The sequence below is a fragment of the Nymphalis io genome, chromosome Z, assembly GCF_905147045.1.
Source record: "Nymphalis io chromosome Z, ilAglIoxx1.1, whole genome shotgun sequence".
NCBI classification, from domain to species: domain Eukaryota; kingdom Metazoa; phylum Arthropoda; class Insecta; order Lepidoptera; family Nymphalidae; genus Nymphalis; species Nymphalis io.
Window position 1 is genome coordinate 11,712,785 of NC_065918.1, and position 72,089 is coordinate 11,784,873.

The 72,089-nt window shown below is 30.9% G+C and overlaps 2 protein-coding genes across 3 annotated transcripts; one reads left to right on the forward strand and one right to left on the reverse strand.

Moving 5' to 3' along the window:
• Positions 1–3,847: 3,847 nt before the first annotated feature.
• On the forward strand, positions 3,848–23,245 carry LOC126780227 (uncharacterized). 2 transcript variants are annotated; one of them, XM_050504513.1, is made up of 11 exons: positions 3,848–4,652; positions 6,677–6,808; positions 7,515–7,635; positions 8,283–8,442; positions 15,222–15,340; positions 15,520–16,202; positions 17,417–17,543; positions 18,271–18,434; positions 18,564–18,688; positions 19,973–20,173; positions 21,897–23,245. In XM_050504513.1, the coding sequence occupies exons 1-11, from the start codon at positions 4,263–4,265 to the stop codon at positions 21,967–21,969; spliced, it is 2,295 nt and encodes a 764-aa protein (XP_050360470.1). In that variant the 5' UTR covers positions 3,848–4,262; the 3' UTR covers positions 21,970–23,245. The 2 variants fall into 2 exon arrangements, with proteins under 2 accessions (XP_050360470.1, XP_050360471.1); XM_050504514.1 differs by having other exon boundaries at positions 7,599–7,635.
• Positions 23,246–28,306: 5,061 nt separating this feature from the next.
• On the reverse strand, positions 28,307–34,593 carry LOC126780242 (secernin-3). Its single transcript, XM_050504542.1, has 6 exons — positions 34,357–34,593; positions 32,409–32,605; positions 31,790–32,096; positions 31,517–31,708; positions 30,907–31,038; positions 28,307–30,826 (listed from the first exon to the last, which is right to left on the reverse strand). Exons 1-6 carry the CDS (start codon positions 34,519–34,521, stop codon positions 30,605–30,607), a joined length of 1,215 nt encoding a protein of 404 aa, XP_050360499.1. The 5' UTR covers positions 34,522–34,593; the 3' UTR covers positions 28,307–30,604.
• Positions 34,594–72,089: the final 37,496 nt, after the last annotated feature.

Consider the following 72,089-nt stretch of genomic DNA (forward strand, 5'->3'; position numbering starts at 1 on the left):
GTTTCAGTCATCGCCATATATTAATTACGTGTCCTTTTGATATTTTATAATTTAATAAACTCTCAGCTCAACTTACAATTATAGTCGAATTTGTTGCCTTAAATATATATTACACGTAATTAAGTACAAAAAAGAGATTTGTGGTTATTGGAAAGATTATTTCGATGAGACATCTAAAAATAAGGGAATTTGGTATCGTATTATTCAAAGTGAGCCTTCTCACATACCTTGGCTTAACAGATTTAAAAAGAGATTATAGTCATCTTAGGTCTGGTCATATTCCATCAAAAAGCTTTGGAATTGTTATTAAAAAAATGTGATAGGTATGAAAGAATGGAATATCGCTTGTTGATGGAATCGTTTACGACACAGAATCAGAGAACGTTACTTTTAAATAAATTAAAAGAATGTTTGTTTGATATTGCTATGGTACAAAGTATTCTATCAGATCCTTTAACAGAATCTGCTAGAATGCTCTTTGATTTTTATCAAATAGCGGTAAATAATTAATATTGTAAAAATATATAATGGGACAACGTACATGTGTAGGGTAAAAGTCCCGAAATTATTTAAGCACACACGTTTATATATGTATATACTATGTATATACTACACACGTTTTTGAGTACATTAGACTTAATATAAAACCATTTATTCGTGGAAGAGAGGTTTATTAAAATGTTTGTCGTCATGGGTGAAAGTTTTGCAGGTTTATCAAAATCGAAGTCTATAAATCTTACAGCTTTTAACTTATACTGCTGTCATTATTATAGACCTTCTGATTCCCTAATTCATTTTATGTCAAGAATATATATTAGTAATTTTAACTATAATTATATTTTAATCTAAATGATATCGTTTTATAATTATAATGGATCAAATTAAGCCGATGGTTTCGGACCGAAGTTTTAATACTGTTTATTTTTCTCCTTGAGTCAATAATAAGCTAAAAAGTTTTATATTTAACGCCCATCGGAAACGTAGCGCCATTCTTGTCATTTGTCTCAATTAAAACTTGATGATGTTAACTGGGAGGTTTTACTGGAAAGTCAATTTCAACAAAAACAATTGTGGGTATGACTATGATGGTTCACATATCGCAATGCTACGATTTCGTTGGACAAAGTGAGTGTAATCAACGATGAACCTATGCATGAAAAATGAGTTTATTTATGCCTATTATGAAAATAATTGATCGATAGCCATCCCGACAAAGAAGCCCCAGTCCACCTATTGGTGGAAGTAGCTGGGATTTCGGGCGTAGTAGAGTTTCTGAGTCTCCACAGACATTCGATCGGTTTACGGAGTACCGTTCGCCTTATCAACGACCAGCACGACGTGGGTCGGTAAGTACCTATATAATGGATTATGTACAAATAAGAAAAAAATGCCTTGAATTAAGTTTATTATTTATAAACGGCTGTGAAACAAGTAATAGGAAATGTAATAAAAAACATGCATAATAATGCAAGTCTACAAAATGTTCTTAACATTTTATTAGGGCACCTATTTTATCTACATAATGTTTTTATATTTATTTTAAGAATATCACTTTTTAATTTTATTTATTTATTATTTATTTCCTACTTTTCTTGGCATAACGCACATGTTATATTATTTTAACGTTAAATTTAAACAAAATAATAAAAATGGAAACAAACTAACACAGAAAGAATTCGCAATAATAATATAGCTATAAAGCTATCATGGGTACAGTTAAAGTAAAACCTATACAAAAAGAAAATAACATCTAGTTAGAGAAGTGTTAAGTAAAAGATATAAAAATTATAATTGACAAACATGATTGTCGTATGTTTTTAAGAAGGACGTACAAGGCGTACAAAGAAAATCACCTGGTGATAATTTTATTTTCTTTTGTAGTTAATTAATTAAACTAATTTAGTCTTCATAAAATTTTAAGTTTTTGTAATGTGCTTTAGATTTAAATATATTACATATTAAACATAGATAAAATGATCCGACTAGCTTTGGCGGATTAGGTTTTGGAAGATAGGGTACTTGCGTTACAATAATGACAGATTATTATTTTTAAGTTTAAAAAAGGTGGTCGTGTTTTTATAAAGCTCTCTTGAAAAACTTCAGACCGATCTAGCTATGGTCTCTCTCCTGGGTGTAAAGCACCACCTGTAAAGCAGTCTTGCCAGTCGACTTGATGACTTCCGGCCCATATATCCAGCCGTCTTTAGATCAAGATTAGGATGAGAAGACCTAGAAGGATAACTAAACGTCATTTATGACTTTTATGGATATTAAGAAAGGCTTTGATTCTATCGTAAGCTGGAATATGCTCCAGACACAGCTGAGATGCTATATTGATTGGAGATATATTGAGATGCTGAGATGTTTGTATAACGCCGCAATATTGATTGTCGAAGCCCATGACTTTAAGACGAAGATGACCCATCTGCGTGAAAGGGGGATTTCATATCCTCGAAACTGTTTACCGACTTGTTGGAAGATTTCTTCAAGACGTTGGATTTGACTAGATATGGAGTCAATGTAAACAGCGAGTCTATTTTACAACTTCGATTTGCCGAATATATCGTCCTATTTGCCGAATTTTTGGAACAAATTACTGAAGCCTAAGCCAGTATTCTGATCGTTTTGGTCTCGGTATGAACTTGGACGAAACCAAAATCATGTGAAAAGCCATGTCGTGCTAAGGCCGATATAAGTTGAATAGAAACCACTCGAATTGTTGGTGGATACAGGTACCACTTGAATCAAGTCATTCAACTCGGTAAGAAAAACTTTGAGAAGGAAGCCGATCAAAAAATTCGCTTAGGATGGACATCATTTGGCAACCATTGTCAGGTCTATATGTCACCTATATAGCAATGTTTGAAAACAAAAGTTTTCAATAAATACATTTTACCTGCCATGACGTACGGAGCTGAAATATTTATAGTAATTGAATACGGGACTAGTCCACATATTTAAAGTCGCTCAGCGTGCCATACAGTGAGTTACGCTCGGAGTATCTTTGAAATTAAACTCAAAGATGCTTCGAGGAATGAGATTATTAGGCGTATAACCGAACTATTGACATAGCTTGCATAAGTAGTAGGCTGAAGTAGCAGTGGGTTAGTTACGTAACTAACCCACCCACATAGGTCCTGCGACGTACGTACGTCGCAGGACCTATGGCCGTTATAGCAGATGAGTCCCAGATTGAAGAAAGAGCTTTGGCAAACGCAGGATATGGCGTTCAACAAAGTGGGCCGATGACCTAAAGAAAGTGGCAAGACCGGATTGGATGGATATCTTAATATTATGACAATAATAATTACAAAAATTTTTACTTTTAGACGGGCAAATAATTAAAATTAAATATAGTTCTACACTATTTCTATGCATATTACTAAATACAACATGAACTAAAGGTTATAGGTTCACGTTGTAGAAGGTCTTCGGAAGCCTTATTATTGATTAATTTATAAGTTGTCTATTCACATGCACCCGTAATATATTTTTGGGCTTATTATTTAAAATACTTTCATTATACTGAGAAATTGTGCACTATACGAAACATAATTAGATTTTTTTAAAATATTTTTTATTTAAAAAAAATTATAATATATGTTTTTAGATCGTTAATACTGTAGTGGGTTCTGTTTGTTTTTAGCGGATAATAATTATTTACATTTGTCAAAGAAATAAAATAGTACACACAAGAATATTTATTATTTAAAATTTATTTAAAATGCAGTTTCATTGTCTATGGTTAAAGACAGGTGGCCTTTTCTGAGCGTTTCCTTTGCCCCTGACCTCTGACAATGCAAATAAAAAAGTTAAAAATGTCTACGGTTGACGCCTTGACGCTAGTTGATGAATTTTGTTATAAATTTTATATGATTGACAAGAAAACTTGATATTATACAAGTGATGTAATTAAACAATTATTTCAATGAAATATTAATTTTTTCGAATGTCTTGCTCTGAGACAAATTTTTGCCCTAACTTTTATCCACGGAACAGTTGTATAGTTGCGTCTATTATCATTTTACATGTGCGTGAAAGATATGTCAGAACATAAGAGTAGATGTACGTAGAATTGTAGCTGTTTTGACAATGTAATACCCGAGAAATGTAAGCAATATTTTTCTCCTCACGAACTCTTACGTGTGGCACAAAGGATTAAAAAGCCGTTGTAATGTTACGGACAAGTGCAAATTTGGTTAGATAGGATTTGACAGCCGGCAGGCTTGTCGTAAGTGATTTACGATCGGCTTTCTATAAAAATGAACAGTCGCAGTAGCGTAAATGAAACGAATTTGGTGAATTTCTCGGCGGAGCTGTCAACATTAAACCAGTTGGATGCAAAAGATGGATTGCTGAGTTTTCCTTTCGACCACATCTACGCATGTCATTCTCAAAGTTCAGAAAGAAGGCAGCCTCTTCTTTTAGAAAAAGAAGTTGAAGTATCGACGCACTGTGTTACGACAGAAGAGAAAAAGATTGCAAGTTCTTCTGATGTGACAAGGCTAACAGATAAGCTTACTGTTTCTGAGAACCAAAATAAAAAGCTTAAAGATCTGTTAATCTATCATTTGGATCTAATTCAGCAACAAAACGAACTTATTACCAAAAGAGACAAATTGTACCAAACTCTGAAACAGGAAAATGATACCGTAAGTTTTTTATCTGGCTCTAAAAAAATAATTTTTTTTAGACCTTTATATATTATGCATGTTATGCTTTGTTTACATACAAACAGTATATTTAATGGACTGGAAATATAGACATAGTGAAAGCTTTAAATTGTTTAAGAAGATATGTTTTGATTATTATAACAATTGTATACTCTATTAATAAAATTTAATTCAATTAGTGCTTTTGCTCAAAAAATATTACTAAAGTGCTTTTAACATGCATAATCTGTATGTAAGATTTTGTACATTTACATGACTGTTCTAAGTCTATGTAAATCAAAAAAGTATATATTTTTATCAATATGCTTTATTTCACTAGCGTCAAGGTTGTTAAAACCACAGCTTTATTTGCAAAGGCTTGCTAACTGCTACATTATTTATGTTTTCTCTGTCATTTGACAGAAGTCGGAGGTAATTATTAAATTACCATGTTTGCCTCTGTTTGAACTCATATAATTACCTTAAATTACTGTAAAGCTTTGATTCATTTATATTTAATAAATTTGCGAATTCTTCAATGATAACTATTGTAGTTTATTTATTAAAAATGATTTTTAAATAAAATAAAATGAAATGTTATGTTAAAATTTAAGGTGTTTTGAGAAAAATTAGGTTTGAATCTAACCTTGCGGTTTTATAAATTTATATAGCAATAAAAAAAAAAAAACAAAATATGCTGCATTGCGACTGGAGCTATTTACATAAGTTGTTGCTAAAAGTTGCAATGCCTTACTGTTACTATAATTTTTAGGATATTTTATATACCTTAGATGTTATATGAATGACAAACTTATATACATTTGTATAAATATAATCATATGAAATATATTTGAAAATAATATAATTGTTTCTGTTATGTTACCTAAATTCTTATTAAAATTCAAGTTTATGAAATTAGTAATGGAAATTCAAACAAATATTTTAAAAAGTAAGCTATGAATCATGTAATAGTTATTTCACTTTTCATATCAGGACATTGCTTTTGCGAATTGTACCACAGCTGCCATTTCAAAATTGTATTTATTATATTAACTCCATGAAACTAATTTTGTTAATAATCATTATAAAATGTTGTTTAAAAATTTACCTTAAATAAGAGAAGAAACAGCTTTGCATGTAAAGATGTGTAAACGACAAAGTAAAGAATTTATCATAGAGAGTCATAAAAAAGTGATATTTATTATGATAAAGTTTATGATATAAATTATTAGTTTTTGTATTTGGATCATATTATTGAGCCAGTTAAAATCAAAGGCAGCTTTAAAATCAGTCATATGAAAGTACATATTTCTAAGTACAAGAAACATAAAAATTTAAAGTTATTTTGTAAATGAATGTGCACTTTAGTATCATAGTAAAAATCTAAGTGTCGATATTTGCCTTTGATTTTATACTAAATTGCTGCAAAAATTGTATGAATAAATTTTTTAATCAATGAACTGGGCTTGCTGCAACTGTACACTTATCAATAATGGTACATTTTTGTATAATAACACTGTAGAATAATAAATAATAACACATTAAAAAATTATAATATAGTATAAATATTAGGTTCCATTTAAAGACTATTTGGTTATGAATAGAAAAATTCGTTATTAGAATAGCATGCTAGTGATTTAAAATGATGTAAATCTTATTCAGGTAATCTTTAATAGTAGATCATAAAAAGTTTTAGTATATTAGATTTAGATTATGACAGCACAAATTACTATTAGTAATGAAGATTAAATCTAGCTGTAACACTATAGAACTGTTATGAATTTTTAAAATAAAAATAAAACACTTGATATACATTAGACAAGTATAATTTTTATTTAAAACTTTTCTTTTTAATTTTTAATACACATTTTTTCATTCTTATACTACAATACGAAGTAATTTTCTGACTTACAATTAACAACAAATATATTGTTGGACGGTGCGGATTATATGAATAAATGTTGAAATTATTCAGTTATTAACACTCGTGGAATATTTTATATAGTCTGTGCATATGATTCCAGCTTAAGGCAAAATTAATTCGAATGGACAGAAGAATAGGATTGAGTCAACGGCACACTGTCAATCCTCCTCTATACACACCAACATCAACAATCACATCGGGCATCCTTAAGAACGATCAAGGCGCTTCCCATGTAAGTGATTAAATTATAGGCTTTAAAATGCTTTATTTATAAACCATAAATTTATTTAAAGTTCCGTTATTCCCATTCACAAAATTATGTCCAATTACATGGCTATTGAATTAATTATTTACTTATTATTTTGTGTAAACAATTCGAAAATTTTAGTACTTTTTCAATATGTACGTTGAATAAAATAATAATATGAATTCACTGAGAGACGGTTAAAATGTTTTGACTACCATTCCAGTTGAAAAAAGAATATGCCAATTTACGGAAATTTGGACGCCGTGTCTAAAGAGCCGACAGAAACAAAATGATTTTTATAGGAATTCTTATATAATTTTTTGTGACGTTATATGGGTGAAATTGGTGCTTTACATTTATTTCTTTAAAATCACGGTTGGAATATTTTCTATTAATAGTATATTGAAATATATGGTAAAATAAAAAAATGCGTGTACGTCCAGTTTTTCAAACAGACAATGCTTTGTATGAAATTTAAACATTAAAATCGACCTCCATTTCGAAATATAATAGAAGACCCAGTGCCAGACTGATTCATAAAGGAACTCGCCTCCAATAGTTCAACCTTTTTTTTATATTTACTTTGCAATAAACTTATTATATTTTTAAATCCAGCCCCGGTCCCCTCCATAGCCGGTATTGGCTCTTTGCGAAATCCTCTCCTTATGTTGTCAATTAAATTCATTTTCAGATTATGTTAAATAGCTTTACAGAACTGCTTTTACCAGATAAAGGAAATTCATATATTTTTGATAACAATAAACCTTTTGGACAGGAAACTTTCGGGATAGCTAGAACGACTAGGGAGCCAGGTAAGCATCATCTTGTTGTATTTTAATAAATAATGTATTTTGTATGTATTTTATTTATTAAACGAAAACACCTATCTACACTAATATCAGATATATTCAAAAATAAATAAGTATATGCAACTGCAACAGCCTGTGAATGTCCCACTGCTGGGCTAAGGCCTCCTTAGGCTCTCCCTTTTTGACGAGAAGGTTAAAAAAAGTATATACCACAGTATTATTGAAATTGTATTAAAAAAACGAAATCACAACCATTGAAATACGTCTTCAAATTTAATTAAGGTAAAACGCATTCAGGCTATTTTTTTATCGAAATGCAAAATGTATTACATTTAAAATACGTGGAAATGAAAACTGTTTTACTAATTATATGTATGTTTAGTTTATTTATAGCCCTCTTTGTATTTATTTGGTCTAAATAAACACAAACAGCAACTATGAATGCGTTTCTATTTATTCGGTTTATAGTTTATATTAATATTAAAAGCATAAAGTGAAACGTTTTCAATAATGTATGTTTGGTTATAGACGTGGGATAAATAAATATAAAATATAAATCTATTTAATATTTTATCTTTTTAATTATTTATTTTTCTTAAAAAGTCAGGAAAAAATATTTGATATATTTCATTCATGATGAGTGTTTTCAGAGGTACCAAATTACGCGTCAGGTGACATAAAAGTTCCGGCCTTCGATAAAAAACATAATTGTGATAATTACAAAATGATTGACAACAAGAGATCGATTATTAAGAAAGAGATGAAGACTGAGAATCGTGCGGAGGCGATGTACACTGTTACATCGAACAGGTGTGTATTTTTTTTGAATTAAGAATAAGTCACGAATACTTTATGATTGTCTTTGTTAGAATAAGTTTTCCATTTTATAACCTTCTAAAATGGAAAACAACTTTTTCTTGTATTCGAGTGTCGACAGTCATTTAAGTTGGTTACTAGTCTTATATGCCCAGACACTATATTCAAAGATTCTATTCGTAATCGAAGCGAATAGTTTTTTGATAATAGTAACCAGACCAAAACAAGACCTAATCGAGAATCAAAAATTAAAAATAGTCAAACTACCCTCAACTGATAAAGATTCTTGATTTTATACAGATGTAGAGAATTGATTGAACGTGAGCATGAGCGAGACAAAAGGTTTGCTTGGCCTGTAGTTGTCTCTATCTAGATCGGTTAATGTCATATGTTCGAGGGCAATTTTACTTACTTATTTTGACGATTTAACCCTTAAATAATGTCGCGTATCACTCCCTGTCATTTCACGATCGCGTAATTAATAGCTCCATTTACATAAGGGAAACAGATTTTGGACACAGTCGTTTTGTTTCATTATAGGAGTTTAATTTTCACTCTATTCTTTGTGTCTATAATCAGAACAAATGAAAATGACTATTTTAAATGTTTCGTTTGGTAAATAATTGTCAATTGTATAATGTCACAATTATACTCGGAAGTAATCAGACGCCAAAAATGTCATTTTATAGCAATCGTAATTTTATCCCTTTTTATTCTATTTACGTTTGCCGAAACATAAATGACGGTCGTATTTGAAACCTGTCACACAAAGCAACACAGTTATTAAAGAAGCTACAGGGGTGCTCACTAAAACTGTATTACAGTTGTGGCCTTATTTGCAATCGTGTAACAGAAACGAAAACGATTTGTAATCATAACGCCTAGGTGGGAACTGTTGGTAGGGCGTGCGCCCTTTGGTCCGGTATTGAGTCTTTTACAATGATTAATTCGACTCACATACAGGGTCTGTAGTGTAAATATGGTTTGAAATATACCTTCTTGTATTTTATTGATTTGTAATTACCTGATTGGTCGATACCACCTGCGTGCAGCCAATTGTATGTTAATTATACTATGAAAAACCTCTATACATGATAGACGTGACATTAATAATAGGCAATCAACCGAACCGTCATAAATATACGCGAATGAATATAATTCAAAACGAAATAAAAATTGTTTTTGATGTATTTTAAGAGATTACTCTGGTAAATGTCTTAACTTGAAAATTTATTAAATACATAAAATAGCACTGAACGCTAGACATTGGCAATAGCACTTCTAAGACATACGAAGACGAGTTGGAGAGATCATATACATATTTCCTATCTGATATCTATGGGCTTATGTGAAGCTCATGGTTGTATAGGACACGAAACATTTTAAATAAACCCTAAACATTACTACAACAGAAATAATTAAATAAATTTCTATCCATGGGATAAAAGTTTCTAAATTTGAACTAAAAATAAATGAATGCTTAACAATTTTTCCTCGGGCCTTTTCTATTGTTATATAATGTTTTTTACACTAACTGACTTTAAAATAACGAATAGGTAAATAATGCATAATCATTTGTACCTAGCGAATTGGTTTGTAAAAGATCGTTTGGTTTTAAACGCCAAAAAACAAAACACAAAACGTTTATCTTACCTTGGATAATAAAGCATTGGTCTTAATGTAATCGATGGTAGTTCAGTATTTTAGGAATCATTTTAGATTCGAAACATTTATAAAATTCTCATTTATCTTTATTAACAGCAAGGCTCAGTTACGTTGTTAGAAAAGTTAAGCAAGTAACTGATATTGATGTTCCTCGATTATTATATTTAATTTTGGGGTAATTCTATAGATGTTTAATGTTTTCAGTTTACAAAAAAAAGATGTTCGGTCAAATTAAAATCTTGGAGCTCAAAACTTCCTTTGGGATGTTGTAATAACTACCTATTACTCTTGTTGCTTGGGTCATAATATAACAACATTATCTATTGATTATTTTGATCGAATCATTGATAAACATTGCATAAAACGCGAAGTAAATATAAATTTTCGACTCTGAAAAGTCAATACATACTTTCTGGGCATTGGTAATAAAATTCCGCAGGCGCTATTAATTTGGCGCATAAATAAGTTGAAAATATTATGATTCTATTAATAAATTAGGCTTATTACACAATACATCATTATATAAATGCTAAAAGCCTGAATTTTACGTTGATTTCCAGGAATATAATAATAATTGTAAAAATTGTAAAAAAAATTTTTCGTAATCACAAAATTCAGAAAATAGTACTTCTGGTCTTTCTCAATTCTAAACTTTACAATACATCGCAGATCGGTGATAGCGTTACGATTTATTTATTCCCGTAAAATTTGTTGAATAAAGTATATGTATTTAGATTTACTCAATTCACACAGTTTATATTAACAATAACATTGAGAGTCATTTTTCTTTTGCGATAATGAGACATAGTTCAATATCAAATTTCGTCGCTGTTTATGTGTTATTATATTTCATCGTTGTTCAATCTAACCATTTTTAACATAATTGTAAATCAATTTTGCAAAAAAAGATTAATGTACCTTATGCTTGAAACATTGAATTAGCAATTTAAATAGTAAATAGAAATAAATCGTCTTGTTCAAATTCAATTCAGGTTTTTTTTTATATTAGCAGTTCCGCGCTCCAGTTGCAGTTTCACTGGGGACCTTATTGCTCCGTCCCAGTGGATCGTTAGCGTAACGTGATGTTATAGTTTCTAACCGTTCTTAATAAATGGCTTAACTGACGTAAAATGATTTTTTCAAAGTTAACAACTAAATCCTGAGATTAGTGCATCCTAAAAAATTAATCAGTAAACAATAAAATCCTAATTAATTAGATTTAGCTAATCAAATAGTATAAAGACACAAAAAATATTTTAACAAGGTTCGATTTGATAGAGCAAATTTTAATCAATAATTCCTGACTCTACTGTGTCTGTTACATTTCTCACAAAATTTTTTCGTATTTCTTTATTATTTTTAATATAACTTCAAAGTTATACTGAATATTTATGATATTATGCAAGTGCGATGTTATATATATGATTCCTGACCCGCGTTTGTTTCTTACATACTTTGTTACATAAAAACTTGGGCCTATAATTTAGGTCGCTTATCATGCTAATCACAAACATGAGCACAATATTTTGCTGTTTGACGGTATAACAGTTAATGAGTGGGTGGGTGGGTACCCAATGAGTTTAATGAGTGGTACCTAGATGAGCTTGCGCAAAGCGGTAGTCTATCCTCAAATAGGTATAATTGCTTTACGGTCAGTTGTTTTAAAAGTCACGTATCTAGTAATCCTAATATGAAATTATCAAATACTAGTTTATGTCATTCTTAAATAAAAAAATTGCAATGAATTATAACTGACATGCATCTAAGTTATTAATAATAGACAACAGAACAGACTAAAAATGCAGTTTTGTGCCTCGTTTGTCTAGTGGCTAGCGTAAAGGGTTGCAGATACCGGTCCTAGTTTCTAAGTTCATTAGTGTTTGTGGTACAAAAAACTCTTGAAATTTGGTTTTATAAAATAAGCAGGCGGGGCGGAGTGGCAAATAGGCGGTCTGGTGGTAAATGGTCAACACCGCCTGTGGATATTGGTGATGTAAGAAATATTAACTATTCCGTACATATCCAATCCGTCATCAGCTTTTGAACTAAGATGTTATGGCCCTTGTTTCTGAAGTTACACTCCGTTGCATTCCGGTTTGAAGGGTGAGTGAGACACTCACCCTTCAAACCGGAATGCAACAATGCTAAATATTGCTGTTTGGCGGTAGAATAACTGATGGGTGCCACCTACCAAGGCCGGCTTACACAAAGTCCTACTACCAAGTTAATTTGGTGGTATTACACTAACGTGCCTTAATTTGACGGTCTTTAACCTTAAATCTTTTTTTAATGACACGCAGTTATTTAAAAAATCCCTTTTATTCAGAGGAACTATTTCGCTGTTTTCTTTTAATTTTTTTAGTATTAAATCGTGTATAATAATAATTTATGTTGTAATAAATATAAATCTACGATCATAAGATCGGTTCGTCAAAAATATTGCGATTCGGCATTTTTCTGCAAATCACTGATTATACGATTAAAATCAACACGTAACAATGCCTAACGAGTGATATATATCAAGTGAACACCTTAATTTACGCGTCTATTTCTAGTGGCGTTTGAATTGCACGCACGCTAAGAGCACAGCGCGTTACTGGTTGCGTCGAAGTCGAATACTGATTTTATTTTGGTGACCTCTTGTGAATATTGACTCAATATTATGACAGAAGAGGGGTGACAATTTTTTTTTTAATAAAAAGTTAAAGTTGTCAAATTATTAAAAAAATAATATATAATTTTTTATTTAATATTACTGAAATATAACATTTTTAGCTGGTCTTTTTTGTTAGCTTTCGCATATTTTATTTTAAAATCGAGATTTTTTAAAATATATTTAGAGTTTAATTGATTTAAATTTCACTTAAGTCGACTTCTTGGAAATATTCTACGGAAAAGATTATAACTTTGCTTAGAAATAAATAATTTACGTATTATAAAGTTTTAATTAACAAACTATAGTTTAAATGACGAAATGACAATTTTTCTTATTATCTGTATAGCTGATAATATTCCAATATATTTCACTTGCGTTTTAGTTTTAAATTAACCTCTTAAAGAGGTGTTCTTGATCTTCGTGGTAATCGGGATAACTTTTCTTGTCTTTATGGTATTCGACCAGCCGTTGCCGTTTTAAAGCTGTAGACCCGAATCTTGGATGAAGCCGCTTGAGCCGACATTGTTAGTTTTTCTCGTCTTCACATGTAATATGCGAATGCGAATATGCGTCGTCGGTATAATATGCATTTTTTTTTCGTGTGACCCGAAATTGTAACCAGTGCATAGGATACAGTAACAGCCTGTGAATGTAACTGCTGGGCTAAGGCCTCCTCTCGCTTTTTGAGAAGATTTTGGAGCTTATTCCACCACGCTGCTCCAATGCTGGTTGGTGGAATACACATGTGGCAGAATTTCAGTGAAATTAGACACATGCCGGTTTCCAGACGATGTTTTCCTTCATCGTCAAGCACGAGATGAATTATATTACAAATTAAGCTCATGAAAATTCAGTGGGGCTTACTCGGGTTTGCACCCACGATCATCGGTTAAGATTCACGCGCTCTTACCACTGGGCCATCACGGCTTTTTCGTAATTGTAGCAGGAGAAATGGATATTGATTTTGTTTATGAATATTGATGGTGCTTACATTTTTTTCTTGTACATGCAGTTTTATAGGACGAAACCGACATTCGACATTTAAAGGACGCAAGAGTTTCTTTTGACCTTTTAATAAATTCTAAAATATTAAATAAATAACGCCAACGATAAAGAACAAACGAGCTTTGTATTCTTGATGTTGAAATGTAAAAAATTTTTTTTGGTTTCGTCAAAACATCTAAAGACGGCCAAAAGTCAAAGTTAATATCCTGAATTTGGAGGAACCTTGAATAATTTTAAGTTATTTTTTGTGAACATTTAAAATCTAACATAATGGCTTTAGTAATGTTCAATATTTTGAAAAGTCTAAAACCGTGTATTACCCATACATATAACGAATCCAACCACAGCTTATATAAGTCGCCTTGGCTGCAGAACGTGCTAAATAATTGGACAAACACATTTATATGTAGGCCGGAAAACACAATCCTCCTCAAGTAGTCGGATGGCAAACATCATACCTTACCTTATTATTATACGCAAATCCAAAATGAAATATCAAAACGATTGCCATTTTTTGTTTCCTATTCATCAATCATTTTCCATATCGAGTTAGATGTCACGTGTAAATACGATCGCTACGAGGCTACGAATGCGACGTTAGATAATTGATGAATTTTAATTATATTAAACTTTGCATTTAACTAACCATTGACCAATCGAAAAATTTGCCGTTTATATGGTTTGTCAAAACTGAACAATGATTATTATTTGAGGGCTCTTTGACAATTCACATTTTTGACCACTATTGGGCGCTGGTGTTCTCTGAAAGTGACATGAAAATATTCAGTGAGATATTTTTTATGTTTTTGTAAAGTGTCGTTTTAAAAGTGCAAAGGTTCAAATGATATCTTCAAAAACGATTAAATATTTATGAAATTTTGGCCTCCGTTCACATTTATTGAACAAAGGGTACAATTAGCGATAAATTGCATATCACCAAACAATAAGTGTTAACGCTCATTGACTTTACGAGTTCTTGGTCTGAAACGATTTTTTATCTTCTGATCTTAGGAAAATACATTCAAACGCTTAATCTTTTATAGCATCAATCTTATTTAAACGCAAAGTGAAAGTTTGGATTTATTGTCCTAAGAAATATATGAAAATGATTTAAAGATACCTGGAACCGTAAACTCAGTTGGTTTATAGTCTGATATTTTAACAAAAAGGATCAATTGGCGTCGAGAATGTGTGATAATTGCGAATTGTTGGCTGACTCTACAATATTTCTGAAGTTGTGAATGGTAGTCAAATTAACTATGAATATGTTTTTCTGTATCTAAAGTCATATTATTTTATTTTCATTTTATGTTTTACATATTAATAAAAAAATTTACATTGAATTTAATTCTAATTTACGAATGCAGTACATTTAATTTACTTTTATAATAATTGTTTTTATATACAAATGAACTAATTTTCTTTCCAATGAAAAAAATGTTTTCAGCGGCACTCCGATTATCCAAAGAATACAGAGAAATAGACGAAAGACCTCTGGAATTGGCAGTTTGAGTCGCATGTCAAAGACTCCTAAGACACAACCGGCCGAAACGACCACGTCTAAAAGTGAGCCATACCAAAATTAGTAAACGTTAAATTTATTATTAATTCAGTACAAAATCTTTTCGTTACATAACTAATTCTACGAAAATAAATTATGACCTTAGAATATTTTTTAAATAAAATCAATATTTTAGATTTTAATTAATTACAACGTTGAAATGTCATAATTTATCAAATTTCAGGTAAAACAAATACCGATCCAACGTATGATCGATCGTATAGTGTCAACAAAAAGTCGAAAATGATTAACACCTACGGGAAATCGAGGAATACGACCATACCAAAGCGGACGAGCCAATTTACAGGATCATTGTCAGATAGATTACGGCTAATCGACACCACACCTACAGGGGAGGACCCCTATCAGCTCGGCGAGGCGGACATGAGGGAACAGTCACCGATTCCCAAGTTAATGTTACAAAAAACCAATCACGGACGAATGAAGATATGCTCGGATTCCGGCGAAACATCCCGACGTATCTATGATCTACCTGACACCAAGTCGAAGCTGAACAGGTTTATGTCCGCTTACGACCAAGCCAAGAAGGATCCAGAGAAAACGACGATGTTCGATGAACCGGCTGATGATATGTTGAAGGGTGAGCCTGAAATCGATTGGCGAATGTTCACAGATAAACCTGTTAATGATAGCAGTCTGTGTGACTACGCGTTTGGGGAGACGAATAGTAATTTGTCCTCGATAATACCGTCACTGGACGCTAACGAGTTTCAGGAATTGTTCACGTCAGACGCTGCTCTGAATTTGGATAATTTGAATCAACTGGATTATCCAACAGAGAAATTGATCCCAGAAAAAACTAAGAGACGAAATGCGCGTACCACGAGTCTTATCGGTCCTATCGATGTAAGATATGTCAACTATTATTTATTGTAATATATTTTATTCTTATTATATGACATAATATGCGACATAGGGTGTCGCTATACCGTCTATTAACCTATCTAAACAAAAGGGCTATGTAATGCCACAAGATTTATTAAAATCGGAATCGTAGTTCCAGAGACAAGTCTTTCCAAATATATAAACTCTCCACGTCTTATACTTACTTACTTACTTTAGCAGCAGGTCGCGATGCGATGCTTATGTCGTGGTTTCGTTTTTAAAACTTTTTGGGCTATTCTCGCTCCCGTAACTTAAATGTTTAATTGGAGGGTAAGGAAGGTAGGAAGACTTATTACTTTAAATAGGAATTCTATATACATATATAGATCGATCTATGTCGGAATATACTTATTTTAATTTTCCATAACAGACGAAGGATTTAAATAATGTGTTTTAGTGACAATCGCAAAACTTTTTTTTGATATAAAAAATCATTTTCGTCTGTCCAATTTTAATGAGCGTTATGTATTAATTAATTATAATTGTGCTAGTATATAGAGACACTTGATATTATAAATCACATTTATATCCCAATGATTATGTAAAACAAATGTGAACGCTAAAGCCGATCGGATTATATCGATTTTGGCTTAACCTTTATGCGGATTATCGTCTCTATAATATTATATTTTTTTATGCATGCGTTCCTAAACTACTCATACGATTATGATGAAACTTGTAAGGTATTTAGCGGAAGCTCTGACGCAAAAAAAACAAGAATTTCTCTTTGTATGTTTGTCATCGATATCAACCTTTTATGTAGACCATTATTATACCCGTGCGAAAATTAAAATTCTCATAGAAGATTAAAGTATGATAGATAATGTCAGGTGAATTAAAAGATTCACGATTCATTTAGATTCACGGAAATAATACGATCTATTATATAGCCCCTATTTACTGTTGACGTGTATGACGTGTATGTGACGTGACGTATTTGATTGTATGACGATTATATCCCCCCCCCCAGTTCGATTTTGACCACGGCAGCTATTCTCAACAGAGACTAGCTGACTGCGGACCAGTATGTGCGCAATCACAAGAACACTCTTATAGTCCAATTGGACAAATGGACACGTGTTAATGTGCACGCCCAGCGGCGTAAACTGAAAATTTATCGATACATTTATAAATCGAAAATTTCTAATTTCATTTCCGATTCTGCGTTGTTTTAGGAAGAGGGCGTAGAAATAAAACGGGGTACTCCCAGCACGCGGGGTAGAAAGAGGGCATTTTCTGCCATTAGTCTTGGGAAACAAAGTGCAAAGGGGCCGACAAAACCAAGAGCTACTAGAGGCAAGGGTAAGTAGATACCATGCAGTTCATCCTAGCAACGACTTCATCGCTACATCACTCAACTATTTGGACCTTACGCAGCAAAAGTTAAGTATCACTTCGACATCAAGATTGTAAAGAGATACTATTCATTCATTATTATAAAAGATAATATTGTGTATATACGCTGAAATAGTTAAAAGATCGCACCTTCGTGCTTCTTCTAATAAGTATATATATATAAATTTATTATATAATTATTATAATGAAACGTATGCGTATTAGAATGGTTATTATAAAAGTTAAACTACAGATTTTGAAAAATAATTACAATCAATATATTTGCACTAACTGCGACTTGGCTCAATAATATTTCAATCATACGTACGGAGAGACAGCGAGAGTTAATAAATTAACAACGTTAGAGAGAAGTGTGGGGAGAACATAATACAGTAAGTAAAGAAACATTACGTTTCGTGGCAGATATGTAAGATGTCGTGTGTCTGGGAGATGCTTGAATTGTTAATTTGTTTATTTCAATTCTCTTAATATCATTCAATTTTCATTTCACATAATAGATTTCGAAATTGTAGTAAAAATTTAATTTAATAAAAATGAATATTTTTTTTTTCGTTTTTTTTTATTTAATTAAATTTGAATGCAATATATTGAGTAGTTTTTTTTTTGATGTCGGTAGTTAGTTTTTTTTATTAGTTTCAGTTTATATGTGAAATTTTGTATATTTATTTAATAGCCGCAACTCGTGGTAAAAGATCTCCCGTACCTGGAATGATGACGAATAAACCATACCCCACGTTGGTTGGCGATAAAGATCTCTCCTGGTATTTTGGATTAGACCCAGATTTGAAGCTTGAGGACGTCGATCCGCCGGCGGATACCCAAGCGTCTACTGTCGAGGTGTGTACATAATTAACACGTGTTAGAAAATATTATTTTATATTGTATTGAAAATTTCGTTATAATTTTTAAATATATAAATAAATTAGAATGAAATTAATAATCTGTTTTTATATACGTTTTTGACAGGTACCAAGATGGCGGGAAAAGCCGTATACAAGTTGTTACACTATGGAAGGTACAGAAAATGTTGACGATAAGGTTTTTGAGAAAAGACATCAGAAATTAGAAGCCGAAGAGAGGCGGCAGTTAAGGTACACACTGTGACTTTATTGTCGAATAACTTATATTTTGCCATTGTATTGTATTATTATCGCATACAATTCAGACAACAATAAATAATTATGTTAATTTATCACTTATAATCGTAATTTTAAAATATTTTTTATTATATACAAGCTGTTACCGTTTTGCTATATGGTTATGATATGCTAAGTTGAAATAAATAGTTACTTTTAAAATTATAGACATATGAAAGAGAAGTGTCCTACGTGATATTCTACGGCGTATACCTACCATTACAACCCGTCTAGCCATTCCTGGTTGAAATCCAACATACAAACATACTTTTACATTGTATATATTTGCAAGTTTTCGAATTGTATTAATAAAGAACTTTTCAATATAATTCCTTATTAATGATCTTAATTACCGAAAGATGTAATGTTGAAAGATCGCGAGGGTTTTCCATCTCCCTATTTCTCTTGAATTAAAGAAGCAAATTTTAAAATTGACATTCGATTTGTTATCATATTTAGTGCGAAGTGTTCGGTGATGAATGAATCAAGTTTGAGATGAAACTGAGGAAGTTAGGTTATATAATGAAAGTATATATATACATATGTATATTTATCGTCATCACCATTAAAGAACTACAATAATGTCTGTACAATAAGTATTGACTTATTTATTCTATAGACATTTTTCGGATGGATGGATGTCATATTACAAGGAGAGTGGTAGGTGTTCAAGGAAAGGCGGTAAACGTGTGGAATAAAAAAAGTATAGATTTTTTAAATGTACGCCTCTGTCAGGACGTGTGTGATGAAAGTAATTAGATAGAGATGAATAAAAGGTAGTAAAAAGGCAAGTAAATAATGAAACTAGTTTGAATCTAATATGCAAATACATCCATTAAATTGTCTCCAATAATCACCGTAACATTTTCGAATTAAGTTGTATTTTTACAAAAACTCATAAGAAAAAATACAGGAAAGCTATAACGATAAGTACCTAATTATCACTAACAAACAATTCCATAAAGTTATATTTGCATAATAGACCTTACAACTTACCACAAGTTGTAACTAATACAAGGCTACGTATGGCAAGGCTATGTAATAAATGACTATAATGGCGGCACTTACCTTGACATAGCGTGTTCGTCTATATGGATATTTTTAGAATTTCTTTAGAATTGCTTTAGACGACGATAATTAAATAAGACAAATATTTGCGTTGTGTTATATATAAATGTAGTTAATATATATATGTATATATATATATATGATACTAAAACAAGATGATTTTTTTTCTAGATGGCACATGAGACGGATAAGGGAGCAACGTCACGTCGAACGTCTACGTTTAAGGCAGAGGGACTCCTGGAGTTCTACAGTGAACGTGCCCTCTGTTTATTCAGTATGGCCAAGACCCCAACAGGACGCCAGGTTTATTGAGATAACCAGTGATTTGCCGGTCACGGGTTTTGGCGAGCCTTTACCGAAGCTGCCTGAATCGTAAGTACATACAATTTTATAATATTTTTTATTTTATTGATAGATAAAAATTTCATTTTTATGTAGTCTAGTAATTGTAGTCGAGCAAATAGGACACCTGATGGTAGGTTACCACCGCACATGAACGTTGGCGCTGCAAGATATATTAATCGTCCCTTAAATCGCAAATGCGCCACAAACCTTGGGAACTGAGATGTTATGTCTCTTGTATACAACAATACTAAGTAATGCGGTTTGGCGGTGGAATATGTGATGAGTGAGTGGTACCTACACAAACGGGCTTGCACAAAGCTCTACCACCAATTAAAATCTAATATTTATTAAATTCAACTGCCTCTTTCATTTTGGGGCTAGCTTATATCAGTGATCTCCAAAATCCAAAATCTCTTGATTGGACGAGAGCGTACTGCGATTTCGAGTCGGGTCAATAAAATTAGGTCTTTACATATGAAATTGGCGTTTTGTATGGGAGGAATATAAAGTCAATTTTTTTTGTAAAATATATTTAATTAATTAAAGTATGCACCGTTGTTATCTATGCACTTTTGCCATCTCATAGGTAGTTCATTGATCCCTATACTAAAAAAACCACGCGAGAATCAATAAACTCTTTGAAGGTGGTTTGGACTGCCGCTTTGTAGTTGTATTTTTTTTTGTAATAAGTTGTCCAAATTCCGGAAAAAATGGTAATCTGTTGGAGCAAGGTCCGGGGAGTACAGTGGATGTCACAGACATTCCAATTGTAGCTCATCTAAATTAGTGGTTGTTTGTTGTGCAGTGGTCTTCTTGTTGTTCAGTGGTCAGTCTTGCGTTGTCATGAAGCAGCAGTGGCCTAGAGCGATTGACCTATCTCGGTTGTTTAGCAGCTAGTTTTCCTTCATAGTTTCAGTTGCTGACAATCTGCCGTAATTGTTTGGCCAGATTTTAGAAAGCTGTAGTGAACGACACCGGCGCTAGTCCACCAAACACTCACAAGTAACTTTTTCTGAGTCAATTTTCGTTTAGGGCAGGATTTGGCTGGGTCTCCAGAGTTCAGCCATTGCGACGAGCGCTTCTGATTATCGTACAGGATCCACTTTTCATCATAAGTAAGCTATCATACCAGAGCCTGCAGCTATCTTTGATTTGCTTTGTGATGGATCCGCTTCCACAATAGCCTTTAATTCTTCATTTTCCACTTTGGTCTCCGGCCGTCCACGGGGTTGATCCTGAAGGTCGAAATTTCCAGAACGACAACTTTGAAACCAAAAACGTACCGTGCTTTCTTTTGCGACACCAGCGTCGTGCACATCCTTCTCCTATCCTTCATTAATCCTTCGAGCTGTTTCTGCAGCACTGTTGAACGGTAGAATACGTACTCGTAAATATACCGATATTTCATGTTTTCCATTGTGCGGTAATAAGCGACGCCAAAAAAATAATGAGGAACAAACAAATTAATGACTGTTTTCAAGACTCAAATGTACCAGCTAAATGAATTTATAAATTTGAATTTGGATTTCTTAACCAAGGATATTTCTGATCTAAGTGAAGAATAAAACGCTAATTTCATATGTAAGGGCCTAATAGTTGGAACTTGAGTGGAATGACGGTTGAGAAGTGCAACGTACTTATTGCTGATGTGATCTCTTCCAGAAAACGTTTAGGCATACGACACGACGTAATCATTAACGAGTACATTATTCTTATTTCAAATTGTACAATTTTTTTTAAATATTTTTAGTGACTTCATGCTGCCATGGGTCCGGACATCAAAAGCTTTGAAGAGGTCGAAAAGATCTAAAACTCTTCACTGAGGGTTTGTTTTGGGTTATTTCGTAGAAAAGCTGAGAAGTTGATGAACATTTAAAAGCCAAGTGCGTGTTTTGTGATAGTGCAACTATCGAACTTCTATAGAAATAAGTATCAAGGACATTACTTATATTATAAGAAATAAAGTATGTAGTCGATAAACACACACATTTAGAGCTAGTGAATGTCATTTGCTTTATATAATATCGTTTTGATTATATAAGCAATACACCGGTTGCTATAACAATTAAATAGTCATGTCTAAAGTCAATGAAGTTGGCAGTTGTTTACGTTTTAACTTTTAATTAACCTGGCTACCTTTATTGTTGTTGACTCGACCATTAATGGGTTGAAGTAGATACTAATTTTGAATGTCAAAAATATTTTAAGGAAAGATTTGTAATAATTATCGTTATAATTGTCTAGATTTATGATAGTGAATGTGTTGTTGTGGCTCCACTTACGTCGATATATTGTCGTCTCTATCACATTACTGCTTTCTTGTTCAGTATAATTTGATTACTTTTAGTTTATCAAAAAATCTTTGTGGTCTAGAATTTTCGTTTCCTTGAATAGTCATATTATGTTTCATAATTTAAACCTCATGAATACAAAATCGATTTATTTAATCATTATGTTGGCCGCAATGCGATTTTATTACTTGAGTATCAAGACACGTTGATTTTGTTACAAAATTAAGTGCCTTTCTTGAACAAAGACTATCAGTTTTTTTTTATTTTCAAATGCTATATTCTGAAACACTGATCAAAATCACATTAATTAATTTGACCTTAATTCTGAACGGTCATTGGACAGCAGTTGATACAACTCAAATCCAATCGGATTCTGAACGGTCATTGGTCAGCAGTTGATACAACTCAAATCCAATCGGATTCTGAACGGTCATTGGTCAGCAGTTGATACAACTCAAATCCAATCGGTGATCAGTGAGATAGAGTATATAGTGAGTGACATTTGATCGTTTACTTATCTGAAGTTGCAACTTTCTGAAACTGACTGGTAATAATCAATAGAAAAAAAGAAATGACGATTTTATTAATCGGAAGTGAATCCACAGCAACAACATTAAATTTTAAATAAGATCTACAAAAGGTCACAATCGACTTGGCAATTTTTGTAATTATCGTTTTATAATCTGTATTTAAATTTTATTTTTTTAATGTACATTGATTGGCCTATTTTTTTCTTTTTTTATAAAAATAATTTTCGTATGTCTTATAGAACTTCTCTAAAAATGCTTTAATGGAAGTCGAATTAAGTGTTTCGTCAAAAACTACCACCGATTTAAATTAATGAAATAATTCGAATTTAATTTTTATTTATTTAAGTCTTGTGTGAATATTTGTTAAATCGCATGAATTTTTTTTTCATATGTAAATAATCTTTTGTAGGAATATTTTTACTGTGTTTTAACCAAGAACTAAATATAGGGTTGTTTTATACATTTTATTGTAATAAGATTTTCAAATTGCTACATTCCAGATATAGCTTCTCAAGATAGAGAATAATAAATTTCAATGCAACAGTACTTTTTCTAATAGTATTATTAGAAAAAGTTTTGAGAATTAAATTCAATGTATTAAATTGCTTTCACATTAATTATAATAGTAGTAGAAGTTTTATAATATCGTAATCTCCAAAGCGATTACAAAGTTATTGGATAAAGCGTTTGAAATCCATACATTTTATTTAACTCTGATAGAATTGAATTTTTATGGTCGATTATTTTCTACGAGTTGTTTTAATCTAATCTGTATTAAAATTATTGAAATATTTTGAATGCCGTAATGAATAAAAATCAATTCCATGGATGCGTTGCAATCCACCAACCGCTGATTTTGCATGGGTCATCACAAAATATTATTTTACGCATACTATATTGTAAAAATATATATAATAATTCAAGATTTGCATTACTTACTTAATAATCCGTATGTATACAATTTTTAAATTATCAATTAACATAAATAATATTCGCCGTAAACGATAGAATAGAATTTAAGATTTGTAAATAAATCCGTACGTGATTACCGGCGCGTCGTTGTACCACAGGTGTTGGGGAGCTCAAACGGTCAAGTCGATAAACTTGTAGTATTTATTATGCTGTCTGTACTTTTAAAGTAGATTAGTTGAAACATTTTATACAACAAAGTACGGCTCGATATTGTAGTAAGTTACGCCGCATCGTCCAAATGAAAAGAATAATATCGCGTGAAATTGTATATAATGTATTTTTTTTTAATATAAGCATACATATGATTATATTGAAATAATTAATTAATACTTAATCGTGTTATATTCTGCACTAAGAATTGATGTTTTTATGTTTGTCTCACGTGTCTATTAAGTATTAATAAGTAAGTGATTCATATAAGATATGGATGCCTAAATATCGTAATGAAGTTTATTTTAGCTCCCTGTATTCCTATTAACGTGGATTACGTTATAGACACTCGTTTTTGTGAACGGGAGGATCTCCTTTTAACATTATTATGACGTTATCTGAAGCTAATTTTCCCGTAGTTGCGTAAAACTGGACTGGACCGGGGAGGATTTCATAACTTGACTGCCCTGGGCCTATGAAAGATTGCCCCACCTAGTCCCTGAAACTTTAAGTAATCTGAATCTCAAAATAAGAGTATTTTTTTTTGTGTGTGTAGACACTTTTTTGAGTATTCAAGCATTGACGTGAGGGATAAGGCGCGGCGCGATTATTAAAGAACACCTCACCAAGTTTCGCCCAAAGCTCGGACCTACTCGGCCTGTACGGAAATCCGCCCCTGTGCGTAAGGTGTATCGTAGGGCTTCGACTTTATCGGTATAAAGGAAAACGAGAATTAGTAACAAAATCAGTAATTCAATAAATTAAATATTAGCGGAGTTGACGACGACGTGATGTTGGGGATTGCCATAAAATTATTCTCTGTTATATATCAATAGTTAAATGCACCTATATAGTAATTTATTACACCTAGCAAGAACTAATATAATAATGAATATTGGTTTTAATGAAAATATATATAAAATTCGTATTACAGTGATTGACGAAAATTAATATTTTAAATTGGAAGACTCCATTTTAATTTTACGCTTTTAATGATAGTAAATAAGAATAAATTGTGGTTTGTGTTAATATGCGAATGTTTTTATTTTATTCATCCAATGTTGGGTATATTTTTATATTCGATAATAACAAGAAAATATTGTAAATATATTATTATGTGATAAAATTTTACCTAGTGATTCGTAATTTATGTAATCATAACAAATAATGTTTTTACGTAATTTTGGATTTCTTTCACCTGATGTTTTTTTTTTATGATTACGTAGTTGTTTTAGTGACGCAGTCGATGTTACGTCACGGCTGTTTTAATGGCAAGTTAAATAAATGTATGTATTTTGCAATGTATTGTAATTGATAGAAATCGATATTAATTTTATTTTATTCGTGAAAGTTTAATGTATAGATATTTTTTCGTACCAAATTTCGGGACAGACGTCTTAGTACGTAGAATATATGAATTATAATTTTTTAATAATTTATATTTTAATCCACTTGTGTCTATTGTTGTAAAAGTATGTAAATTTAGGTTTTAAATAGGTGTAATATGTATGTAAGATATTTAAACATCTTTTAAGCATTAGATAACTTTCCGTAGTCATTTCATTGGTATGTTTTTTAATGTAAAGAAAAATAAATATAACGGTTCGTTTGTTCTAGTATGTCTAGCTGTAAAACTATTAAATTGTCTACTGATTGTGGAAAATAGACATTGTAGCGGTAGAGTGGATGAGTGATATAACTGTAATGTTAGTGTTGTACGAGTAAAGTTAATGTTCTTTTTTTAAATTTCTTTTTAATATTACAAAAAAATTGGATCTCATCGTTTAATGTCGCATATTTGTTTTTTGTTAATAAATTTTGTCGGGCTAGTGCTATATGCGAATGTGATAATATGGTGGTTAAGATAAGGTAACGCTCGAGATCATTCGGAACATTATTACTCGTATAACTATTCGCTACTGTCCACTCGTTTAATAATAAGATCTCATTAATTATTAATATTGAAATGTCGTAAATGCAACGGATAGGATTATATTGATAAAAAAATAATAATTGTGTGTACTAAAAGCGCCAATGATTCAATTTAAGGATTTTAAAATTAATTGTTTGCGTCGTACCCGATCGCATATCACTCGATTCTAAATCGAGATAATCGTATCAAGCCAATCATTGTTAGGTGTAAAATATATTTTCGAATAATTGTTGTAAATTAGTTAGCGTAGGTGTTAAAATGTGGCATTTAAATAATAATCTCCAAAAAGTGGTGTATCAGTGTACAAGCTGTATTTTAATTCAATTAAGTAGCTTAATATTTATCTTTCCAACTAAACTTGTATGATTACGAATTCATGTGATACTTCAGTCTAAGTTGTAAAGTACATGAAAATAAAGGCTCTTCGATTCTACCGTAGTTTATTTTATTTTCATCAACCATATACATTCATCAAACATATACCACACTATCTTAAACGTAGGGTGACCGACTAATATATTTTTGCTTTTTCACCCTTGAGAAACATATTATAATGCGACGAATTATCGAAGCGTGTTGGCAATTACTAACATCGTAATTTAATTTACAATTTCAAAGTGTGGAGCTTAATCCACCCCTTCGTCCATTAACGTTTGTACATTGTTGATTCATTATGTACCAAACATTGTAGTTGTTCACAAATGCCTTCTGGAGCTAATTATTGTGAAAATGAAAGTTTAAAATTTACCCTTGCAATGCAATCGCTATAGAACAAATGAATGAACCCAACAGTAAGTGAAACTACACTTAACTTATTGAACCAAATTCTCTGTTTAACTCCCTAGTTTGACTCGCAAAAAACCTTGATATCACTGCTTGTTATTTGTACCGATAATCTTATTCAATATTAGTATTACATTTCTAGCTTCAACTAAAATGTATTACGTGTAAAACATATTTTTACATATCTGCAATAATGTAGCCCTGACTACTGAACTAGTGAGAACTGTGCGTCAGAAGTCATTTTTCTATTTAAAAATGAATGCTTGCTTTTGTCCGTATTCTATTCGTTCTCTTATCTATTATCTTATCAAATCGAAACATTGTTGCAGTCACGGCTCTTAACATTTCTATCATACCATCAATGTAGAATAGGTATGTGTGTGTGACTTACCGAATGTGGCGCACACAAAAACAATTCTTCGAAATTTTTATTTTAAGTGCAGCATTACATCCCCTTTGGTTTTGAACATCCCTTTCGACATGTTATTATTTCAAGTATACAGAGACAAACAAATATGTATTGGGTTGTCTCAATCGTCAACTTTTCTTGATCGATTCTTTTAAAGAGTAGGAAACTTTTGTCCATCTCGCCACGGCAAATATGTTCACATAATGAAAATTTGTTATCCTAATAAATTTCAGTCATTTTTTTCCAACAAATATTCATAATTATTTCATGATTTAGTTTAGACGCTATAATAATCATCTGCCTACAGGGGGAGGGGGTGCTTACACAAGCTGAACCTGTAAATCATTTTAATTCTAAAATATGTAATTATCTGTTTATAGTTTTTTGATGAGTCTTAATATATTCAACGCAGTCTTTAAAAGTAGCAGATATTAAGTAATTATAAGTTACTTAAAACATAAAAATAACGGCTTTTATGTCTGTTTCTCTAAAGGTTTTATTTATAGTTTCATTTTGCCAACGAAGCCGCGTCGAGGTTTTTCATTCTAGTTAATAATAATTATAATCTAGCTTTAAGCTGAAGGACTTTCTTAGTGTTACTTAATTATGCAAACTAGATTGTGCAGTTAATCGCTAGCGTGTGGACGTTCAAAGTGTAAATAAAAAAAAAAAAACAAAATTTCAACGATTATCTTGCTAAATTTTATTATTTATTATTTTATTTACATAGCAGTTTTCGGATTGGCAGTTTTATAAGTAAAATTAGACATTCGTCAATGTAGCGTTTCCGCTTTTGGATAACGTTGATTGCACAAACAGGACTGTGCAAGTAAGTCGTTGTGTGTAACTGGACCATTTTACATGATCTTTTAATGCACTTATATAATATGAAACATACCCTTTTCATTTTTGAGTAGACAAAAAAAGTGTTATTTACTGTGTTACCAACCGAATAAAATATATATAAGTCTAATATTTTTGTTACAATGCTAAAAAATATGTTTATAACGTGAAGTAATAAATAAAACACGCTGTAGCTCTTTATAATGTTTATTGCATATGAAATCATTGAATAACACTAAATATACTAATTGTGACAAAATGTAATTAGCATTGAATTAAAAAAAAGTGTAAAACATTCGATAATATAACGCAATATTGCACATTAAAAATAAAATAATACATTGCGTGTATAGTTTAACGGACAATTGATTTTTCTAATACATATATAATTTGTTATAAATCATTAAAGGTCAACATCACACATAACTGCCATGTGTAAAATAGCCTTATAATTGTTTGGAAAAGTGTGTCATCGCTTCCTTGTTCGATTTTAAGCTCCCTTTATAGTATCGATCAAAATTTATTAACTACTGCATAAAATACTACAAAACCTTGGATAGCAGGCCTTGTCATGTATTGATCCTTAGCCTTAAATAGAACCTTAGACTGTCGACTGCATTAATATTAATCGTGACTAATACGTAAAAGTCGAAGGTGAAAATAATAACTCGACTATATTTGTTATTAAACATAGTAATGACGACTACAAATGCTACTGAAACCGTAAAATTATTTGTTTTTAATCATATTTTTAAACGAAAACTCATGTTTAACTTTAGTAAAATAAAAAACTAAATTATAGCACCGAAACTAAATTTTAATTAATAACTAAAATAAGCTTAATTATTTTTATTACTTACTTTAGTACTTACTTACTCTGATAATACTTTAGCCTCTGCGTGTGACATTGACCTAAGATTATATAATTTATTATGTAAGGCACACATTAAATTATACAATAATATAAGAATTTAAAAACAGACTATTAAATTTACTTATAAAAACTATTAACGAGACAAATTTGAAAATTTTGTTATTGCATTCGAATCTTGACGATGGTTATTTGTGCAAATAACTTAATCGTACATATAACAATAAATTACCTAGGAATACTTGTCAGTTTTTAATTAATGAGGATTCTTGAAAGCAAAGCTCGTGCGTTATATTCTGATAATTCTTTTTAAATAACAATGATTCACTATATTCTAAAATTCCATTACAACCTCGAATTGATTATGAATTTGCTTAAAAAGTTGAATTTATATTATTTTCAGACAGCTGTCTTTAATACTTCAGTTTTTTCTTATACATTTTATATAGTCGTCTATCGTACTTAGACCTGTCTTTATATTTAAATTTGTCTTTTATATTATAATAATAAAAAAAATATAACTAGCATGCTGCTGCTTTATCACAGTGTCGATGTTTTATTTATAATTTAAGTGAACAATTTAAGTATAATTGAGATAAAGATAAGTAGATATCCTTAAGATAACTGAGCCTGTAGCTGCGTTTCCACTAAACGACTGGCAATCCAGTGTATACAAGACTCGAAGATGAGAAAATGTATATTATTATTGTTATTGTTAATGTCGGCGGCGCACATAAAAATTACCAACTGTTTTAGTGAAAACGCTCCATCGCATATTATTAAACAGCTTTTACCTAGACATTTAGACAAGTTTATTGTCATTAAACATGCTATCTCTTTTTCCGTTAAAAAGGATAGCCATATATATATATATATAATTTGACATTTTGTTTTTTATATTTGAAAAATATATATCTTTTTAAAACTAAAGTTGTCTAAATATCGAGGAGGCTGGAGTTTAATTTTGTCTTTAAAGTATTTTCTATCTCTGACGACACTTATGATTAATTATAAGCAAACTTCACAATTTTAGCTTAAGTAACAATATTGACAAAAAGTTAAAAACTCGCTTAAACACGATTGAATATATATTTGACTAATCTAACGATATAAATATTAAAGTTCTGAAACATGGCACTTCTATTATTATTAAAATATTTATATTTATCGCTTTGTAACTAGATGTAATAAATATATTTTAATATATTATTTGTTTATAATATAAAGCATGCGATAAGGCGAAAAAATCTTACTTCGATCTTTAAAATATTACTTAATGTAAGCCTCTAGTAGAAAAGCACAGAGTTCAAATATGGAACTCTATGAAGGATGTTACTTTTAAAATTAGATTAAAATACCGAAATGCTTTTGTCATGGATAACGTAAACGGAAAACACTGAAATTGTATTAAAAAAAGTCATTTCCATCACAAACTCAGTACCATATTTGAAAACTTGGATAGAAAATGAGACATCATTATCTATGTTGCGCGATCGATGCAGTCACGATATCGCGAAAAGAGATTTGTAATAAATTACCGTTAATGTGGCAACATTATAAAGCTATATACGAACTACGAGATGTTTATTTTAAATTAAGTCGACTTTATTATTTTCAACGCTAGCAACAGTAGGCCGATAATTAAGTCAAGGTTGAAATTCGAGATTACCTCTTATTTAACTCGATGTTATTATTTGTATTTCATTTTCCACGCATTTCTTCATCAGATCGTCGAGTTCATTGACGGTTTTCTCATTTTTTGCATATTTCTGTATGAAATCGGCGATTTCCGATAGGCAGCCGTTTTCGATTTCACGAAGGAGCTCGGTTACTTTATCGTTGTTCGATTTCGCTACGTTTTCAGTGTGAAGTTTGTACAGATGATGTTCCCTTTTCGGCTGTAAGTTAAATCAAGTAATTTTGAATATAAAGTTTGTATTTTTGTACTTATTGAAGAAATTATTTCTTTTCAACTTACATCTTTGGGGCTCTGCGTATAAGATGATACTTGGGCATTGGGCGTGAACACAAAAGGTTTAAAGTAGGAGATGCTTGGGTCGGGTGTGGCTGTGAACCAGTGCACGCTCATATCAGACGATAGCAAAGACACCTAAAAGTTAAACATTTAAATACATGTAATTTTGCACATGACTGTCTCGTTGGTCAAGTGGCTTGATGTAAGACCGCAAACCCGGAGGTCTCGGGTTCAATTTCCAGGTCGGGCCAATAAAATGTTATTGGGTTTTTCTATCAGAAAATTTTTAGTAGCAGCCCGGAGTCTAGAAGTTGGAAGTGTACACTCCCATGGCTCGGAAAGCACGTAAAGCTGTTGGTCCTGCGCCTGAACTCTTTCCGGTCGTGTCGGATAGCCATCCCATCGAATTATGAGAGTTGGGGATTAGAGAGTGCACCTGTGTTTGCGCACACACTAGTGAGTATAATATTTCCTGCGCAGTTGGTTAATCTGTCTTAAGATTGGCCGCCGTGTTCGAAATCGGTCTGGAGGATATTATTATTATTATTTCGCACATTTTTTATGACGTTAGTTAAGACGTGCGTATATATTGTTTCATTTATTAAAACATTACCTGGCTACCCTGAGTTGGAAATGTGTCATCACACGCTCGACAGATACCACTCTCTTTGTGTCGCAGTACATTGAACATATCTTTGACGTCAAAGTTATTCGCTGCCGAACTTTCTTTTAGCAACCTCTCCCCCTCCTGTTGGCGTTTCTCGTCACCACCCGAGGAAAAAGCATTGCAGAAATCAAATTTTCCCTGACAGAAAAACGACTCTATTAATATCCCAATTTTATTAAATAAAATATCGATAAAGTGAAAAAAAATAAACTATATTACCTTTCCGTTCCAAACTCCCATAAACTCGGCCTTTTCCAGTAATCCTTCTGAATGTTTGTCAATCTTTGTCTTTATCGTGAGACCGTTGGATATATTTCTGTACCCAGAGGTTATCTTCTCAGCGGCCCAAAGTTTCCCACTGGTCTCTAGCACCCATGCTTCTTTGCAGTCAGCGATGAGAAAGGAATTGTGATAGAAGTGGCTATCGTCATATTCCGAGCATGGTCCACCTTGACCATACTTCTCTAGCAGTGACGTGATCACATCTAATGCTTCCTCCGCTGTGTTTCCCCTTTCGAGACCTAATCTGATTATATAAAAAATATAATCAATATATCAGATTAAAATGAACTTCTTGTTATAACACAAGAAATTGCGTCACGATCGCTTCCGCTTCACTTCACTCAGGTAAACAACCCGAACTCTCATTATCATTGAGTTGAATAAATTTGTAAATTGTTTCATGTAATAAAAAAAAAATATTAAAATTTATATCCACATTAGAATACTTAATAATATTCAGCTATGGAGTAGTTAAGATAGAATTAATTAGTGTTTGTGACAGCATTGTTTGTTTTGCAAAGTCATCGTAAATAAAGAATTTTTAATTTCATCTTACCGAACTAAGTCCATGCCAAGGAGGCGTTTCTGTCGGGCATCACCGTCTCCTTCATTGTTATTAGTCCACACTGCTTCATTGCCAATAACTACACTTTTATCATTAGCACCCATTTCAGCACCCCACATCCATGCCGGTTTACTTAATATTACACTATTCAAAGGATTCGGACTCTCGTCTATTGTTATATATGTACACTGAAAATCATCAAGTAATTTACTTACTTAGTTGAAGGAGTTAGATATATAATCACTTGAGAATAGCATGCGTTATTAATGTTAAATGTAGAATTGGTATTACTTTTAAAATGTTAATTGATTATTTAAATAGTTTGAAATAACAAAATTTATAGAGATATTATTGAATATCATATTTTCCGAAAGTTTTTAGAGTAAGTAAGTAAATAAAGTAAGTCTAACAGTAAGCATATAGAATATAAAACTATGAATGCATCCCAATAAAAAGGAATTAAAAATGTGATGTATTTTATAAGTCTATTTTCTTAAATAAAAAAATGTTACCTGATATAAGAATGCATTCCGCTTTAGTTTGGCATTAGATGAATAAGCAAATTACAAACAATGACTATATGATGATATCAGAGACATTTTCCTAAAGACAAACCCATAGCAAGACTGTCTTAGTGTATGGAATTACCGTGTTTAGAAATATATTGATTACTCCGCTAATGTAAGGTAAGGAAAAATTATTCTCAAACAGGACAATAATTTGTAAATATAAATTTTTAATTCAATGTTTGCATCTACATGTTCTAATATAATAATAAAAAACTCCTCATTTAAGTCAATAACAAAATAATAATATTGTTGAGAATAAAAAATCTCAGGTTGTATTTCATTCTGAACTGGTGGTAGATTTTCAAATATCGATGAGAAAATATAACGCTTTATGTATTGAATATAAAAATATTTAATAAAGCAATAATAACTGATTTTAAAAATATTTATCAAATCGTTATGCAATTTTTAAAATATACAGAAAATTAACTGAAAGAAGTTTTAGGAAAACTTATTTAGGGAGTCATTTCCATTTTTGAATTAATTATTTGATGATACAGGAACAAATCGGCCCTTGGTGGTAAATATCATACAATCAACATAAGTAGATACATATACCACTCTTTGCATCATCAATTAACTGCGAGCTACAGGATCTAAGACGTTACATCCCTAGACCTCTAATTACACTACACTAATTACATACTTTAAATGGTATACAGTTATACAAAAATGATTAATTAGAGGCTGGTGCTGAGACGGATGGATATGCAACCTTACCAATGGTCATATGTATGCATTCTTTGTTATTAAAATATATTTTTCAACATAAATAGTTACAAAAATCAGAAAACCATTATAGAATTGATTTCAAATGAAAGTAGATATTTGTCAAAAGGTAGGCTTTCAATAATTTAATCCAAAAATGTGAAATATTACACACAATGACTTTTAAATGGAAAATTGTTAAATAGATATTTAAAATAAACTAAAATAAACAAATAATATTGCATAGGATACTGCAATTAGATTTTATTTGATAATAAAATTATATTTAATAAACATTTTGCTTTTGAAAAATTGTAAAATTGATATTTCAAATAAAACAAATAGTAATATTAGATAGCATACTGCAATTAGTTAAATTATTTTTCTAATATTAAAATTATATTTAATAAACAAAAAAAAAAAAAATAGAACATTTTGCTTAATATGTTATATTATGTCACATTATTAAAATTATTGTAAAACTATTTTTGTATTATTTCAAAAATACATTTTTAGATCGATTTCAATTAGTGTGGACTACTTTTTCAAAAAAAAAATTGTTATTAGTTCAAGCAAAATGCGTTCAGTGGCAGTCATAATATGTTACATGTCTAATTAAGAATTGTCTTTAATAGCTTGATTGTTTTGTTAATTAATATTACCTTCAATTTAGAATTTCGAGTTCGATCCGTTGACAGCACGACTTCTTGGACTTCGTTCTGTGGTCGGTCAGAATTTTTCCCAAATATTACTACATTTTTATTCGTCAGTGGGGGCAGAACGACAAAGGTGTCACACGATCTCGGCATTTGTGTTGTAAATTTCATTGTCGAAATAATAATGTATATGCAACTGTTTTAACCGGTTATTTATTTGTTTCCGTGCAGTCAGAAGGAGAACACAAATCAATTGTCATTTCAAAGCAAATATGTCACAATGACAATATACATTACATTTTTGAAATGGAACAGATTATAATTATATAATCGATTGAACCTTCGCAATCGAATACAAATAACTTGAGAAAAGAAGGAAAATAAAAATATGTTTGTTGGTCTGTATCTAATATGAGTAATTATAGTTCTATAATTATATATTTTTTTAATGCTGGTTTATTTTGTACTTGTACATCTTGAAATATTTAATTGTGTATTATTTGTCTATTCTGACCTCGTATGGGAAAATTAAAAGGGTTCAAGTCGTACTATCTAATACTATATTAAATGACGTCAAATATACAAATAGGTAAGAAGGTAGGATAGAAATGATCACACATACTCCCGCACGCGCCACGTTTTTATTTGCGTTTATTCAAATATCTTAAATTTAACCAAATGATAATAATAATTTTGTTATTATTTTAATATTATTATTATTATTATAAACTAGCTGACCCGTGCCCACTTCGTTGGGCGGTAAACATTTTTACTTGTGACCGTTTGCCTGAACATTAATAAGGTTTGATATTTTAAATTATATCTTAAACTATGCAACCAAAAATTAAAATAAAAACGAATTTTATATAAATAAAATTTCCTTAGTAATAAAGCAATTTATTTCTAAATAAATTGACGTGTTGTATATGAAAAAAAAAACAGTCTAATAGAAATATCACTCAATAGAATACAACAAGGTGGCTTTTCCATACCTATGTCGTATTATCTCTTTAACCATTGGTCCAAATTATGTGCAATAATAGGGAAAAGTCTTTTGTTTTAAACACTTGAAGCGATTAGTTAACTTATTTGATAAGAATTCATAATCATTGATAATATGACCAATAAACATGACCTAACAATTTAAATTATTTTTTTAATAAAAAAAAAAAAACAACTTTTTGTGACTAAAATATAAAAGTTAGACATATGCTGTTGCTGACATTTTTAAGGCATTATCAACTTTTCTCTAGAACTCAATCATATACTTCTTATCGTTAAGGCAGCGTTCGTAAGAAACGTTTTAGTTCGACCGTTTTTTCTCCGACTTACTTTGTAAATCCCACTACCACGAAAAAGACTTTCATTTTTCGGGTTAATTTATAGCCTATGAAACTCACAAATGATGTAGCTTTCTATTGGTAAAGTAATTTTCAAAATCGGTTAAGTAGATACAGAGATTACTTCCTACAATATCACAAACTTTACCTTTTTATAATATTAGTATAGTTATAGACAAATCAACGAAATCGATTTTAATCTAATTTCGTCATATCGATTTTAATTTCGACATACAATAATTTAGTGCCTACCATGGAGCTGAATTAATAATGGAACCAGGAGATGGATAGGGGAACTAAAATATGAAATGAAGCGACCGTTCATTTTTTCCATATTATTTTACTTAAAAATGGTCACCGTGACTTACCTATAAATTTTACCTACGTATAAAAAAGCCGACGGGTACTTTTTTGAAGTAATTCTTAATATCATTTGACAATACATTCATTTCAAATCTGCACCATAATCCAAAGTGTGATTTTAAAACAATAGCCATGTAAATATAACAATTTCATAAAGTAATATTACGAATTACCTAATTATCATACTCATGTATTACGTGATGATGATGAATTATTGAACTATATAAATTTGTATTAATAGGTATATAATACTTATAATATGATTCTATAATGCGATTTAAATTTATAAGAATAAGTATTTAATATAATCAGAACTAAATGTGTGTTGTCGTTTTGGCTGTTTTCACAATTTTTTCCGATAAAATTATATGGTATCACTCGACTTCCGGTACCTCGGTTTATTAATAAATAATGATGGTGAAATAGACAGACAAAGTGTACAATTAGCACAGAGTGGATGAGATGGTCATATTTCATTCACAAAGTAGGTTAGAAATGTGGATGGAAGTAAGGAAGGGTATTTAGGTATATGTATAGGGATAGAGACTAATGGAAAAGAAATAAGCAGTGAGCTGACTCCAAGAAAATGGGATAAAAACTGAATTTCAACCAAGCATGATACTACAATACTATAAATATATAACATTATATAACGACTATGAATTAATGTATAAAAAATGCAATTGATTTATTTTTCTACGACACGATTTTAGATTTTTTAAAAATAGTTCTAGGTTTTTTCCAGCGACCCTGATATATCAGTATTAAATTTGCATTATTCTTACATTCTATTATTATACTGCACATTCAGTGCTTAGGTCAGGTTCACATCTATTGAGTGATAACTCACGACTACATTGCTACAGTAGGATAATATTTGGAAAAATATGACGTACGTTGCTTTACATAATGAGGTACACAGCTAGTTATTTGTTATCTAATGCTATGGTTCAACTGCATTCTGTTTTTGAATATGTTTTCCTTTAAGTCCCAGTTTTTAGCATATGTCAATTTGAATGGCAATTTAAATTACTTTAAATATTTATATTACATAATATTTTTTTTACATTACTAAACTGGTATACCACCTTCTCATGTATTCTACCACCAAGCAATAATGTTTAGTATTGTTATGTTCCGGTTTGAAGGGTCAGTGAGCTAGTGTAACTACAGGCACAAGGAACATCTTAGTTACCAAGGTTGGTTGCGCATAGCCATGTAAGTGATATATATATATATATATATATATATAATATATATATATAATATATATATATATAAATATATATATATATATAAATGGCCATAAATATCTAATGATTATTAAGTCTATTCTCTCTAGACATGATAGCTATGGAGCATATCCACCAGAAACGCAGTACATGTAGATTCTGACTCTGATTCATTCAACAGCTGCAGGTTTTTCCTTGATGTATCCCATCACTGTTGCGTAAAATCATAAGCATTTGTCCAAGTTAAGCCCACGATCTCTTGTTTGATCGAACTTACAATTGTTCGGGCCAATTCTGTTGTCTGATTAAAATCTTATATATAAACAGGCAAAGACGAAGCAAAGCCCTTTTATCTTTGCTTTGCTCTGTTTGTTAATCGATTTTTTGTGCGAACGTCTGCGCGAACACGGGTAACATTAAAAAAAAAATAAACAAAATTTAAGTTTTAGTCTTATAATCAAATCCACTTCTTTTAAATTATTATAATGTGATTTTAATATAAGCCCCAGGCTTACAATCTTCATCGAAAACTTTACGAGAAAAATAATATTGTAGGGCGGTTGCGTTGCTCTGAAGGGTCCTTTTTCATAAATCATTTATGTAAATGCTCTCAACAAAGAAGCAGTATATAGAGGGCGTACTATGGCCCGCCGGATGTGCTTGCAACTTCCCGCCAGTTTCTGACGTTTTTACCTTCCATTTCCGTTAAGTTTTAGCTATAGCGATATAATGTTAAGGTGACAGGAAATGTACAAGAAATACATATTTTTGTTTTATGAAAATCTTACATATAAATATTGTTTTAATATAACCATACAAATAAATTTATTACTTTAACTTCAATCCATACGTTTTGTTATTAAAATAATAACATTGTATAAATAAATAATACATTTAAAAATATACATGCAAAAATAAAGTGAGTGTTATAATATTATTATTTTTTCAGCATTTGATTCATACCGCGTCACTTACCTTGATCTTGAGATCGCGGACGTTTAATCGGCCTTACGTGAGCTTTATAACTTTATAATGCACCATTATGATCTTAGGTATAAGCGATCCAATCGAGGTCGAATAAAACCTTATATTAACACGCTTTGCATAATGTCTTTCTTCTTTTAATAGGTTTTAGGAATATATTAAATGGTGGGGAGCTGCTTAAGAATTGCGGTATATAATTAGCTCAAGTTTCATAATAATATAAAAGGTGTATTAAGCCACGAAGGCTCAGTGGTAAGAACGCGTGAATCTTAACCGATGATAGTGGGTTCAAACCCGGACAAGCACCACTGAATTTTTAGATGCTTAATTTGTGTTCATAATTCATCTCGTGCTTGACGGTGAAGGAAACCTGTATGTGTCTAATTTCACTGAAATTCTGCCACATGTAAAACCTTCTCCTCAAAAAGGGAGAGGAGGCCTTAGTCCTGCAGTGGGACACTCACAGGCTGATATATAAGATATAACATGAAAGGTGAATAATTATGTAATAAAAACATTAATCGTAAACTGAGTTCACAAACAAAGACAGCCGTAACAAATGCATAGCCTCGAGCGAAAATGTTACCTATATATGTAATAGAGTTGGTATAACAAATCATCCGCTCGAATTGACGGCTTCTACTACATAGCATGTAATTTTACACGAGTCTGCTCATTATCAACAAAGGAAAAGCCACTGTATTCTATTTATTTAGTTAATGACGTATGCAGGGCATTCAAAATGCGGTCGAGTAATATAATGGATATCAAAACAACTTTTCCAAATTTCCATTTGTAGAATGTATGCAAAATTGCGATGTATGAATAAATTGATAAGTAATATTTATTTCGGTAACATATTTATGTTTTTTTTTTATATAAAATACGTAGGTGGACATGCAAGTAGGTATATGGGTACATAGGCAATGCACGATGATAAGTGGTCCACCGCTATAGACATTTTCGATGTATAAAATATCAACTATTTCTTACATCCCCAATACGCTTCCAACCTTAGGAACTAAGATGTTATGTCTCTTGTGCCTGTAGTTACAATAGCTCACTCACCTTTCAAACCGGAACACAACAATACTGAATATTGCTGTTTGGTGGTAGAATATCCGATGAGTGGGTGGTACCTACTTAGACGTTCTTGCACAAAGCCAGTAAAACCACCAAGATTTTAAACTACTAGATCAAACAAATAATTTCCATGACGAAAATAGTGGTTTGATCTATTATATAGATACATAAGAAAACAAACTAGATACAACTTTAATATAATGAATGCTTAATTATCGTCCCTAGTTGTTTTGACAGTTAATGTCAGATTTTTTGTAAAAAGTTAAGGTCTTTTTAAAAGTTATGGTATTGTGAAATTGTATATTAACTTAATATTTTAGGCTCTATAATTGATTTAAATATATGAAAATGTAATTTATATTTTATTTATATGAAATAGGTTAATTAGGTAGGCCAGCAGCTGTTACATTATATACGTGATAACAAAAATATGCTCAATAACATTAAACAAAATAGTGTAGTTCTATTAATATTAAAGCTCATAAACTCAATTATGTAAGTATCCTAGTATATATTATTAATTAAAAATTGACTTAAAATTATTTTTTAATTGTTTTAGTTTGTTTTAAACATTTTAGTGAAATCGTTCTGACGTAATAAAGTTAAGCTTATGTGACAACTCACATGATATGTGCACGTAGGCGCTTTTAATATTTTTTTGATTATTCTTATTTATATGCAGTTAAATATACCTGAATTTTAACGCCTGCGTATCTATTTTAAAACTTATAAGTAACATATATTTTATTATAACTCGTCTTTTATCAGACGTCTGACGTATCAATGCTGGTAAGAAGTAATTAATATCATAGGCAGTGCGTCGAATTGAGTAATATATAAAATCTCCTGTAAAATCCTCATGTAAAATAATGTATATTAACGACTTAACCAATCGATGTAAAATGATAGCTGCTTAAATTGACTATTATCGAGTTTAGTGGAATTATTATTTTTAAGTCATTTATCACGAGCCGCGCTGCTCTGATGTGACAAGCTTGACAGATCTCATTTAATCTTCCGTTCTTGTAGGCACAGGCTCCACTGAACTCTTCTATGGATTTTTTTAATAACTATTTTATTTTTTGAAGGTTACTGACTTTGAGTTCGAAGCATGATTATTAATACAGTCACTTAAGCCAAAAGAAGAGGTCAGCCACGGAATTAAAGATAATAAGCTGTAAAGTTGTACAAATATTTATAATGTTATTCTAAACATTGGCTCAAAAGAACACACACATATCTCGTGTTCGTGTATCAAAATATTAAAAGTAACTTTTGTTAATACCTCACTTGATCTATCTCAAAACGGATACATAGAAAATGAATATATAGTAAATTGCTTAAAATAAAATTATTAGCTAGCTTTATACTCTATAATTTTTATAAATTGATAATATCCTTGAATGCATAAATAGCGAATTATTTCTAAAAACCTTTGACTTTGAAAATCTTAAGACGCGGACACGTGATCTTATTAGACTTTTAAACAACTTTAAGAAAGACAAAAGAATGGTGTTTACCAGTTTACACCTTATTTCCTTTCGTTGCGAGGTTAAACTCCTAATGGATTTTATAAAGTCGTTTGATTCGATACATTATTTTTTTACATATAAGAAAGAGCATTGCCAACCTTGATTTTTTGGTCAGTGCAGTTTTCATTGAACCGAGTCCAGTCGAATCGATTTAATTTGATCAAATCTTAAGTCAGTAGTATAATTGTTTCACCTGTCAATAGATAGAGATGTTTCAAAACGCTAACATCCACCCTACAAGAGTGAAGAGGCACTTTAAGAAGAAAAATTACTTAGATAGTCTCTTGAATCATTTGAACAGACTTTAAATCAAGTTCAAAAGATAAAAATCTGTATATAAAAAGTGTACTTGCCTATATATATTTTTTTCGTTTTTTTATATTCGTAAATTTATTCTAGTAAGTCAATAATTAGAATTCTAGAGCTTAGATAAAGAAAATCACACAAAATTAGAAACACTCGGTTGTGTAACCGAGAAGTGAAGCTTTACAAACCACATCCCTTATTGCGTCGCGTTGCAGTCTTTTGAATACTAATAAACTTGACGTTTGTTTAAGGCAGTGTAAATGAAATTTACGGAGTAATTATTCGTTTAAGAAGCTTTGAATAGCACTTTATGAGATAGGAAACCATATTATATACGGAATGAATTTATTAATGTATGTAAGCTTTCATTCCCTTTTTAACCATATCAGGAAAATACTTTTGAAAAAAAAAATCTTACTAAGTTCTCACTTACGTTCCATAATCATTGTGCACATTTTTTTATTTAAAATAATTTCGATTCTCAGGCTTGGGCTGTGCGTTGTATGTCAGTATTTTTAAAATTTTATTACACAGTGACAGTTTTCTTATGTTAATTATATTATAAAAGAAGAAGGCCCTGTTTAATTTAATTAAGCAAATTATGAATGAATTTCAAGCCAATCTCTATTTAGACTGAAAAAATGAAACATATTAATTATGTAAAACTTTGAACATTCTCTCTGTGCGGAATGTAATCACGGTCTGATGTTTTAGGATAGAGTCCATTTAGTTCGGTAAACCAAGCGTGTAAGAAATACTTACTTTAATGTACGCTCGGTAATAGATTTATGGATACGAAGCTTAAAACCACTTTGTTAATACTAGTCTGTGGATATTAGCTTACTGGTAAAGTAATCATAAGACTCATGAATACCTCTCTACGATTCATTGTTCATCTTAAGCTATAAGTACGAGCTTTTTTATATTTATATACCAAATTGACACAAAACTGTCCTTATCCAGGAAAAGATTTAGATTTTCTCAGCAACAATATACCGATCTTACATCTAAATTTTATAAAAAAGTTAATCAAATTTTTAAAACAAAGAATATGTATAAGTTGGTCAATTAAAAGACAAAACTTGTTTACCGTAACAGCCTGTGAATGTCCCACTGCTGGGCTAAAGACCTCCTCTCCTCTTTTTGAGGAAAAGGTTTAAACTTGTTTATATCAGCTTAATTATGAAATATATTCAAGATCAATATATAAATTAATAAGCAACCACACACTCACACCCTAGGCTTGAATTACGATAGATAAATGAAAATTAAGATGTTTTTGTAAAAAAATGCCTGTAAATATCCAGCTGGCAAATGTCTCCACCTTTCTTGAGAAGAAGAATTGGAGTTTATTCCATATGTTGCTCTAATACTGGTTGGTGATAAACATGTGACAGATTTTCATCCGGCATATGAAGGCTTTCTCATGTCCTTTTTTGCTTCACCGCTGAGTAGGAGACGAATCATAATTACAAATTAAGCATATGACCTCTCAGTGATGCTACTAGAATTAAAAGCCTCGATCTTTAGTTAACATTCACGTCTATTATGCAATACTTTATTTCATAAATTATGTTTGTTTGAGAAGGATCTGATATCTAATGCAAGGTTCATTTTAGTTCAGAAAGATGGGTTGCATTATTATAATAAGTACAAAATACCTTACAATAAACTGTTTTAATTTTTATTATTATGTTTGTAAAAACAATGTAATACGTTACGGTGTTTCACAAAGCTTCTGGATTCCATCCGACACATGCAAATTTCTTTGAAGTGATTTTCATTCATCACATACGACGAATTTAATACATAAAAACGCTAAAACAATTGCGTTGTCTAGCGGGTTTTGTCAGTTAGCATTTGCTGAAAATAGAGATGTTCATAGTCAGTTAAAATTAAAACTATAATGAAGATCAAAATATGATCACGATCATGTACAAGTGATCATGTATAAGTAAATTTCTTAAAATATATCGACTTAGAAGATTTTAATTTTGTGTTACTTTAATTTCTATAATAAAATTTTGGCAAGACAGTTTTTTTATAATTACCGAGAAGGCTCCACTCTGCCTGATAGTAAGTGGTAGTAGAGTATAAACGCAACAACGGTCAGTACAGTCGGGAAGAATGATCTGCACTAGACACCTTGTCGGTCCGCAATATGCCTCTTCATGCTGCGTTTGAAGTAACCCAAGTTATACGAGGAGGGGAACACGTGTGGTAATTTTTGCAACGTAATTTTTCCACACGTGTGGCATTTTTCCAAATCCATGAAGATGTGTTTATGAAAAATCACTGAATAAATTATGATTATTTAAAACTTCGTCGCAGCACGTGTCACACTAAAACCACTGTATTTATTTTAAATAAGATAGACAGTACGTCTATCTTATGGCATAATAGCATTTTTTTTCTGATCAACATAAGAGTATTTTATACAGTGAAACGGAAGAGTTCCCAAGGGCTTTCCTTGTCTCGATGCTGAAACTGTTCTACCACTAAGCCAACTTTACGTCAGTCTTAATGTAATGTTTAGTTTAAACGTATTTATTTAAAATGTTATTTATTATATTAATATAAATACATAATATATCAATTGATAATGATGATAATCATATCCACCTTATATATTTCCATGGCGGCCTTTCTCAACGAAGGACTTAGAAGGTGTGAACAAACACAAGTGCAATCTGTAAATGTAGTCAATAATCCTAGACCAGAAAGACTTCAGTCGCATGGCCAACGATTTTTAATAAACAATTCTAATATCCAGATTCTAGGTTGCTACGGATAATTTAATGACAGAAAAACCCAAGAATTTTCTATTGGCCTGGTCTGGAGTTAGGACCTCTGAATCTACTCCCTTTTAAAATAGCCACTAGAATACGAGGCAACTTATTAATTACAATAATTTGTCCTATAAAATGAATGGTAAAAAGGTGTGTGTTAAAAAAATTATTTTAAGAATTGAAGTCGTGTCCGGACGTGGTAGGCGTTCGGATATTACAAAGGATGTTGCAGGCTATCGATCATCGTTACTGTCATAGCGTCTTTAACGAAGTATGTGGCCTGACCTTAAATACTTGCGAAAGCTGCATAAATAAAACCTGATTTAAATCTTACGCATTATTAATTTATCCTTTGGGATCTCCTCGAGGACACGCCAAAATTGAATTTAAATTGGTTCATCAGTAACGAATTACTTAAAAAATATTATTAAAGATTTGCCCAGTGTGGCGTTTATTCGATAAATTCTAACAAATTCATGAATAAATAACAATTTATAGTAAAATCTAATAAGAGTATAAAGTATAATACCGTAATAAACTATATCAGAGTGTTGAACGTTGTAATATTTTTATTCTCATAATGATTATTTGAAGAGTATCCTTCAACTAAATGGCGCTTAACATTACCGTTTTAATAAAGGAATATTGTGAAAATACTTAGATATCTTGAAAACAATACTTTCTCTGTTCCAAGTCGTCTCGTATTAAACTAAGCTTCAAGTAAAGTTGGAGATTCCTCCGGACTTTGGACTTGTTCTGAAATTACCAAAGGACCAATAGTGTTTTATAAGAACGTACGGACAGACGGCTGAAGTATTTTTATTAAAAAGATTTTCCTCATATTTTGCTAGTTTAAATTTCGTTTATGAATATGAATGTTTTGATTTACAAAGTCCTTGTAAAAATTCCTTTTGAATCCGACTTGAACAAATTAAGCTACAATGAATACAGAATTATTTATATATTTATTATAATCATGCTTAAGAGTTGTTGATAGAAACTTAAACTAAAATGATAATTATTTTACCATTAAAAATAAATAAAAACAGTATTTTTAATGGTAAAATAATTACCATTTTTAGACTCCCAGAATATCATAAAAACGATGTTATAATTTTGGAACGAAGTTCTTTTATGCGGCTCACAATAAAGTGAAATGGTCGAAATTGTCGCATAACGAAAAAGCGTTATGCCTACTCTAAAAGACCTCTCTTTCTCTTTATTATTGTTTTTTCTATTTTATACGGCTGATATGTGAAAAGTGAAATTACTTTAAAAATGATAAAGCATATATTCAAACTGTAAAATAATACTCAGAATAAGAGTCATGGATAAGAGTATAATGGTTTTGAAGTTTTATAAAATTTGATAATATCGTTATATTTCTGGCGGCAAAAATGGGTACAACGTTGTAATGGCAATATCTTTCTTAATAACAACACATCGTAAGTCATAGATGGCGCTCCAAGTAATAACAATGATCGTTTTTTTTTGCGTTTTGGTCCTTTGCAGAAATTTAAACTATTTTCTATAATGAAAACTTTTTACTTATAAAAAGTTGCATTATTTTTTCATCAAACTATCAAAATTAATTAATATTAAATAAATATGTAAAGTAAAATTAACTTATAATTTGTTATTTTATATTTAAATTTGAATAAATTACTATTTAGATTAAAAAAGAGAGTATATAAAGTATAAGAGTATGTATAAGAGTATATAAAGTAATAAAGGAGGACTGCTTCTGGGGTGGTAAAAATACAGTAATATAATCAATAAAATCATTTTAAAACATGTTTTGAGTTGAAAATATATAGCAAAAAACTTCGTTCCTGACGGGGTCCTCCGACCACACAATTTTTTTATTAACAATAGTATTTTCATATTTTAGCGTCCTTGTCATATGAGTTATTCGAATAACAGTAACAGCCTGGCCTGGTATAAGGCCTCCTCTCCCTTTTGAAAAGAAGGTTTGGAGCTTATTCCATCACGCTGCTCCAATGCGAGTTGGTAGAATACACATGCAGAATTTCAATGAAATTAGACACATGCAGGTTTCCTCACGATGTTTTCCTTCACCGTCAAGCACAAGCTGAATTATAAACACAAATTATTCGAATAAGTATAATCTAATTTACGCATTATATATAAATACATCTGCATTTAAATTCGATTTTAATATTAATATTTGTGAACATTGGAACGTCAAAGCGCACCTTTGTATTCGATCGACATTCTTATAATATATTCTTTATAAAATAATATATTAAAATTGTGAGGCTTGACGATCGAGTAAGTATATAATAACTGATAAATATCCCCATGGTGGGCGAAAGATTGAGTTGGAGGAGGAAGAGGGGAATTTTTGTTTCATTGTTAGTCTTTCTATCTGCACAAGCTTATGTTGGGGGAATTGCCCGACTATGTGGAAAGTGTCTGTTTGTGATTAATAGACTTCGACACTCTTTGACCAAATACTTACCATGGAAGTTGGTACATATATGTATGTATTTTTTCATGAAGAAGCTTTTTATACTATCTACTTTGTTGTTACTCGACGCTAGATCGCGCTGCCTGTCAAGTCTATAACTCTAGTAATTCCGATGACCTCTTGATTGATGATCACTCTGTATCTGGAAGGCACTTTCTAATATCATTTCATCATATCACCTCTCCGCCACCGCTGTCTTGTACCTTTTCTTTTCATGGCACGTATGCTATGCTATAATATAATTGTTGCTATAAATTATTTTAATAATATGAAAAATATATTTATAATATTAATGAAACCTATTGTAATTTCATATTGATTGGCTTTCTTTAATTATAAATTCTTTGAATAACCATCAATTATGATGCTTCACATCTGACAGGGGTAAAAGCCCGCTTGATCTTGATTTCCCAAAAATCCTTATTAGCGAATTTCTAGTGAAATAAAGAAAGCTGCTAGCCTAATTTTGAGTATGTAGGGTGATGAGGGTGAATAGTTCCAGAGTTATTGATTATCTTCTTATGACACCCCCTCACGTTTTGCTTAATTCACACATTGATAGCCGATTTTTAAAAAAACTAAATTTTAGATAATTGAATGCTTAAGTAACTTAAGAGAACTTCTTCCTTCCTTTGCAGTTTTGTAATTTAATCCGTAGCTTAAAACCGGGAATTTTGCCGATAACGCTTCCGCAACCCGCAAGAGTTTATTTCCGCAAAACCCGCTCTTAGCGGATCTCAGCAAACGAAACATGCTTTCAAAATGACATCTAAAATATTTTATATACATAACTTTTATATACACGATCATAGTATTATTAATGAAACGATAATGCATAAGATTAAGCTAGTTTCTATATATAAAAAGGCAAAGAAAAACTTAGTTTGTCAACCGATTTTTTAATAAAAGTATTTATATATTTGGTATCGATTGACGAATGTTATCAATAAATAATTAAAGTAAGAGGAGATACATAAAGTTAGTATTCGTTGATTTCCATGCAGGATAAATAATAATTTTATTGTTTTTACGATGACGAGACAACGATTCGACTTTAAAATGACGATTCGAAAGTACTCGCAAGATCCTACGTGAATAAAGTATATTTTGATTTGAATGTTCGCTTTTTATGATTTCTACAAATTTAAAATAATGATTATGACCGAATTTCGAATGCTAGGCACACTAATATAATATAAATAAATATTTTATTAATTCTATGTAGGTTAAATGTAGCATAAGTTTTGCCTTTGAACATCTACAAGTTAACCTAAAATTAACTAGTGTATCATTTTGTATAATAATTTCTTGTATAATAGTTCATCAGCTGTAACTATATTATTTAGAAGTTGGATAGTTTGACTGCACAGAGTTGTAGTTCTCCAAAACTTTAGTAATACACGAACACGACTTGGTGTTCGCTCAGTTTTCCTAATTTTGTGTGTTAACTCAATTCCATTGTGTAGTTCGGATATATAAAGTGAGCGCGTGCATGCATTTAAGTGTTATCAAATTCATACAAAATTATGTCCAACGACAACAATTTTATCACATTGAGGGTATTTTAATAATTCATACCTCATTCAAAATGTATAAATTAAATGTATTTAAGAAATTGGTTCACACCAAACACAAGTATAAAAGAAGTAATATTGAAATATGTAGCCAATAGTCATAATTTATCTGTTTTGTTTTGAATACAGACTAAAAAAATAACAAACAATAAATCTGTTTTTATAATATATGGTATTTGGATGTTTCGCGAGAATTTCAGCGACAGTAACCGTCTATTATCAAGTGAATCATTTGAGTTTCTAAAAATTAAAAAAATACTTAATATAAATATATATAAAATTCACTCTCCACAAGTTTGAGGCTGCAAAACTCGAAAAACTCGATCGATTGACATGAAATTTTGACACGGCGTTAGATTTCAATACGCGCGTGTAAAATAAAACCTGTCAAGTACACGTACACCTGCCGAGTGTAATTTCTGTGTATTATATTTTCCCACAAACGCAAATCACTTAATGACATCCATAAAGTAATAATAATGTTTAAAGTTGTGACTAATAAATGCGAACCATGTAATGTAACCATGTCAACACAAAATCACTGTGTCTCATACACAAGGAAGGAATATGCTCTAAATGGCATCAACAATAATGACACTATTTGAACAAAGAAGTTCAGAAGATAATGGCAAAAGCAAAACTCCAAAACGCAGTGACATTGAATTCGATAATCGTTGGGTTTTATATATTCACCATTTTTATCGAATATTTTTAAAGGTCATTTGTAGGTCGGAGTATTGCATTTTAAAGGCTTAATGCACAAAACGTATTACAATGCTTTGATTTTTAAGAAGTAATTTAAATGAAACATCTTAACACCAAATTGGTTTATATATGTTAGTGGCATCTTGAAAATGTACAAAGATTGTATTTTACGAAATAAAACATATAGGGTTTTCGAGAACTTTAATGTATACAGACATTACGATTTATGAAACTTCAATTCAATTATTGTAGACAATTTTTATTGTGTCTTAAAGTGTAAACTGAGCCTTAGCATATTGTTATATGATCAGTATATTTTCTGCGTTCTCTCTAACACATTAGCACAGTGGCCAACTTTGGAGAAGATTTATTGAGAGTACAGTTTTTATTTCTTTTCTTTCTCTTCCACAGCAACTGCTATTGCGATTTGTGGCAAGACTTTCTAAAAAAGAAACTTTATAAGGATAATTATTATACACAGTGTTTTTATTTAAACAGGTGTTAATAATTGCAAAAATATCCTAAGCATCATATCATTGCCACGTCAGCAAAATATAATGTGACTAATGGGATTTGCCATATTGTAATATTTTTTTTGCTTATGTTATATACACTTTGTTGCTTATGTTGTCGTAAGTTCTATATATTCTTTATTACATTTTACTAAAATACTCTAAAAATACTCTACTGTAGTGTATACGATTTATAATACTTCTTTGTTACGAATAAATTATGACTGAAGTTCAACTCAAGCAAGAAAACAATGTATAATTGCTGTCTCTAGCGTCTTTAGTTTTGCAACCTTAAATATATTCATTTAAAGACAATTCAACTAGAATTGTATAGAATTATTAATGTTATGAGCACAAGAGATCTGTTGTGTACTGGAATTGTATGTCATATATAAGCTCATCAGTTAAATTAATTAATGACGTGTATCATGACAGTAAATTATTAAATAGTTTTAAAGTTATGCTATTTTCAATATTTGAAATGTATTTTATTTTCGTTAATGCCATTATAAACGTACGTTTCATATAGTTAGTATTCTTTGGCTTCTCTAAAAACAACTTACCGTGCAAAACTAGTTCGAGAAGACTTAAATCATTTTCGTCGCTTTCTCCTTAACAGTTTTACGGCACTTGGCGATCGGTCGCTTGCCAAAACATTGTAACGGCTACGCACCGTATATTACACTTATTATCTAGCTATCCCAGTAAATAATGTGATAAATCTTAACCCCCATTCCAAAAGATTTAGAATAAAAATTATCTTGTAACCATTTGGTCCTAAATTTAAAATTATATTGATAAAATCGCTGGTAGAATTCCAGCCCTAGGTTTCATATTAATGTGTTTATATGCTAGTTTTTAATGAATATTTATCAAGGCTGGAATTTAAATAGTTTGATTACTGTAAATGCACCTTTACTTTTGATTCCAATATTTTCTTTAATAATAAAAATATGATTTAAAAAATTATATTATAAAATTAAATAATATAATATAATTTATAAAACTAATAATATAATATCAATTTGTTTTTAAAACAATTTATTTTAAAGGTTCATCCACGTTTAAAATAAATTGTTTCCATTGTCCACTAAATTCAATACCATAGGCCGACCCAGTTCTATTAGAATGTTCTCGTTTTAGGCAGCTGTCAGCGACAATCGCTTTTACTAGAGCTGAATTAAAGTTTTACCTCTTTTATTCGAGCAGTTAGTGGTACAATAGAAGTTGTTAAAACCTTTTGTGACGTACTTATTTTAATTCATTCACGGCAAGAACTGTTTGAAAAACCATTTTATTCGCTTCGGGTATTTTAGTACGGTAGGAAATTACTTTATATTATATATTAGTGACTGAGACACGATTATATAATGTCATTCACATTGTGACACATGACATTTTGGTCTTATTATTCTAAGAGATTTAAATCGAGTGATTTATTAATATTGTTAATATACTCTTTTTTTGCTTCTATTGCTAGTTCAACTCGAGCTCAGATATATAAAAAAAAATTTATACAATAAAATTCTGCAAACTATATATATTTGGCAAAGAATGCATTGAAAACGTCTGTATATATTTATATACATTTAAAACATTAAAATACTATAATAAAAGCGTAGCAATAGTATTTGTTCATTGTCAAGGAAGAAATAATAAGAAATAGTTCTTACCAAAAGACACTACCGTGTGTGGTACGGTTTTTCTTTAGGGAATTGAATCCAATCTGTGCTAGTTGAAAGGCTTAATTTATTTAACACAATGACGTTTCAGCAGTTCTTATAAGATCCTTCTTGGATGTAGTATATTCTATACTTAAATTAGATATTATCAGAACTTAATCGTGTATAAATACATTATTATCCAGATTAAAATGCAAATTATAACGAACAAATCCTCGTAGATGCACGTGACACAAGTCTTTGTCTGATAATTAGTGGAACGATGTTAACGAACCACTTGTTACCGGGACCGGACTATAATCCCCAGGGCTTAAGTTATATTTTATTTACGAAATAAATATATTTATTTCTACTTTTATTAAATAAAAACTCTGCTATATTTCTGGTATCCAACGTCACTGATAGGTGAGCTTTTAAATGATTAATATATTATTGTTGCTTCATTTTACTTACATAATTATCCTTTAAATTTATTTTATATTTTATTTATTTCCTTTATCTTTTATCGTTCCTTGGTAGTTAAAATTTGAAATGTTGATATCATTAATACTATTTATATAATATCATTCATGAACGCCTTAAGTTTTGTTGTCTATGTTTGTCTGGGATGGATGATAGGGATTTGACAAATTTCAACGCCAAATATTTTGTTATCGATAGTGATAAATAGTATCGATAGTGATAGTTATAAATATTTGGTTATCGATATTTTCACCATATATAATGTAATATTAGTAGTTTCAATTAATTTACTTAATTCGAATGAAATTCGACCAAATTTTGTTTGTTATCTTTTGATAATTACAAGTATTATCCCCGACGTACTCGTAGTAAAATCAATATCTGTTTTAGATTATATTCCGATACAGACAAAATATTTTGTTCAAAAGCGATTTCATTAAGTACGCTTACAATAATATGGTTCATAACAACGTAGTCTAAAATATTTTTTCAAAAACAATATAAATTTATTTTAATATGGCAATTATTGTTTGAAAATATAATAGGTTATTTTTAGGATTAAGCCGAGACGATAAAATGGTAGAAACGCGTAAATTTTAATTGAAGATTATAGGTTCGAGCCAAGTGAACTTTCATATGCTTAATTTTATTTATAATTCATCGTGTATGAAAATCTGTCACACGAGTATCTAACTTGGTAGAATAAGCTACAATAAGCAACAAACTCTCCCATCAAATAGGAGAGGATGTCTTAGTCCAGCAAAGGGATATTTCCTGGCTATAATTTAATAGTCCTTCATTTATTCTTCAGGATTATTCTGGGTTTGATCAGATTGATTGTGTAAATGTTTATCGAGGCGCAATATACTCGCTGATCGTATTCAAATATCCCGAGTTTCTCTCTTAAAATTAAATCATTGAAACTTTGTTTGATATTTACATTATTAAATACTTAACCCGTACAATTGTTTTTCATGAAAATTTTGTTTCAAAACACAAGTCTTAAATGGATATGTACATATATTTAAATTTTGTATTTACATAACTTGTTATTTACATTAAGTTTCAATTGATTTTGAAACAATTGTTTTTTGGTTTTTACGGTTTTTTAAATTTAAATTGTAAAATACAAGTTTCCGCTTGCGGCTCGAGCCGCGTTTGAAAGGAAGATGTACTCCATGTCCTTTTCTATACCCCTTACAATATATTTTACAAAATGTCATGCTGATCGGTTGAGTAGCTAAGATGTGAAAGCGTAGCAAACAAACTAACTCACTTATTAGTAAGTGTAAGTAACTCATATTAGTAAGGATATACTTTAAATAGTTATATTGCAGTGTTTGATTTGATGTTTTTTTTCTTCTCTTTTCTTCAATCTTTATATCAAATACCATTTTTGTTCTTATTATGTGTTATTTATTAAATCATAATTGTTTTATATAGAAATGAATAAAAAAAATCTTTGTTTTTTTTTGTTTATCGTATTATCAAAACTAATATGACATGGCCAAAAACAGGTGTAAATAAAATAAAAATATTAAAAATAGACTAGCGATTCTTTTTGAAATCGTGCCTGTCTTTTATAGAAACATAAATATATAATTTATATAAGTGTAAGTTGTCAGAAATTGACACGAAACTTTATTTTATACTTTTGCTTGAAATATGAGTTAGTGCACGGGAATAATTGTACTCTATAGTTACAATTATCCTTGAACAATTTGACTTTAGAAACTTAGAAACACATTATTCATTAAAAAAAATTAGGCTGATTTTTGGGTGTTTAAATAAAAATAATAAAATTCACATGAATAATCAAAATTATCTCGTTGAACATATTGCAGCTGCATTTTCTCTTCCCTCATTAAAACGATAAAATGCGAGCGCTTTCCTTCGGCGGTTCTTAATTTTATTCATGCGGCGTCGGGAACTGAAAGTTACAAATAAAACCCACGAATTAAACCATCACAAGTTTTATTGTTAATATTAATTATTATTTATTATTATTGTTAATTATTACCTTCTCCTCAAAAAGGGAGAGGAGGCCTTAGCCCAGCAGTGGGACATTCACAGGCTGTTACTATTACTATTACTATTTAAGTTTAATTGTTGTGTTTTATACGAAATTGAAAGTGTTCAATGTAAATTCCTTTTATAAATATTATAATTTACGCTTTTTATTGCTTACATATTAACGATTTTACTGTTATGCGTTAAAAGAAAGAGATTTGTCCATGATTACATAAAGTGTTTTCGCCAAAAGTTGTGTAAAGTGAGTTTGTTTTTTACGGTTTCGCCTCTTAACTATTTAATAGATAATGGGTTCAGAAAAAGACACAGTGTACCTAACATCTACCACTTGAACGCGTGTTAAACCTTAGGCGGGCACTAGTATATTTTAAATAAATTTAATGATTAAAACATTATAATTTGTGTTTTTATTCCTGCATTGTAAATATGCTTTACGTGTATGTGTTACCTTGGTTAGGAAATTTATTTTGATACGAGACAGGAAAAAATTGATGATTTTTGTGGGCGCACCGACAATGTATGGAAGCGCTTCTGGAGCATATAAGGATCTAATGATAGGTGAGTCTGACTATACCTTAAGCATACAATCATGTCACGTGTGCATTTTCCTCATCCTCACATATGGTGAATATATTTAGTCTTTGACCAGACGACCGACACCGAGGATGAAGCGCAGTAGTCTATGAGTCAAAACTTCAGCGAGGAAGCTGATTTTAATATCTTCCCCTGAGTATAGACCTGTCACAAGCACGACACATGAAATAAAAATGAAATAAATAATATAATATCTCAAATAAATTTTCCATTTCATGTTTACAAGAGATTACAAAAATATAAGAAATATTGCGAAGTGGATGATATAAAGACGCGATAATCAGGGTATATTGCTGTCTGTTGTCGGCATTCTTGGTTTTCAGAGGCATTCACAACTTGTAAGCGGTAAAACGGAGTCTAAGACTAGATTAGTCCGACTTTTACAACGCAGAAATTCTATTAAAAACCACATAAATAGTTATTGTTATTTGTAAATATATGTAATGAATAGTAAGTAGTGCAGCTATGAAATATAATTAAAAAATATATATTTATTAAGGTCATTTAGAGCAGTCGTAGCAACGATGAACATGATGAAGTTATGAAGCTGTAATCATTAAGCAATGCTCAATAGTATAATGGTATTATTATATACACCACAAAAAAGCAGTCACTTGCACATAGACGACTATGACTAAGAGATGACGGATAAGCAAGGACTCCTTATTATCTTAGCAGCGGGATTCGAATCAATTATATATATATATATTTATTTATTTATATACAACAGCTCCATTTATACTATAATTCAATTATGTATAATAAATGTAGCTTTATTAATAAACTTTAATTTTTCTTAAACTTTATCTATCAATTTATTAGAACTCTTGTAAAACTAAGTTACAGCACTAGTTTGAAAACTTTGATGAAACAAAATAAGTACATTCAATTAAAACTAAAATGATTACCCGATACCCAACTTCAATAAAGTTATCGATTTTCACTAATTGGGAACGTGTTTTAGTAAAATTAAAACTTCGCGGATTAATACAAGTAAGCTAGAAACAAAGGATTATTTTTTATTGAAAACGTACAAAATTTTAACGATGATTTTTCAGTACGCATTTTTTTTGCATGTTTTACTCCATCTTCATTGAAAAGAATAATTTTAATTTACATAATTTTAACAGAATATTTGTACTTAAACATTAATTTGACAATTTGCATTTGTAAAACAAATTTATTCCCGCTATTAGAGAGCGGAGGAATTTATTTATCATTGCCATAATACTCATTCTTAAAACGCAGCAACACTTTTATTTGTTTTAGCTGCGAGATCGTTATAATGAGTGTCGTTAATTCTGCGAGCGGCGATTTTATGGAACAATCAGCGTAGACACTCGAATACGAAAAAAAATTATTTTAAAGTAATTATTCTTAAGGCAGAATTTGTCGGTGTCTAGAACTTATGAGCGTTAACCGATCCAAATCCTATCGAGAAAGGAAAATATCGTAGGGAAACCAGCATACGTCAAATTAAATTGACATACAACACGCATTGGAGTAGTGTGTTGGAATAAACTCTTAACTTTCAGCCAGGAAACTTAAGTCCAGTTGTGGGACAACCACTAGCTGTTACTTTTTAATTTATAGGCACGCTGACGTCAAGGTCAAATTTGAGTGCGTATATATCATTTCTATCGTAAAAAAAGCAATTCTGTCGCTCTGACTTGAAAAGTTCTTTGCATATTATTAAATGGTATGACATTATAAATAATTGTAATTATGAATAATTTAAATTTATATATTATATTTGCAGTAAAAGCGAATATTAAGTTTCCGTAACAGCCTGTGAATGTCCCACTGCTGGGCTAAAGGCCTCCTCTCCACTTTTTGAGGAGAAGGTTTGAAGCTTATTCCACCACGCTGCTCCAATGCGGGTTGGTGGAATGCACATGTGGCAGAATTTCAGTGAAATTAGACACATGCAGGTTTCCTCACGATGTTTTCCTTCACCGTAAAGCACAAGATGAATTATAATCACAAATTAAGCACATGAAAATTCAGTGGTGCTTGCCCGGGTTTGAACCCACGATCATCGGTTAAGATTCACGCGTTCATACCACTGGGCCATCTCGGCTTAGTAAGTTTACCTATTAGTATTGCTTATTAAGACGAGTGGATAAGGCTTGATCCTTAGCTTTCTTTCTCCAATCCCTGCCCACTGCTTTACGAATATCATCATTGCATGTAGCTACAGGGTCAATGGAGGTCCCATTACGTTAGTTGACACGTGGTCTTAACAAAAGCCAATCTGCTCCACCAGCCATTGGTTACGGCATATGTGGTCTGCCCACTGCCACTTCTGCCTGCTAATTTGCTGAGCTATGTCGGTAACCTTAGATCCCTGACAAATAACTTCGTACCGAATTCGATCCCTAAGAGGAAATCCGAGCAAAGGGACGTTACCACTCACCAAGCAGCTTGTCCACCAGTTCAAGGCCACTTAGCGAGGTATGGAGAAAGCTATGCTTGGAGTTTCTTTTGACGACTGTAGCGAACATTCATTACCCAACACGGATTAAAAACAGCCCAATCTCCGAATACCATATCATATTAAACATAATCTGTGCCGATTACTGGTCGACATAAATGTTACTCCTAACAAAGAATCATAGTCAAGTCATTTTCACTATTACACTATTTTATTCAAAGATTCTGGGTCAAGACTGTCTTAACTAGAGGCTGCACTTACGCTCGGACTTCGGCCGTTATTACGTTTGCAGAGTAGAGTAATATCGAAAAACAAGGGGCTTAGCACTTTCTCTATTTTAATTTTGCTATCGGAAAAAAGAACGAGCGTTGTTTCTCACAAAGTCCGCATTCAGGATAAGTGGTACAATTAAAGCATTCGCAGCTAGGTACTTATTAAATTATTTAAAGTGACCATTATAAAATATGGAATATTTACGGTGAATTATTTACGTGTGATGTTGTTCTCACTAAATTCAACTGTGCATGATATCTTTTACATATGTATATATATATTTCGCACAAGTCGTTTGTTCTAACACTGATCTTTCAGTCTCAACTAATAAGAGTTTGAGTAACACGAAGCCACACCGAGTATTTTTCTGTGGTTATAGTGAAGTTATAGGGAAATCATTTGGCTTGAACAGTGCAAAGAAAATGTTTGAAAATACCGAGAAAGGATGTTGTAAATTAACCGTTGCATTTCTGAGGTATATCCGACCGCAGGAGTGTGTGGTGGAATGGGTAAAATCATTTTATTAACTGTGAATTTCCAATTGCATCCAACGCATAATTATTTTTAATTTCCTTTTTAGTAAAAAAGTATTTTTTACAAATAATTTAGTATGTCGACAAATATTACATATATTTTAATTGACATTTGCAGCATTATTATTATAGTATTTACGCCTTTATCTATAAATGCTGTTTAATGGGTGATTTGTTGGCAGAAAACCCTATTCCTTATATTCTTTCGAATGTTAAATAATGATGACAGAAAGTAAGAAATCAGCTTTAAACTTTATACTCGTTATATATCGTTATAATTTATACGTCCAGTTGTTATTTTCCATTGATAGAGTTTTCCATTGATAGCTATGTTATCTATTTTTTGAAGATTATCCGAAAGTTTGTGAAATTGTGAGATATTTTCTTGTGTAACGTTCGAGTTAGCGCGAGTGTGTGTGTATATGTATATATGAATAATAAGTCATACGGTGATTTTTTTAAATCAATATCCCTCATAAAATACAATTTGTGTCTGTGGTTATGTGAATGTGTTTGAAATCAAGAGCTTTTTTTCAGTGTCCGACACAGGAGGGTTCGTCTCAGTGTGGGTGACAATTCGTTTGTAACACAACTTACAGTCTGACTTATATAGCTTACATGTATATAAGCGGGGAATCCTGGACGGAGGGTCTTCGTTTGAATGTGTACACTTCCGAAAAGTGCAAATAGATATCACTTTTAATTTATTTTGCGATCCGACCCCTACTCGAATCGACTTTTTGGGCTTACTTGTATACGAAACCTATTATGTACATTCCTATCTAATCCTGTATTCGTTTGCAATGTATTTTTCTATAACATTACTTTTCTAAAAATACATATTTACATGGTAAATTAATAAATGAGGCTAATATTATAAATTCATAAGTAAGTCTTTCTGTCTCTTAAATTTTCAGAATTAACTTGAATCAGGAAATTTGTCATACCTTGATGCCTGTACAATAAGCTTGTAAATTACGCAATATCCGGGAAAAATAGTTTTGACACGTAGAAGTTCCACAGAATATTGTACAACAATAAATGTAAAAAAAAATTAAAGAACGGTATTAGTGTTAAGTATATTAACCATATCGGATAATTTAAAAATCTATTTTTACGAAAATAAAATTAAGAGTATATATATACTATATATTTGACTTTGACATAAATAATGATTTTTAAATAGCAAATAAAAAATCACTTATTAAGAAGTTATTATCAATGTCGTAAAAAATACGATTAAGGATCAAAGATAAGTTGATACGAGAGTTTATTGGCAACATCGTCTCCCCAGATGATAGAAAAAAAATTCAATTACAGATGCTCGCCGAACTGGAACGCTCAACTTTAAGCTATTTATACACGATATTTTTTTGACAAATTAAACATGTATAATTAAAAGATTTTTATATATCTTAAACAGTTATGCAATTTTAAGCGAGTTCTACGCGCAATAACAAAAATAAACCAATTTGTTTCACATTTAAGTTAAATAATGGCTGTGCTCTACTGCTTAATCTGTTGAGATTAAATAAAAAAAAAATTAGTCCCACCCAAACGATTGTAGTTTTGTCGCTGTCTACTACATACCAATTATAATGTATACTATATACAATATCAATTTGAATTCGTTTTGTAAATGGATTATATTAAGTTTTTTTTTTTAATAAATTATTTTATTTTTTATTAGTTATTCTAACGTTAAAGAAGAAATACTCTGTAGTCCTGATTGATTGATGATTAGAATCAGTGTGCTTAGTGCGAGTTTTTTTACTTATTCGATAGCGTTGATGATAACTGCGATTTTTATGGAATGAAAACAGCGCCGTCTAGTGACTATATTTGGATATTCCATACAAATTACAGTTAAAGTCTGTAGAACAAGTAAAAAACTCGCACGAGGCACAGAGTATGATCACTTGAACAAGGAACCTAACGTCTTAGATCCCATGTGATGTTATAGATGGTATAAGAATTTGTTTGTACTTCTTGCAAAATTATAATAATTGTCTATGGAAGAAGGTCCACTTACTATTATGCTCGTCTCTATACGTAAATAGAATAAAAAAAACTTTTTTGTTTGGGGTGTCCAAATCTGACGAAGTTTTCTTATTTGTCTGATTCGGAATCAGGCTAGGACTAAGCTTAACTAAGGGTAATCTGAATGGATATGATACACCAAATAATAATACACTCTTCTGATATAAAAGAACAGTTTTATCATTTATTTTAAAATATGATTTTATATACTTGAGATATTTATGTTAAATAGATAAATGATTTAGATAGTATTACATATTACTATTATTGGCCTTACAGGCTTACTTATAAACGATATTAAGCGAATGATTAGCTAAACAATTCTGTCTTCTATTCGGATGTCAAATCTATAATGTCAAAAAGAGTGAAATCAGTGTTTAACTAAACACGCGCGTCTATATAACTTTAAACATATTTGAAACAATGCCATTTTAAATATTGTGATGATTTTAAAGACGGTATTAAGTAGTATGTCCAGAGAGTAATCTTAAAATTTAAAGATTTTGAAATAATTTTGACACCTTGTGAGATTAATGAAATGTTTTTGTTGGGATTTTGTGAGTGAAATAAGTTATAATAAGTGCTTAATAAACATATGAAATATATTTAATGATTACGTCGATATTATCGTACTAATATTATAAGCCTGAAGAGTGGTTTGTTTTGATTTAAATACGCCAATCTTAGAAACTATATATCGGTTCAATACGAAAAATATTTTTGCGCTACATAATCAAAGTGGTGAAGCGGTAACGTTTAACGAAAGCTAAATTGCGCTACTTTTTTAAATTTAATATTGAAAGCATCTGCCGGCATTTTTTTCCTACAGGTCACCCTTGCCAATATACATTGTAAGTGTTTCATTTCATAGACCGACAATGCCCTGCTTTGTATAGGAAATAAGATGTTGTGTGCTCTGTGTCTGTAATTACATTGGGCCGTTCACCCTTCAAACCGGAACACAGTTATACAAAGTATTGATGTTTGGAGATAAAATAATTAATGAATGGGTGGCTGGCTACTGAGACAGAGTTGCATGTAGCCCTCCGTACAATGAAAGTAAAGTATCCTTGAAATTCAATCATGCGTTTTAAGCCTTAATCGAAATCTAGTGTTTAAGCTTACACACGATAATGGAATTGACGCTATGTACATAATAGAAGTCCCCGATAGTCAATAGCGTGTGACATGTAACATGACGTCATAAATACACATCAGCTAACGTCACTTGTTACATGACATCGTGCCCCGTCATGTCGCGCCACGTCACCGCCACGCGTTGTTGACTCGATATTGCCATGGTTTGATGAGCTACCCTTTAAGATGGACCTACATACTAATTTCGTGATAATTAGTAATATTTTTGTTTAAACTATGGTTGGGTTTTCAGCTTCGTATGTTTTACACACGCCTGATGGATATAAGGCCTGCGTCGGGGTTACGATGGACAGATGACGCAGCTAGACGTATAGATACTTCCAGAGATGAAGAGCCGAGATGACCAATTGGTTAGAACGTGTGAATCACGTAACCAAATATAGTTTATGTGATCAACCACGGACAAGCACTGCTAAATTTTCAGTGTCAGATTAAGAACTGTACTTACAAAGCTTGCGTGTAGATGAAACCTTCGCGAGGAAACCTGCATATTTTGGATGAAAATCTGCTACGTGTGTATCCAACAACTCAAATTAGAGCAGTGTGGTGTAATAAGCTATTCCTTGAAAAATTCAATTTATGAATACATTAAAGCCTTAAACATATGCAAATATAAATTAAAAAGAGCTACTGTACAAATCATGGGCGTTTAGAATGATGGCAAGAATGCTTTTCTTAAAAAATATTTAATAGTATAGTATAGTAACAGCCTGTAAATGTCCCACTGCTGGGCTAAGGCCTCCTCTCCTTTTTTTGAGGAGAAGGTTTGGAGCTTATTCCACCACGCTGCTCCAATGCGGGTTGGTGGAATACACATGTGGCAGAATTTCGATGAAATTAGACACATGCAGGTTTCCTCACGATGTTTTCCTTCACCGAAAAGCACGAGATGAATTATAAACAGAAATTAAGCACATGAAAATTCAGAGGTGCTTGCCCGGGTTTGAACCCACGTTCATCGGTATTAAAAATATTTATCATTCATCAATGCAATCTTAACGCAAACTTTTTTTCACACCATCAATAAAAAGTCAGTATTTGCATTTAGTAAAGAAAAATGTCACTGAAATATATTTTATACTTATAAATACAAATGTTTGTATAAAATACTATTTCAAGCTACACTTTATAAATATACTAAAATTCGCATAACGATCGAGTTCAATGAACTTTTTGTGGTGTCTGGTTATTTTAATAAACGAACTTCCTATGTATTTGACAAAATTTTATTGTAAGCGATGTGACAATAAATAAATGCATTTTTCGGTATTTTTTCTTAAATTCGATAAAAATATATTTAATACTAATTCATTATTGTTTCATTATATAACAGGACTACAGAAATTTGTATTTCTACACAGTTAAACCATAATTAGTGACTGGGCTTTTTTAATTGTGTGATATTTGTACTTAGTTAAAAAAATATTCGCATTATAATATTTGACTTACATAAAGACTATGAATATAATTAAATACATAATTCTTCCATACGTGGGTATGTTAATGAACTCCTAAAATTTGAGTGATTCCCGGGATGGTAAGATTGGTCTCGATAAGTGGCGACGCGATCGGGATTTAACAAACAAATTTAAAAAAAAAACATTATTTCATCCCTACGAAGTTGGAACGTGCTATTAGTATGTAATAAATACTTATTTTACATAAATATTGCGTTCAATGAAAAAAATAAAATTATGATATTATCAATGGATATACATTTTTTAAGAGCACTCGATACTAATGATGCAGCTCATTTCGTTTAAAAAGAATTTCTTTTACTTTGAAGGATCTTTGTTATATTATTGAAAATTGTGAGAGAAACGCTAGTTGGTTTGTTATCGAAGTTAACAAGGAACTGAGAATTATATTGCTACGATCGAAACGCCTGGAGCATAGCGGTTTAGTATCGGGCATTGTAAGAAAATTTTATTAAAGTTATTAAAAACTATTTTGCAAATTACTTTAACAAAAATATAGTCCTTTACGTTCATTTAATATATACATTTTTTGGAATTTCTTATAAATAATGCTGAAAGCAAAATAATTTTTTTCCCGGTGGTAGGGCTTTGCGAAAGCCTGTCTGGGTGGGTACCACCAACTCATCAAATATTCTGCCACTAAACAGTAATACTTAGTATTGCGTTTCGGTTTGAAGGCTGAATGTGCCAGTGTAATTGCAAGCATCTTAGTTCATCTTAGTTCTCAAGGTGGCGCATTATCGATGTGAGAAATGCTTATAGTTTTTTACATCGCCAATGTCTATGGGCGGTGGTGACCACTTACCATCAGGTGGCCCATTTACTCGTCTACCTACCTGTAACAAAAATAATAATAAAAAAACCATTGATTTCAATAAATAAAATATACTGATGTTTTATTTGCCAAGTAATAAAGAGAACAGAAATCTTGTTGTATACTATATGCATTTATGAATATGAAACAAGTGATAAGAAATGTATTAATGCTTTGCTTTTTGACGTAGATGAATAATTTGTATATACTTTAGTTTTCAGAGAACATAGTTATAAATTTAATGTAAATAATTGTTTATATTTTTATTAGTAACTGTTATTTTTAATAAATTACATAATATGAACTATATATGGTTAATCCTTTTAAATATGCGATCTAACCTAACTTAACACTCTCTAACTTTAATCATAGCGTATAAAGTTCTGCGTGAATCGTAGTCTTAAGCTCTTTACCAGCTCTTACCTACCTACCTACCTTATCTACCTTAGTCAAAGTATGTAACTTAGCCATTTTGCTGATAGATCTTTGAGTAACGAAGACAATGGACAACGGGCTTCTAAGAGCAAATAAGACGCTAGAGAGAGTACGACTTTACATAAATTTTTTTTAGTAGGTATTCATTTTGTAGCAAGTTACTTAATAACTAGCTACATTGTAATACAAAGAAGATAGAAAATGTTTAAGATTCTCAAAACTAGCATGTAATTTTGTTAAGAATAACACTAATAATAAAAAGAATCGAATTAAAGTTTACTCGTTTCAAATTAAAACGTATTTGAAAAATTGTTTTTGCATCATATTGATAAACATTTTCCGATGATTTAAAAATCTATACACAAATATCATAACGAAACACTCATATTGTACTAATTGGTATTCAATGTTCGTTAAGAACCCATCACACAAATATTCAATACACGAAACTGTGGAAAATAAATGTAATAATTAATTCTTTTTTTTCAATTTTTTTAATTGGTCAAAAATGTATTGCATGAATGTTTTACCGACTTTTTTTATACAATAGGTAAATATGGACGAGAAAATGGGCCACCTGGTGGTAAGTCGTCACCACCGCCCATAGACAATGGCACTATAAAAAAATATTAACCATCCCGTCCATCGCCAATGCGCCACCAACCTTGTAACTTAATTGTTACATTCCTTGTGACTCTAGTTAAACTGACTCATTCGCTCTTCAAACCGTGATGGAATACAATGGTGATGAACATGGTACATACAAAATCTTTGCGCCGGCTACTTCACCGCCGCACCGTTGGCCAACACCATCATTTTTTTTGCATGTGTATTTTAATTTTGCTGTCACTCCTAAGTTATTAATTTAAATTAATTATTTCGTTTAATGCTCAAAGTTCACCACCACAATTCACCACGGCCGATCAATTTTTTATATAGCGTTATAAAGTTTTATATAATAAAAAAAAAATTGAAAATGTACCATTCGACTATTTGCAGTTTACAAAAATAAAAGGTGTAGGTAAATAATAAACTAAGCGTAGTCCTGTTCGCTCCTTTTATCCGTGGTTCGCTCACACCGCGGTTACTTTTAGCATTAATATATACCAGTCCTAATTTTGATACAAAAGGTCCGATTTAAATAATTTAAAGAGGAATTTACGTATATAATCAACCTTTATTATAAAGCTTTTTAATTGCATCAGGATTAATATTATGATACGAATCTCATCATCTTTCAATTCTACCCGTGTTTTTATTAACTAATTTAACAAAAAACAATTATTGTGGTTTAACTATAATAGATGTACAACTTACCGGACTTTTTTGTAGATAATAATGAGTTCTATAAATACGCAAAACATGATTTTTGGCATCATCAATAATTTTCGCAGCGCATGTCAAATAATGACTTTTATAGGAAATAAAATCGGTAAAAAAATCTGTCAGTTTCCTGAATCGCGCTGCATTTCATTTATTTTATCAATTCGCTACAAGGTATATATTAATATAAGGTAAAATGAAGCCCATATCTTAAGTTAGACCTCTAGCAATACATCAATGAAAACCGCATTCAATTCCATGCATTAGTTTTTGCGTGATGCGAGTACAAACATACAGACAGACTAAAATTCTAAAAAGTGTTGTTTTGTTTTCTGTTACTTTAATAAAGACCTTATCAGTTTATTTCCAGTATCTATAATGTAAAGAAATTGGCCTGGTACGATTTTATTATATGTATAGAATGTATAATTGATATAGATATAATTTTATAAGTACTTTTTTTTTGTTTCGCTGTATATATTTCCCACTATTTTCAACAATAAAATGTTTAATTGTAGACGGCTGCAGTTACCTGTCTGAGTGCATCCATAATCCATTGGCCGTTACTCCAAGGCTGTCAAATCGTTTCCCGTATTTAAATTTAAGCTATCCAAGTACAAATTGTTGTATATTGATGTACCTTCATTTTTGTTATAAGCCTGATATTTTAATGACGATATGAGTAATGCAAAAGTATGAACGACGAAATCAGTTTTTTTTTATTGAATAAGATATCACATTATGAAATATTCATACTCTACGTTTGTTAATAATATATATGTAGCAATATGTCATATTTAAAATGATATCACCTTTCAGTGTCTCGTTTCATAAGCCATTCCCTTATCTTATGGAGACACTAGATAGGGTTCTTATTACACATCTTTTATGGTCCATTAATGGGTTACACGCTCTATATATCATATAGCATTACTCTACCTACATATTACCGGTATATTTCTTTATATGTAGCTACTCTTCCAAGCCTAAAATAATTGTTTGCAGGAAATGTGTACATGTTTACGCGGTGCACGCCAGTAAATTCACTGTTTTTTTGTCATCATCTTCAATAATCGTCGTCTTATTTAAGCCAACTTAAACGAAACGCTAATGAATTATACACTTGAATTTTTCTTGTGAATCACTCCGCCCATTGGTGAAAACTATTTTTATCGTTTTCAGTCAGACAGACAGACGTGGCGGGGACTTTGTTTTATATTATGTATCGATACTATCATTAAAGTGCTTCAATAATTCATAGGTTAAAAAAAAACAAGAATATTTCAAATAAGCTATTGTTTTTTTTATTATTTAAAGAAAAACAATCTGTCTGTCACTTAAGGAATTATTACCTCAAGCAAAATACAGCTGGCATCTTTTTAATAATACTCTCCTTGATTTATACTGTAACTTGATTTACATTGTAACTGCCCTTCACATCAATTAGATTATTAGTTTTTATTTGAACTTGCCTTTTTATATATACTTAAAATACTGGTATTTTATATCTATATAAGAAATATATTAAAACATATTTATGTAGAAGATGAGGTGGTAAAATTGTTTTTTTATTTTGTATCATGCATTGGTTGTGATTAGTAAAGCTGGCTTATGATTACTTAGTGCACCAAGAGAATGAGATAATAATCCTCTCGAACTAACCAGTGCGTTCTGAAACAAAAAAACTGTTAAAAGCACTACGGAAACAAAAAAATATTACACACTAATCTTGTTACGGTAGCTGTTGCTACGAGGTGCTACGAGTAGGAGGCGAGCTATTTGTTCAATGAATGACAATGAAATATCGCACATCCGACTTTGAAAAATGTATATTTGGAATTGAAAAGACCATCAAAGTTCCATTTAGATCATGAGTCGTCTAGTAATAAACAATTAATAAAGTTATTTATTTCTAATAGTGAAAATTTTAAGCAGCAAAAATATAGCCGGTTAATTTTGCAAGTTCTTCACAAGTACGGTATTTAAAAAATAAAATAAATGACCTTTATTTTGCCAATACTAATACTTTAAAATAAATATAAATTATATATTTTTTTCTATATTATTAACTCTTTATGTATCTTTTTTAAATTATGTTAATATTGTCTACGTCTTACGACGGTACTAAAAGACGAATTATTTGTACTGTTTTTCTTTTATTTATTTAATGTTTATTATTTAATTTAATTTAGATTTACTTTTATTGTTACTATTGTTTTTTAATCTTTTTGTGCGTGTGGAGTTTCTCATAAAGTAGTTGTTACACTCTTAAAAATTTTATTCCATTATAAAAGTGTATTTTGTATTTATGAGTAACCTTAATAAATAGAATAAATTGAGCACTGATACGATGATTATCTGCTAATAATCACGCACTCGGAAAACAATGACGCGCTTCGGATAAGCTCCGGGTCCTACATCATGAGCTTTATCATTTGATAGTCAAATTCTTTATTCAAATCGAAATGCTTTCAGTAGCATATATGTTACGTTTGAAACTTTTCGAATATTTTGTTTTATTTAGAACTTTACAGAATATCAGGGGGTAGTAGTACCATAATTCGGCTTATGCTATCATGTTGCTACAGCAATTCTGTACCTAACCATCAAAACCATCCGAATCTTTGGCAATGGTACAGTTGTCAAACCAAGATTTCCGGTTTCTGCGTGATATAACTTGTTCATTTACCAAAATGGGACATAACAGCACAAGCTGATTTAACATGTAGACGTCAATATTTACAAATATTAAATAAATATTTACAATAAATATTAAATATTTACAATAAATAATACATTTATGTTTATAATAACATTTTTATTTAATTTTTGCTTATAATATGACATCTACATTTCATATAAGCACATAAGCTATGACGTAATGACAAAATTGAGCTACGGTTTGCTTGTTTGGTTTAGTTTTGTGTGTTGAATAAGTTTTTGGTGCTTTCATGTAGGTTATAGTATAATGCTAGCTGTTTGAAAATGGCTTTGAAACGAGAGAACGGGCGTTGCTTTGTGTTGTTTTATCAACTCGTAACAACCGTGATGTAGATGAATCACGTAGTCCTATCTTCCATTCTCCATTGGTACCTACGAGTACATACATTTTTAACAAAATATTTTTTCATTATTTTAGATATAATGTTTTTTTTTTGTTCTGTTAAGCTTTTGTGATATCTAGTATATATAATAGACAGACGAATTTTGTTTCAGATGGCGTCAATTAAAGTAATATGTGTAATACATTCAAGTTTGAGTAGTATAAACAAATAAACAATTTTTATAGTCAATTAACATTTATTGGTCGAATCTTAAAGATAGCCTATGGTATTAATTATGGATTTGTGAAAAAATAGCGTTTTTAATATCTATGAAGTTGTTATTGCAACTTTGGAAGTAAAACTAAAGTGGAATAGCGTTGTATTATAAGTAAATATATATGAATCAAGAACTGTTTGTAGTGCATATTATAGTAGAGCTATTAGAAAATTGCATGGATTACGTAAATCTAATATTTCTTTATCTATACTGCTTCGATTGTAATAAGCTACCTAGATATTAGTTAGTGTTGCGTTTTTAACTTTAACCTACATTCAACCAGCTCAGTACAAAACTGATAGCGGGTTCGAACTTTTAACAAACTGGCTCATGACTATAAACAAGTCTTGAATAAACCAATAGTAAAACTCGTTGCACTTCGACGGTGTTTCGAAATAAATGTCAGGGAATTTTCTTTTAAAGTTGGTAGTTTTCTTGAAATATCAATCCTGTTTTTGTAATGGAGGTCACGTAACGGTATTCTTTGAAATAAGAAATAATATACTATTCTTATTTTTGAAAACAATGACATAAATCTATTATTTAAAAATGAGTAAATTTAAAGCTGAGTAAGTTAAGCTAACTAGATAAGTTGCAATGTGTAATTTATTGAGTAAACTGTTTTGTTAGCAAATACAGTTTTACCATTTTTCTCTGTTCAGAATTTTAAGTGACAATCAACGGGTCGAATGTGTTTCCATTCCCGTGCCTCAGAAAGCACGTTAAGGATTTAGTCACGCGTCCTAACCTTTTTTGTTGCTGCCCGTCATGTGATTTGCCGTTCTAGCGCCCCAAACATCGGAATAACCACTAAAAAACCACCGGAACCCTTTCCGTCTTAATAAGGAGAACTACGGGATCGCTTGCGCATGCTACCGTGACATTATAATTTATCCCCTACACAGTTGATTAGTCTTATTTGAAAATGGCTACTGCGACCGGAATTATCTGATATTTTTTTATCTGACCGGTATTCGTCGTTATTTTGCGAGGCTGCGTTGTTATGTAAATCATAAATATTGTGTAAGTTTTTTTTAAATAATTTATATAAAGCTTCTGCTTGCAGTTTTGTCCGCTTGTTAAGGAGAGCGGTGATTGCAGGTATTAGATACTATATGTTCTTTTCTGTATCCCTCACAAGGTGTATGCAAAATTTCATGATGATCGGTTGAAACGTAAACGTACGTAACGAAACGGTGAAAACGTAGCAAGCAAACAAACTTACTTTCGCATTTATAATATTAGTTAGGATTTACTTTCAAAATATGAAATCATGGAGAACTATAAAGTTACCCTCTTATCTAAAAGTCTAAAATAGGTTTGAATTAATTAAATTCATACCATTTACTAATTCTATTAATTGAACGGAATATTTGCATAATCCCGAGAAAAACGATTTGAATAGATTAGAGCGGCAAGTTGTCTAAAAATCCCGACAATCCTTCTTTACATCATTCGTAATCCTTTATAACTCCAATTGAGTACAGCTAAAATAATGAATATCTAGATTTCTTGAATTTACGATCTCTCTTAGTGAGCTTAAATTTGAATGAAAATTATAAATGTTTGAAAAAATATAAAATAGTGATTTTGATCCATCACACACAAATATTTATCTAGTGTAATAAACACAAATAAAATTCAATTTAGTGCCTCTTTTCTATGAGCTAAATTCAATCAGTCCATTGAAAATTATAAAGCATTTTCTGTTTTCTGGTTTTTCTTTATTGAATTCTATTGAATTAGTCGTGATGACTTATATAAAGTGATTTAATACGTATTAATACGTGGTGTTCATTTACGTTAGAGTCGGGCAGGAGGCTCACATGATAGAAAGTGACTACCATTCCATGGACAAATGGAGGGCTTGCAGGTGCGTTGCTGTAAATTAAGGACTCTCTTAAATGAAATAGCGCTAAATACAACTAATCTTATCATATAAAGTTCACAATAAATCAATGAATATCATAGCCATCTTCATACGAATTTAATGCGGAAATAAACAAGTCAAGTAAAATTCGCGACCAAGGCGTGTTAATAGATAGCAAATACTGATGCTGTTCTTAAAATGTCTTTAAAAATGTTAGGGCTCTTAAAAAGAAATAGTAATACTACATTATTACTTTTAACGAAAATTATTTATGAAAATTCGCTAGTTCGCAGATAACTAGAGTTTGCATCACTGATGTGGAATGCCCAACACGTATCTCACTCGAACTCTTTTGGTATCTCTTACTACGTGTATCTGTAAATCTACGTCTTAAGCGTTTTAAGCATATGTCCCTAAGTAGTCGGAATTAATAATTGTGTCATTAATTGTAATATTTCTTAAAATGATGATATCTGGATATATATACTCTAACCTTATCTTGCAAATATACTCAACGTGCTCAAAGCTTTTATTTATCGAGAATTTGTATCGACTCTATATGGCATATCTAAATAAATAAATAATAGCAGTGAATTATTGTATAATTCATCCTAGTAACCCAGGACCTTGGACCTTGGAGTAAGACATATCCCTAAGACACAAATATTTCATCATTTTACCTCCAACAGGTGACAGGAGGGCTGATAGATTTTTTATCCAGAGATACGAAACCTAAGTTCAAAAGCTGCTAGTATTCTTGACTAGTTTGAATAGTTTTTAATTTTTATTTGTATATTAATAACATTTAAATTAAGAATGCAATGAATGAATTTATTCCATTCATAATAATATTGTAATAATCATCGTTATCAATGTGAGGTAGATACTAAATAGTATGGTTACGTTAAAAAAATACCAATATTTATGTTTTTTTTTTTAAATTAACAGTAACAATTATTATTATTTTAATTAAATATGCTAATTAAAACGTTTTTTAATAAAAAAGCAACATATTATTTTTGTTGATATTATTTGTTAGTGTACATTTGTGCACGTACGTACGTAGCTAATGTAAATTAATTCATTAGATATTGCTTTAGATTAAGGTGAGTATGATAAGCTTGTCAAAATGCTGCTCTACTCCTATGTTAAGAGTTATAAAGCTAAGAGCTGGGATGTAAGGGTTAATATTTCTTAAGATGTTAATGCTGCTGTGGTGACCCATTTCTAAGGTAATACAGTCTGTCTGACTGTATTTTATATACATAAAAAAGTAAAGCAGTTACTTATTATAATTTTCACTGAAATTTGAGGTTATTTCGTTTTCAGAGGACTGATAAGCGATGGCTGCCGCGACTAGTTTATTGTGCTTAAAGTCATAGGCATAGTTTTCGTTCATGACAAATGCTTATAAACTTGCGTTTGTTCAAATCTATATGTCTTTGGTTTTGTTTCCAGACCCGATAATATTGTTTTCTACTAAACAGTAGGCCCTTTGCTGTAAATTTCCTTCACGATTTTGTGCTTATTATATGTGTGTCTATTTTATACGATTCATAGTTTATGGCGCCAGTGACCAAAAGGCATTATCTATGAAGGTACAGACAAATGTCAGTCAGCCCGCATGTTTCCTTGATTAGGGCAATCTCATTTTATTCCTATTTCATGTTACAATTCTTATTATTTGTCTCAGATATGAACCTCGATAGCTCAATGATATAAACCCGGCGAAGTGAAAGGTGCGGGTTCGATTAGCTTAATATGTTATTATCCTATTACCATAAAAACAATTTTTACGACTATTCTATAATATATACATTTCTAAATTGTATTTTAAATCCATTGTAAAATAAATAAGTAAATGGCATAATGGCAAGAGAAAGATGACGCATTCATCTTATCATAATATATATATGGGAAAGGGTTCTTTGTTAGAGATAGCCCAACGGTAAAAAGTGACAGCCTCTAAATGTCCCACTGCTGGGCTAAGGCCTTCTCTCTGTTTGAGGAGAAGGGTAGAATCTTATTCTACCTCGCTGCTACAATGCAGATTGCTGGATTAACAAGTAAAAGATTTTCATCTAACACATCCAGATTTCCTCACGATGATTTATCTCAATGCTGAGGACGAGATGAATTATAAACAGAAATTAAGCATGAAAATTCAGAGGTGCTTGCCCGGGTTTGAAACTACGTTCATTGGTTAAGATTCACGCGTTCTTACCATTGGAATGAATGGTCCATTTTGGCATCTCTTACTTACTATACATAAAAATAAAAGAATAATAAACGATGATTTATCTCAATGCTGAGCATAAGATGAATTATAAATACAAATTAAGCACAAGAAAATTCTGTAGTACTTGTCTGGATTTGAACC

Coding starts and splice junctions, on each gene's coding strand:
- LOC126780227 (XM_050504513.1), top strand. CDS start 4,263: ATGAACAGTCGCAGTAGCGTAAATGAAACGAATTTGGTGAATTTCTCG. Junction 7,636..8,282: donor TAGAACGACTAGGGAGCCAG/GTAAGCATCATC, acceptor GAGTGTTTTCAG/AGGTACCAAATTACGCGTCA. Junction 15,341..15,519: donor CGAAACGACCACGTCTAAAA/GTGAGCCATACC, acceptor ATCAAATTTCAG/GTAAAACAAATACCGATCCA.
- LOC126780242 (XM_050504542.1), bottom strand. CDS start 34,521: ATGAAATTTACAACACAAATGCCGAGATCGTGTGACACCTTTGTCGTT. Junction 32,097..32,408: donor CTTGGCATGGACTTAGTTCG/GTAAGATGAAAT, acceptor TTATATAATCAG/ATTAGGTCTCGAAAGGGGAA. Junction 31,039..31,516: donor TTCCAACTCAGGGTAGCCAG/GTAATGTTTTAA, acceptor TTTAACTTTTAG/GTGTCTTTGCTATCGTCTGA.